The 72,089-nt window shown below is 38.1% G+C and overlaps 2 protein-coding genes across 2 annotated transcripts; both read right to left on the bottom strand.

Annotated features, from left to right (window-relative positions):
* Window positions 1-41,922: 41,922 nt before the first annotated feature.
* Window positions 41,923-48,737, bottom strand: LOC113298362 (histidine kinase 4-like). Its single transcript, XM_026547090.1, has 11 exons — window positions 46,952-48,737; window positions 46,519-46,752; window positions 46,261-46,430; window positions 45,798-46,016; window positions 45,514-45,700; window positions 45,361-45,412; window positions 45,024-45,253; window positions 44,698-44,796; window positions 43,727-44,436; window positions 42,838-43,344; window positions 41,923-42,554 (listed from the first exon to the last, which is right to left on the bottom strand). Exons 1-11 carry the CDS (start codon window positions 47,291-47,293, stop codon window positions 42,305-42,307), a joined length of 3,000 nt encoding a protein of 999 aa, XP_026402875.1. The 5' UTR covers window positions 47,294-48,737; the 3' UTR covers window positions 41,923-42,304.
* An 8,600-nt stretch (window positions 48,738-57,337) lies between these two features.
* LOC113295187 lies at window positions 57,338-59,047 on the bottom strand. The gene is made up of 6 exons (XM_026543539.1): window positions 58,824-59,047; window positions 58,619-58,715; window positions 58,269-58,520; window positions 58,034-58,098; window positions 57,826-57,910; window positions 57,338-57,667 (listed from the first exon to the last, which is right to left on the bottom strand). Exons 1-6 carry the CDS (start codon window positions 59,045-59,047, stop codon window positions 57,338-57,340), a joined length of 1,053 nt encoding a protein of 350 aa, XP_026399324.1.
* Window positions 59,048-72,089: the final 13,042 nt, after the last annotated feature.

The raw sequence follows: 72,089 nt of genomic DNA, 5'->3' as shown, positions 1-72,089 counted from the left end.
AATAGTGTCTTGTTGTAAATTTCATGAGGTCAGTTGTGTGAATGTTCACATTATGAAAATTATGTCTATGATTTTATGAGAAAATCATTTTTCATGAACTAATGAAGTGTTGTTCGTTATTGCAGGTTTCAAGGAACGAATTGATTTCGTGTGTTAACTCTTGTATTGCAACCACTATTGTTAGTGAAATTGAAAGAGGTAAGATTCAAGAATTACCATTTTGTGGATGAATTTATCTGCATGTCGATAACTCCATGCTACTGGTTTCAGAAAATGTCGGCTTCCAGCGGTCATAGTTATTCCTCCGGTTCTGACAAAGATCCCAAAGCTCTCATAGCTAAGCCGAGAGCCAAGGTAATTCGCGATGAGGGAGCAAATCCCAGCGTACCCTCGAATGAGCGGAGAGTTACTTTCGCCGAACTCATGAAAAGAAAATCCGAAGACGATGAAAAAGATGCTCGTCAGCGCACAAAGGATCGAATCCGGCGCAAAATACAGAGAGTTGAGGAAAAACGCCAATTCTTGGACGGGGTACCCTCTGATTCTGATGTTGATGCTACTGAAGAAGAAACCGCATGGGTTTTGCCTGATCAGTGTGCCAAAGAATTCGAAAGTCCCATGAACATTGCAGCTGAAGCGGAAGAAGATTCAGATTCATATGATGATTTTCATGCTCATCCAGACGTCACCAATAGTCATGACAGTGATTCCGAAGAAGAGGATTCTGAGAAGGATAGTGATGAAAACTCTGAGAAAGACAGTGATGACGAATCTGACAACTCAGATGGATCTGACGAGTAGCTTTACTTTCGATCTCTTTTTTTCTTTTTTAGTATTTGAATACTCTCAATCTTCGTAGTGGATGTCTTCATTCCAAAAACTTTATTGAAGTATTTAGGTCTTCCTTTTAAATGACAGATTTAATTAATGCAAGTTCTTCTTGATTGAATTAAGCAAACCGAGCCACTCTTCATGTCGAACTCATTGTAATCTCCCTTAACCCTTGTGGTTCTTCATCTTATGAAAATATCCAAACATAAGCTGTATAGTACATGGGTCCGTGTGACTTTCCGATCACAATTAATCTTGGTCAGTCCCCAGTGCACTATTTTATTTCCGCATCTCCAGTTTGACCTTGTTCAAGACTTAGGGTTTCAGTAAAAATCGTAACTGAATCGGAGATAAGTGTCTGCTGTATCTTGTATATATCTTTGTAGATTTAGGGTTTATCACTTGCGCCAATATTTCCTCCATTCCTAAGTTAGTTTCATCACAGAATAAATTTCGATCATCATACCTCTCATATCATGTCTGCTGATAATACTTCTTCTCAAAACGGACTTCGGTCGAAACATGGAGTAGAAGCGCCCATCTTGGTAAGTTGCACATCTTTTCCATCTCGTTCAGTTGAGGTTACTGATCGTAGAAGATGATTTGTTGCAGGATGACCAGAAGAATCTTTCTTCTCACAATTCAAGGCCCAAGCGGACTGATAGAACTCCTGCCCGGTATAGGTCGGCTCCTGCTAAGACTGGATCATCTGTAAGCAATCTTATAATCCTTGAAGTTTTATCATGTCTAATTCAGGCGAAATTAAACACTTCCCGTTCATCACAGGCGGATGTTCGTGTCGTTGTTGATGCTAGAATGAGAAGGAGTGGAAAGTCTGTGACTGTGGTCGAGGTTGAAGACAGTGGAAATCGAGCATGTGAAGATTCTGCAGGATCCGTGGAGATAGAAGACAGTGTTCACGCCTGTGAATACCCGACAGCTGGACTGTCGTTCGAAGCTCCATTGGTTAACAGTTTCTCAGACAATGAGATGGTTGGTGGATTTGTCATTCCCAAGTGCCATGCACCTATGTATACCAGGATCTGGAAAAAGTATGGTAATATTGCTACTACGGAAGTGTGGAAAGTTTTTCTACCCACTCTCTTGACTACAGTTGCAGGGCTGCTACCGATCATTGAAGAAATGAACCAAATGCACATGCGAGACGTCAAGAATCAGGAACTGCACAAGTGGGATGAAATGATTTCCAATTGTGAGATATTTCGATTCAACGTGAGCTGGCTTCGTCGTCGTCTTGAGATAATTAAGATCCATAAGGCGGCGGAAGCTGCTGATGCGATTTCCATGACCACTGCTTTACAGGAGGAGGAAAATATACTGGCTTTGGAGTCAGCGAGGGTTGAGAAGGAGGTTGAGGATTTGAAGGCAAAGACTAGGATCTTCCAGAAGAAACTCGACAGGGTTTCCTATAGGTATTATCCATTGCTGGATGGTTTGTTTGAGTGAATATTCAGGAGAGTTGTAATGTAGGTTTTTGACAAGGTAAAATAATCTGATAGTATGAGGAGTTTTTGTTCAATTGATGAATATTTGATGAACGAATGAGAATCTTGCATGCTCTTTGAAGGAAATAAATTACATTTGAGATGTATTTTGAAATGAAGGTTAATTATCTGTTGTTGATCAAGCGTAATAGGCTTTGAGCCATTTGTCGTTGATAATATTTCCTTCCTTTCCTCCACTGAGTGCTAAAATTTTGTAGTATCCACTAGACACCGCTTCGATGATAACATACGGCCCTTCCCATTTCAGAGAGAATTTGGGAGTAGACATGTCTTGTTGAATCTGTTTTGTTGTCTTGAATACCAAATCTCCTACTTGAAAAGTTCGGGGTTTTACCATTTTGTTGTAAGCCCTAGATACCCTCTGTTTATAAGCCTCCACGTACTTTTCTACTTTAGCTCTCCTTGATTCAAACATGTCTAGTTCAGCAACTCTTGACTTGGACACTTCAGCTTCATCCCATTGTATTCCGCTAGCCGCTGCAATCCTTGCTGAAGGAATTTTTATCTCGGCTAGGAGTATAGCATCAGCCCCATAGATGAGTGAATACGATGATGTACCAATTGAGCTCCTTGGTGCAGTTCTGTAAGCCCACAAAGCCATGGGAAGTATCTCATGCCACGATCGTGGATTGTCATGAATTGTTCGACTGATAATCCGGATCAAAGTTTTGTTGGTACTCTCCGCTTGGCCGTTTCCTTGGGGGTAGTATGGTGTGGAGAAGATTTGTTTAATCCCGTACTCCTTGAGTAATTTCTCAACATCTTGATTGGAGAAAGGAGTCCCATTATCTGTGATGATATGTTTAGGGACGCCGAATCTACATATAATATGCTCCTTGATGAAGGCTGCAATAGTTACCCTTGTGTTACCTCTGAGCAGGATTGCTTCGACCCACTTAGTGAAATACTCAGTAGATGTGATGATGTATTCATGCTTCTTTGAGGATGCAGGATTGATCTTCCCGATGATATCAAGTCCCCAGCTATAGAAAGGCCATGGACTATTCACAGAGTGTAATGAAAGACAAGGAGTATGAATGAGATTACCGTGAATCTGGCATTTATGGCACTTCTGAACGTATGCGGCTGCATCATCTTCCATAGTCGGCCAGTAGTATATCTCGTGGATTTGGAGAAACAACTTCTTTTTCCCCTGATGTTCTCCTTCATGAGTTTCTTTCAGGACTGTCAGGATTTCATCTTCGGCTAGGCATCTCAACAAGTCTCCTCCAAAGCTTTTGCGGTATAAGATTCCACCAAGAAAAACAAATCTCTTAGCTCTTTGTATGAGTTTGATTGCATCTTTCTTTTCTGGTGGCGATTTGTTGTCTCGAAGATATTCGATGTAAGGCTGCCTCCAGTCCGCCGTGTGAAGGAGTGTTAGCACGTCCAAATGATGAGGAGGTGTATGACAATTAGGACAAGCTCCATGCAAAGTCCTCGACTGTGCTTCCATGGAAGGCCAATAGTACCCAAGTCTCTGGAGTCTTCTATAAAGTGTTATCACCAGCGTCTGTCCACACACTTCTTGATGCACACTTTCGATTTTTTCTTTCGCTTTTTCATCACCCAGGCATCGTTATAGAGAGGCATCCGGGTTACGATGGTATAAGGCTCTGATAGGTGTAGAATACACCGTATTCACTATTTATAGTTTATGCTTTCTTTTCTATTTTTCTTGTAAATTATGTATTTTATGCTTGGTTTGAGTTTTATAGCTACTCTGGAGTCATGGGACGAAAAGAAGAAGAAATCACTCAGTTTGAGCAAATGGGGCAAATATGTCATTTCATTGACGAACACTATCGATAGCCGATCCCAAGTGTTAAGGAGCGACTCTATTTGGAGGAGTATTAAAAGACAGCTAGCAAAGTTTAAGAGGTTGTTAGATGGGTAGCCCTTATCAAGGTGACATAACATCGAATATAACCTATATCCTAACCCTACATCTCGAGAGCTTCTTATTTCTCTCAATCATTATTCACCTGAATGAGAGGAAGATTGAAAAGCTGCGCAAGCAGCTGTTGATGCTGAAATCGAGAGACTGAGAGGAAATCGAGAGACAGAGAGAAGAGCTGAGAGTTATAATCATCCTGATGCTTCTAAGAACATGAAAATAAGGACTTGATGATTAAATCGAGAGTTTTAGAAGCTAGGGTTTGAGAAGAAACAAAGAGGATCGATTCATGGAGAAGGATTCAGAAACAGAGTTGTTGTTGTCGATTTGAAGAAATTCATAGTGTAAAGAGAAGATTGAACTGATGTTAGATGGAGAAGATCAAGAAATTCGGTTTGATTTTGCATCTGAAAGAAGGGTATCACCTGGATTGAAGTTCCACTGAAATAAGAAGCTTGGGTTAATAATTGACTCGAAATTGAGATGTTGGTGGTTGAAATGAAATCAGTGGCTGGATGATTACAAGAATCCGAGAAGAATTGATGGGTATGACTCAGTTGAAGTCATGAACAGATGCAGGACAAGTTGATGCTGGTTCCAAATTGGTTTTGGTGTTGAACTCGAAGGATGGCTGCTGTTGAATCTGAGATGAATAAATTGGGTTTTCATTCAGGGAAGAGGAGATGATCAAGACAAGATGCTGGTGTCAGTTGAGAAGCTGGAATGGTGTTTACTGCCATCGTTTTGTTCTTGGAATTGAGAAGGGAACTGAGCTTCCTGTGAGAAATAATGGGTTGTGGTTGTGTGAAGCAGAGACAAGAAATCAGATAAAGAAGGATAAACAGGGTCTGTTGGTGGTTGAAGTTATGAAGATTTTGAGTTGGAATGTTGTTGTTGTGAAGACAAACTCAACCCTTGAAAACATCTATGCTATTGATACTATAGATGTATGTGTTAGGTTCTTATCAGGTGAATAAAGATCGGCCTGAAATCGGCCTGAGAATACACTGAAAACAGAGGAAACTCTGTCAGTTTTCCTTCTACGGCGAGTCAACTCGGGCCGGCGATGATCGATCCAGACGAGTCCGATGACCGATCCTTCTGAATGACTCAGTGAGTAAGCCGAATCAGGCTGACTCATAAGCTGACTAAAAGCTGACTGAGACTCTCTTCCTTGACCACTGACTAAAGGTTTAACCGTTTGACTGTTTGCTATAACGGTATCAGACGGAATATTCCGTCACAGTGAAGAAAACTTTAGTGACCGGCAGAGAGCTTTATGGCCGGATTCCGGTGATACTAAGGACTTCTCCAGCGATCCAATTTGTGGAAAATTATATCTTTTTGTAAAGAGTATTCTAGACTCATGGGTTTGAGGATTTGGGCTTGAATTTAGAAAGTGAAGATGGAAGATTGGAGAAGGCAAGGACTTGGAAAGAAGACTTACAAAGGGAAAGGGATTCTATTCCTAAGAGGATTGCAAGGAAATTGAAGCCTATAAATAGAGAAGTTCTCTACTTTTCTGCACAACCTTTTGCACACCTTTTACACACACAACACTTGTGTTTTTTCTTACTTTTCAAAATTCTTCTTTTAGTTATTTGTGTGAACTTCAAAATTCTCCTTTTAATTATTTGTGTGAATTTCAAAAACATGAGTAGATAATTTTCTTATTGATTGAGGATGAATTCCTAGTTCTTGACATGATTTGAGTTTTTGTTGTAAAATCTACCTTGAAGTTTTTCACATGATTATCGTTAGTTTTTACTAATTGGAATGTTTATACATTCATGGTTGTTTGATAGATTATTTAGAGTGCACGCTGAATTGATTTGTTAACTCAACCTAAATATAGTATAAGTTAGGGAATACGTAATCATTCTCGACACTTTACACAAGTAGAAAACACGAGACCTTGCGGAGGGATTCCGTGGAGCAATTGTGTGTGTGAAAACAATGCTAGAAAGTGGACCAAGTGAACCGAGTCTAACTACTAGTACTAAACCTAAATTCATAAATCTTAATGCGTTCGGGGAATTACATCTTGTAAGCGAACCTCAAGGTGGTTCTTTTGAATAGAATCTGATAACTAAGCGGACATGTTACTCAGTGAAACGAGGAATTTTGGGGCTAGCTAAGCGAACCTGCTATCCTACGGTTGGTGATAATATGTGACTAATAACATGTGGATGAAAAACATAACTTGAATCATCGTTTTGCAACGAAGAAGGATTCCTTGGTCTTGTCTTTCTTATTGATTTTCCTTTATCTTTTAATTGCTTTGTTTACTTTCTTTTGCTTTTATCTAAACCAATAATTTCCCCCCCTTTTGTGACAATTTTACAACTAAAAATCTCTTGCTCCTCGTGGGAACGAACTTGACTACACTATATTACTTGTTAATTAGGTGGAAAAATATTAATTAATTTTTTGTGGTTACGACACGCATCAAATTTTGGCGCCGCTGCCGGGGAGCAGCGAACGATTTTAGTTTTCTTATTTTACTTTTTGCTTTCTTCTTGCTTTGTTAGATTATATTATCGTGTCTAACGTAGTTTTTGACAATCTTGTTTTCAGGTGCTTGATCTCTGTCACCTAAACAGTGGAATTACCAACGTTGTGGGATTACAACTCGCAAGGGAACAATACTACAAGCAACCCGAAACTTGCAAGAAGAGCCTTCTACATCAACAATGGTAGGCGGTAATAATAATCCACCACACCTCCACCTGCGGAGAAGAAGTTGGGAGAGTTAATTTCTCCGAATTTGGATTCACAACCATGGAATATCACAATAACTGATCCAGTGGAGATGAAGTCGAGTCTTATTCACCACCTACCAAAGTTCAAAGGGCTTCCCGGTGAAGATCCAAATCGTCATCTCCAATCATTTCAACATAAGATGACAAGTCTTAGGTAAGGTACCGAAGATAGGGATAGGGCTATGTTACAAGACTTTCCGTTCTCCTTACAAGACTCAGCCGAAGAATGATTGTATTATTTACCCCCAGGGAGCATTGCAACATGGACCGAGATGAAAAAGCTATTCCTAGAGAAGTATTTTCCAGCTTCTAAGGCGACTGTGGTTCGTAAATAGATTAGTGGAGTCTTACAAATTTCAGGAGAATCACTCCATGAGTATTGGGAGCGGTACAAGAAGTTGTTAGCAAGCTGTCCACACCACAACATATCACCAACACTTATCATTCAATATTTTTATGAAGGATTACTTCCAGATCAACGTAACTTGATTGATGCAGCTGCGGGTGGTTCACTTACTGAGAAGACGCTTTCCCAAGCAACTAGTTTGATTGAGAGTAAGGCTGCAAATGCACAACAATTTTATACAAGGAATGATTCCAATATCCGAAGGGTTAGTGAAATGGAGGACTCTTCACAATCCGCTCAACGACTAAACAACATAGAGAGGGTAGTGCAACGAATGGCCGCGGTAATTATTCCGGATGATGAGACCGAACAAGTAAATGCTTTGTTTCCAAATAAAAGGCCAAGGTACGATCCATACTCCAATACTTACAATCCCGGTTGGAAGGATCATCCTAACTTTAGTTATGCAAACAAGCAAGCGGCGGCTCCTAATCCATATGTGCAACAAGGTGGTTTCCAACAACCACGCTTTCAACCTCAACAACAATTCCAACCTCAAGTGAAGGAACAAGGATCTTCGATAGATGACAAGCTTAATGTCATGATGCAAGGTATTACGTCATTGTTTCAACAAAATCAACAAAAGACCGATTCAGCCATCAAGGATTTACAAACTCAAATGGGACAATTGGCAACCGATGTGCACCTATTAAAATCTCAAGCATCCACAAAGCTTCCTTCACAACCATTTGTGAACCCAAGAGAGAATGTTAATGCGGTTACTTTAAGAAATGGGAAACAAGTGGAGCAACCAAATCAACAAGATGAGGTGCATGAAGAGTTAGTCGAAGACAGAGAGGAAACCACACCAAAGGAAACTTCCAATGAACCGGTTCCTACTTTCACCACTCCACCCCCTTTTCCTAGCCGATTTGCTAAGTCGAAGAAAGAGTTGGAATACAAGGATATTTGGGACATCCTAAATAAAGTACAAGTCAATATTCCACTCATTGAAGCTATTCGACAAATTCCTCGCTATGCAAAGTTCTTAAAGGAGTTGTGCGTGAAGAAGAAAAGGTTGAAAGGGAATGAAGTCATGAGTGTGGGGGAGAATGCTTCGGCGTTCATTCTCAAGAAACTCCCGCCTAAATTAAAGGACCCCGGTAGTTTCACTATACCTTGCATAATTGGTAAAAAAAGGTTTACTCGAGTTTTACTAGATTTGGGAGCATTGGTTAATGTTATGCCTTCCTCGATTTATGATTCTTTGAATCTTGGTCCTCTTAAGGAGACCGGGGTAGTTCTTGAACTTGCTAACTGATCTAATGTTTACCCGAAAGGGATTGTTGAGAATGTTTTGGTGCAGGTTAATGAGCTTGTATTCCCAACCGATTTCTATGTCTAAGACATGAATGATGAGAACTCTCCCAAGTCTACACCTTTGTTATTGGGTAGACCATTCTTAAGCACCGCCGGAACGAAGATTGATGTCCAAAATGGCACCTTGACTATGGAGTTTGATGGTGCACTCATCCACTTCAATATCTTTGAGACAATGAGATACCCAAGTGATGTGAATTCATGTTTTCCCTTTAAAGAGATTGATGCGGGCTAATGAATCTTGCAAGAGCTAAGTCGGCCCGTCGACATTAAAACAAGCGCTAAATGGGAAGCAACCCATAGGTTTTGTACTTCATATCCTTTTGCTTTTTATTTTTTATTTTTCTTGTTCCATATCATGTTAAAATTTCTCACCTTGACTTTACTAGGACGATTCAATTACATTGAGGACAATGTAAGGTTTAAGTGTGGGGGAGTGGTTAAGCATGTATTTTATTAAAAAAAAGTATTGCATAAAACCTCCAACTTGTAGAGATTTTAGAGTCACTAACATACTTCTAGGTATGTTTACATAGAGAATTCTGACCGACATAACTGAACTTGGAAGTGTTAGGGAACTACATTCGGATTTCGTGCTTGTTAGAGTGTTAAATAATGGATTTAATCATGACGGTGATGCAAATTAGGAGCAGGGAGAAATGCATTATTAGAGTTGTTGATCAATCATTAGTGGAGACTACCCTATTTATATCATGTGAGGCACCAAACAGAAATTTTTTCCATCTAACTAAAGAGCTTTCTTTTGAGTGTGTGTCACCATACGTTAATTCCGGGTAGAATGGTGAGCTACCCAACCTCCCACCAATAGAAGCACTACTCTTTGATCTCTTGAGTGCTAATTTTTTCAATCATGAGGGTGACGTCTATAGATGAAAGCTTCCTTCTTGTAGTTCGATTTGCAGTTAGCACCATTCTCTCTCTCGACAACAACGGGTCCATAGAAACACCATCATCATCAACAATAAGCAACATAAAAATCTACAAGGAAAGTTGAAGACGTTCAAGGTTTACAAGCAACGGAACGAGAAAAAGAGCAAATTTCAAATTCAAGTAAAGCAACATACAACGAGCATAGTTTGTATACATGTTGAAGACTTACATATAAGGAGCGGAATTTTATATCCAAGTAGAAGACTTATTTACAAGAGCAAAGAGAAGCAAAAGGTGAGAATTATTGAAGTTTATGATTTCGAGTCGATATAAGTTGTGAAGAATCAAGCGGTAAAGTACTTTTCCACGAACATGGTTTGTTTTATTTCACTTTGTTTTGTATTTTATTCTCTTATCATCAAATTGAAAGAAAAAAAAATTGATGATAAGAAAAATTGAAAAAAAAAATGATGATAAGAAAAAAAAAAGTAAAAGAAAAAAAAATGATGATAAGAGAAAGTTTTTGGTTTTTATTTATTTAATAAGCCGTGGGGAAGGAAAATTTATAAGGAAGTTTCAAGCGACAAGGATTTAAGGAAAAAGGTTACAAATTGTCAAGGATCTACGAAATTCAAGAGTTTATCATCAATAGTTGAAGCCGAAGACGAAGACCAAGAAGGTAAAGACGAGGAGCGGAAGACATTTCTATTGGATGTTGTGAGAGTGGTGTTATCATCATTGCAACTTGATGTGAAGGTGAGTACGTAATCTCATCCTCGATAAGTGGTTGATGTCCTTTCTTAGAGATCGTCAGAAAAATGGTTTTTCAAAATGTTAAAAGATGTGGGTTTTTAAATATTTTGGAAGTTGTCCTTCCCATCATTCAAAGTGTCGCAGGATTTCTCTCTTCATTCCTACCTGCACACATGTGAGAACCATAAAAAAAGCCGTCTTATTGAGTGCAATTATCATAAAATCCTTTTTGGTGAGGCAAAAGTCGAGGCAAAATGCTTATTGATCGTTTCTCAAACACGCATTCTCTCATTATGGTGTGGTTATTTCTCACCCAACATTTAAGAATGAGAATATGTTCTTTAGTATTTCTAACTTCTTATTACTAGCATGCATAAACTCTATGTCCTCATAGCTCTTTGGATGCTTAGGACGCTGGAACGCTTTGAAGTTGTAAGTTTTAGTTTGATTTGCTCGAGGACTAGCAAAGTATAAGTGTGGGGGAATTTGATAGGTGTAGAATACACCGTATTTACTATTTAGAGTTTATGCTTTCTTTGCTATATTTCTTGTAAATTATGTATTTTACGCTTGTTTTGAATTTTATAGCTACTCTGGAGTCATGGGACGAAAAGAAGAAGAAATCAATCATTTGAGCAAAAAGGACAAATATGTCATTTCATTGGCGAACACTATCGGGAGCCGACCCCAAGTGTTAAGGAGCGACTCTATTTGGAGGAGTATTAAAAGACAGCCAGCAAAGTTTAAGGGGTTGTTAGCTGGGTAGCCCTTATCAAGGTGACAAAACATCGAATATAACCTATATCCTAACCCTACATCTCGAAAGCTTCTCATTTCTCTCAATCATTATTCACTTGAATGATAGGAAGATAGAAAAGGTGCGCAAGCAGCTGTTGATGCTGAAATCGAGAGACTGAGAGGAAATCGAGAGACAAAGAGAAGAGCTGAGAGTTATAATCATCCTGATGCTGCTAAGAACATGAAAAGAAGGACTTGATGATTAAATCGAGAGTTTTAGAAGCTAGGGTTTGAGAAGAAACAAAGAGGATCGATTCATGGAGAAGGATTAATAATTAGAGCTGTTGTTGTCGATTTGAAGAAATTCAGAGTGTGAAGAGATGATTGAACTGCTATTAGATGGTGAATATCAAGAAATTCGGTTTGATTTTGCATCTGAAAGAAGGGTATCACCTGGATTGAAGTTCCACTGAAATAAGAAGCTTGGGTTAATAATTGACTCGAAATTGAGATGTTGGTGGTTGAAATAAAATCAGTGGCTGGATGATTACAAGAATCCGAGAAGAATTGATGGGTATGACTCAGTTGAAGTCATGAACAGATGCAGGACAAGTTGATGCTGGTTCCAAATTGGTTTTGGTGTTGAATTCGAAGGATGGCTGCTGTTGAATATGAGATGAAGAAAGTGGGTTTTCATTCAGGGAAGAGGAGATGATCAAGACAAGATGCTGGTGTCAGTTGAGAAGCTGGAATGGTGTTTACTTCCATCGTTTTGTTCTTGGAATTGAGAAGGGAACTGAGCTTCCTGTGAGAAATAATGGGTTGTGGTTGTGTGAAGCAGAGACAAGAAATCAGATAAAGAAGGATAAACAGGGTCTGTTGGTGCTTGAAGTTATGAAGATTTTGAGCTGAAATGTTGTTGTTGTGAAGACAAACTCAACCCTTGAAAACATCTATGCTATTGATACTATAGATTTATGTGTTAGGTTCTTATCATGTGAAGAAAGATCGGCCTGAAATCGGCCTGAGAATACACTGAAAATAGAGGAAACTCTGTCAGTTTTCCTTCTACGGCGAGTCAACTCGGGCCGGCGATGATCGATCCTTCTGAATGACTCAGTGAGTAAGCCGAATCAGCCTGACTCAGAAGCTGACTAAAAGCTGACTGAGACTCTCTTCCTTGACCACTTACTAAAGGTTTGACCGTTTGACTGTTTGCTATAACGGTATCAGACGGAATATTCCGTCACAGTGAAGAAAACTCCAGTGACCGGCAGAGAGCTTTATGGCCGGATTCCGGTGATACTAAGGACTTCTCCAGCGATCCAATTTGTGGAAAATTATAGCTTTTTGTAAAGAGTATTCTAGACTCATGGGTTTGAGGATTTGGGCTTGAATTTGGAAAGTGAAGATGAAATATTTGAGAAAGACAAGGACTTGGAAAGAAGACTTACAAAGGGAAAGGGATTCTATTCCTAAGAGGATTGCAAGGAAATTGAAGCCTATAAATAGAGAAGTTCTCTACTTTTCTGCACACCTTTTACACACACAACACTTGTGTTTTTTCTTACTTTTCAAAATTCTTCTTTTAGTTATTTGTGTGAACTTCAAAATTCTCCTTTTAATTATTTGTGTGAATTTCAAAAACATGAGTAGCTAATTTTCTTATTGATTGAGGATGAATTCCTAGTTCTTGACATGATTTGAGTTTTTGTTTTAAAATCTACCTTGAAGTTTTTCACATGATTATCGTTAGTTTTTACTAATTGGAATGTTTATACATTCATGGTTGTTTGATAGATTATTGAGAGTGCACGCTGAATTCAGTTGTTAACTCAACCTAAATCTAGTATAAGTTAGGGAATACATAATCGTTCTCGGAACTTTACACAAGTATAAAACACGAGACCTTGCGGAGGGATTCCGTGGAGCAATTGTGTGTGAAAACAACGCTAGAAAGTGGACCAAGAGAACCGAGTCTAACTACTAGTACTAAACCTAAATTCATAAATCTTAATGCATTCGGGGAATTACATCTTGTAAGCGAACCTCAAGGTGGTTCTTTTGAATAGAATCTGATAACTAAGCGGACATGTTACTCAGTGAAACGAGGAATTTTGGGGCTAGCTAAGCGAACCTGCTATCCCACGGTTGGTGATAATCTGTGACTAATAACATGTGGATGAAAAACATAACTTGAATCATCGTTTTGCAACGAAGAAGGATTCCTGGGTCTTGTCTCTCTTAGTGATTTTTCTTTATCTTTTAATTGCTTTGTTTACTTTCTTTTGCTTTTATCTAAACCAATAATTCCCCCCCCCCCCCCCCCCTTTGTGACAATTTTAAAACTAAAAATCTCTTGCTCCTCGTGGGAACGAACTTGACTACACTATATTACTTGTTAATTAGGTGGAAAAATATTAATTAATTTTTTGTGGTTACGACACGCATCAGGCTCCATGAAGCAAGAAGAAGTTCTTAAGTTCTTTAAGGCTGATCGTCCATTCTGTAATGGAGCTGCTCAGTTCATGAATGATAGGTGATCTCCAGTCATTTGCTTGAGATTTTTCAGTTTGATTAAGCCACGTGGATGACACAACTCGTCTTTGCACTATGATGGATTTCTCTGATCCTTCGAATTGCAATTATGAGGCAAGAGTCGCTAAGCAATCAACATGCCTATTGTTGGTTTGGCCAGTATGGGTGATGGTCGCGTCGGTGAAATGAGTCAGGAGTCGTTGTGCTTCAGACCTGAATTGAGCAAGTGTTATCTCTTTGAGAGAGTACACCCCATTCATTTGATTGACTAGTAGTTTTGAATCTCCTCTGATCTCCAGATGCATTGCTCCTGCTTGTTTAGCTAAGGATAATCCTAGCAAGAAGGCCTCATACTCTGCTGAATTATTTGTACAGTGGAAATCCAGCTTGAATGAGTGTGAGAATACCTCTCCTGATGGCGAGACCAAGACTATGCCCGCTCCTCCAGTATCATTACTAGGAGTGGCGGATCCATCAAAGTACAACAACCATGTTTCTTCTTTAACGACTGAGATTCCTGGAAGTTCTCCTGGTACATCATCTGGTAATGTCGCGGAATCTTCTCCTGGGAACGCTGCTAGTAAATCTGCTACTGCTTGACCTTTGATTGCTTTGGGGGAAACACATACTATGTCGAATTCCGACATCTGAAGCAGCCACTTTCCAGGTCTTCCTATCAGAGCGGGCTTTGAGAGTAAAAACTTTATGGGATCAGCTTTGGATACAAGCACAACTCTGTTGGATAGTAAATAATGCCTGAATCTTTGCATTGCATGAGCTAACGCCAGGCATGCTCTTTCAGCTTTCGGGTATCTGAGTTGAGCATCCTTCATGGTTCGGCTGAAATAGTAAATTGGATGCTCGACGCCTTCTTCGTCTTCTTGAGCCAGTAGTGCTCCAATAGCAACATCACTGGAGGCTGTGTATAATATCAACGGTCGACCCTGCACTGGAGACCTCATGACTGCAGGTGATAAAAGTATCTGTTGTATTTTCTGAAATGCTTCCTGCTGAACATCCGTCCACGTGAAACTCGCTCCCTTCTTCAGCAGAGGGGTGAACGAATAAGTTGAGCCAATCCTGGTATGAAGCGTCTGATGTAATTCACCTTACCCATGAAGCTCTGCAGTTCCTTCACAGTGCGTGGAGGAGGCATGGTGGAGATGGATTTCGCTTTGTCCGGATCGACTTTGATCCCTTCGGCAGTGACCAAGAATCCCAGAAACTTTCCAGAAGAAACTCCAAAAGCGCATTTTAGAGGATTCATCTTCAACTTGTATTCTCTGCATCTTTCAAAGACTTGTCTCAGAACTTCTAGATGGGATGTTCGAGCTTTCGATTTCACCACGACATCATCAACATAATCTCTACTTGCTTGTGCATCATATCATGAAATATTGCTGTCATGGCTCGTTGGTAGGTGGCGCCAGCATTCTTCAACCCAAAGGGCATCACAGTGTAATGAAAATTCCCAATGGGAGTGCGAAACGCGGTCTTGGCGGCATCATGTTCGAACATTTTGATTTGGTTGTACCCACTGTAACCATCCATGAATGAGAACATACCGTGGCCGCTGGTCGCATCAACGAGCATATCAATGTTGGGTAAAGGAAAGTCATCCTTCGGGCAGCATTTATTTAGGTTTCTGAAATCTACACAACATCTGATTTGGCCATTTTTCTTCTTAACTGGGACGACATTAGCCAGCCAGGTTGGATGTGAATAGGCTTGATAAATCCTGCTACCAGCAATTTTTGAATTTCGGCCTTGATTTGTTCCTCGACCTCATGCCTGAACTGCCTGGGCGTTGTTTGACAGCCTTGGAGCCGGGAATGATATGTAGACGGTGAGTGACCAGTTTGTCATCCAGGCCAGGCATTTCTTCATACGTCCAAGCAAATATATCCCGATACTCCTTCAGTAGCTCTACCAGACCTGCACGCTCTTCCGGTGATAGCGCAGAACTGACCAAGATCGGTCTTGGATCTTCCTCTGTGCCGATGTTAACCGTCTCAAGATCATCAGTGGTAGAATTCGTGCCATCTTGCAACTGTTGTGGAGCTTCCTGAACTTCATCCTCGGGTAGTTGTTCATTCTGACACGATTCACCAGTGCGGGGAGACTCTTGATCAATCTCCCCTATTAATTGCTAATCTTTGCGTCGCCGGTAAATGACCCTTCCTTCTGCGTCATGAGTGGTCATAAAATTGGATCCTGAGATCGTAGTTTCATCTTTTCGGCGCTTGAACGATGTAGCAGGCGATTCGACTGGTTCCGCTTCCGAAGATGGTGATGATGCGGATGCCTCAATAGCCTTCCAACTTGGAAGTGGGTAGTGTAGATTTTCTTAGGAGGTTCAGGGGCGCTCTGGGATTCGATGAATTCAGCATCGTAGACAGAGCATAAGGAGATGATGAAGCAGCTATGCGGACGATCTTGTTATTGAGTAAGGCCTTCATGCATGGTAGGTTGATGGAACCACCTTGTTGTCATGGAGCCAAGGTCGCCCAAGTATCAGGTGGTAGTCAGGTCTTGCTCGATCACGTGGAATTTCACCTTTGATTGAATTGGTCCTACCCTCAAATCTATGTACGCGTATCCATATGTGTGGCTTTGGCTTCCTTCAAATCCTGTCATTAGGATGGGATGGCGAATGATTTTACCTCGTGGGAATCTGGCCATTCTAAGAGTTTCATAGTGACAATATTGGTGGAAGCACCGGTGTCGACAGAGCCTTCTAAATTCGGTGCCTTTGATGAAGCCAGTCACATACAACGCGCGATTGCCCTTCGTCTGCGATGCGATCTTCCTCTCCAAAAGTGATGTTGTCGATTGAATGTTCAGATACAGGGATACTTCTTCAACTGCTGGGGTTGGTAAAGTTATTTGTACGTCATGATGATCTGGTTGAGTGCGGCAAACGTGTCCGTACGCTGTTCCCTGGAAAAGTGTAAAAGTTCACACAAATTTTCAATCAATTGTGCAACCTCTTGATCCACCGGCTTTTCATAAGTAGTGAAACTGTTGATTTGAGGGTCAGGCGTTGAACCAGTCCCCAGTGTTGGGACTTCCGAGACACCGCCCAACTCAGATGTCAGCTTGATGAGAAAATCGAGTATGTGATCTATTGTGTTCTTCATCAGATCCATGTTCCTGGTGTGGACTTCCAGAATTTGAGATAGCTCTGCCAGAGTCGGGGTTCCCTGCCTTCCGTGTCGTCAGGTGTAACATGAGGAATCCTGCCATTTGAAAGATTCTGGATTGGGTCTGGATCAGTTGAATTAGTCCTAAGACCAACCATCTTGTGAAAATGAGATTGCAACCGAGAGATTAATCTCCCACTGTGGTCGCCAATCTGTGGTGGGGAAAAACGATTTGCTGGTTTTTACGGAATTGAAGAGTCGACCGTGTGGAGACTCCTTGAACCGAGCGAAATGTTGAACCTCACACAGATGCACTGCAAGAAGGGAGTGCTTTAAGTTCGAGAGATCAATCTGTAAGACCCCGGCCTAAACCAAGAACAATGGCGTTCCAGAGTCAATTCGGTCACAAGAGAGGATGGGTTGATCTGTAGGAGGGAAGCTGAGAAATGCGTGAGATCAATGGTGATCTGAGATTGTAGGTGTGTTGTGAATTCAGCGTGAAAATGCTCTGAATGATTGAATTTTGCTCAATTGAGAGTAATTTCTGTGAGTTCGTGTAGACGAAAGATTGTCTGTATGAACTTTGATGAGAAATTGCTCGTTTTGGCGAAATGTTGTTCGAATGTTCGAAAACTGTTGTTCTTTCAATCAGGATCCGAGACATTTTATAATGCCGGAGTTGAAAACACCATGATCCCATGAAGTGTGACAGTTGCTGGAATTAGAGAATGGGAAATGGGGAAATCGTGTTAAAACCAATTACTCATCGTGCGGAGACTTGGTTAACTTTCCACCCACTACTTTGCTGATTCTTCCAACTGATTGCACGACTTGCTCATTCTCATCGTGGGTGAACACACGTGTCGTAGACCGCCAGACCAAAACCCTAGTTTATCCCCCCATGTGACACGATTGAAATCTCGTGATTGTGGAGTCAGTTGCTGACTTTATGGGACGATGAGTCCATGTAGCGCTGAGTCGAACATGATTAGCAAATGTTCTGAAACTCATGAGTTTAACGTGTGCTGGGACAAGGTATCATTATAACCTAAGACGAGCAAAACTGTGTTGCTAGATTGTTGAATATTGATAGTTGAACCAATATTCTTTGATTTGAGCAAATATTGCTAGTCTGAGCGAATATTGCTAATTGAGTAATATTGCCGGTTCGAGCGAATATTGCTAGTTCGAGCAAATATTGCTAGTGTGAACAAATATTGTTCTTTTGATGAATTGTTGGTAGTTGAACCAAATAAAATATTGATTTAAGTTCCTGACTGCTGAGTCGAGAAAAATAAATATGAATGTTAATCATGGAATCAACATAAAATTATCAGAGTGTTCGAATCTACTCAGAATCACGTTTCTGCAAACTCTGGATTCAAAACCCTAATTTACCGAGATAATAATTTATTGCAAATCACATGAAACCGGCTACATGGATGACGGTTCACCATATATGCCTAGATGCTCGAATGAGCAAAAACACCAAAGTCTTGAGGACCAGTTGGTGAAGAATGATAAAATGCTGGTTCAATCATTTACTGAAATAATGCTCGTGCGAGCGACAAATTATAAAACCTGTTTTTATGGAAAATATGAGGGATTGGCCAAGAGGTCATGAGACAGGCTCTTGGGGTCGTGGGACCAGTAGATGGTCGTTTGAGCGAACTTGCAATTGTTTGGAAAGAGTTAGAACCTAATATGAGCAGCTGAGCAAATTAGGTTAAAATCATTAAAGCACGCGGGACCAGCTGTTTGAAAGCCTCAGGGTCACCCTTGGTCGGCCAAGGGGATGTGCCCGTGTCACCATGATGTCCGTGCTTCAGTCCTGAGAATTTTGATATTTTCTGGTGCACGTTTGAGCAACGTTTGGAGAAAATATGCAAAACCATGGTTTTGCTGAAACCGGCAAAAATACATGAGATGATGGAAATAATAAATAAACATGAAATCACAAGGTGTGGGACCGGCCACGGCTAGGGTATGGCCGTCCGGTTGACACGCGGTCCCATATGCTTTCCCTAGTTTTATGTGATTTCATGTATATTTCTTTGATTTTAAGGGAAATTCCATGAAACTGGAGAGTTTGGCGAAATTAGGGAACTTCCATGATATGAGACACATAAATTAAAATATAAAATAGGAAATGAGAGTGTGGGACCGGTAATGGCCGTGGCATGGCCGGCCGGCCAATGGGCGCGGGTCTGAAGACACTCTTCCCAATTTTATGTAATTTTGATGATTTTGGATAACTTTTCATAAAATCAAAGGGATTTGTTGAAAACCAATATATTTTGTTGAAATCAGGGAGTTTTCATGAAATCAGGAAACCAAACACCAAATAATAATAAAATAGTGGGTGTGTGGGACCGGCTAGGGCATGGCCGGCCGGCTAGATCCCGGTCCCACAATTTTTCCTAATCTTTTAATATTTTTCATGATTTTAGAGAAAATACATGAAATTAGGTAATTTTAGGGAAAATTCATAAAATCAAGGAATTTTCATAATTTGAAAAAGACTAATAATATAATGGGACGTGAGGTGTGGGACCGGTCCCGGCCAAGACATGGCCGGCTGGTGCTCGGTCCCGCGACACCTTTCTCTAATTTTATTATTTTGATAAAATCATGTGATTTAGATATTTTCTTTTAAATAAAGGAAATTTGCTCGAACGAGAGGATTTTCATGAGATCGTGAAAATAATAAAAACATGATAAAATATAAAATTGGGCGCGGGACTGGTCACGGCATGACTGGCCGGCTGGTGAGCCTAGTCCCCTGGCGCTTTTGCTTAATATTTTATTATTATTATTTTCCCTCCCTATTTTGCATAGGTTCCTCGTTCGTTCGTATTTTTGAAATGCTCGTTCGTGCAGTCAAAATGCTGGTCTGTGCATTATCTGCTAATTACACTTGCACCATTTTCGTCAGGGCTTATTCGATGCTCAGATGCCTTTTTCGTCGAATATTTATTACTAACCTGTGGAATTCTGCTGGGAAGAACTATAAATTGAAGTAACGAAATATAACGAGGAATCGTAGAATATTGTTGGATATTCAGGCGATTAATTGACGACTCGTAGAATATTACTGGATATTCAGACGATGGCTCGTAGAATATTGCTGGATATTCATACGATTTGAGATAATTAATTGCTGGGTCTACACTAGAAGGGCTTCCTGTCTAGGAGCATTAATCATCTGCGGGTTGAGCAGTATGAACTTGCTGGAGTGTCATATTCCTCTTGCATAGTCGTGGAAAACCTGGTTACATCCCGAAGACGTTGTCGCTCTATACTAGTAGACATGCTGTCTAGGAGCCGCCCAATCTTTCGATTCTATACAGTATGGGATATGTCGTGGCCTCAGCTGAGAGACTACACATCTTCATCTTCTCTGAGAGACTTTCTCTATCAGAGGTGGCATGAGCTTTCATGCATAGAGACATGAGTCTCGATACTCATCTGATTGCCGGATCTGGAGTAATTACTGAAATTGCTCAGTTTTCGTAAGATATGCCGCTGTCTCAGCTGAGAGACTACACATCTACACGTACTGTGAGAGACAGCCTTCTCAGTCAGATATTTATGGCATGAGCTTTCACGCTTTAGTGAGAGACATGATCCTCAATACTCATCCGGTTGCCGAATCTGGAGTATAGTTTTACAATCTACCTTTTGTCGAAAATCCACCATCTACACATGCACAGAGACATGAGTCTCGATACTCATCCATTGTCGGATCCGGAGTAATTACTGAAATTTCTCAGTATTCATGAGATGTGTCGTGGCCTCAGCTGAGAGACTACACATCTACACGTACTCTGACAGACAGCCTTCTCAGTCAGAGATTTATGACATGAGCTTTCATGCTTTAATGAGAGACATGAGTCTCAATACTCATCCGGTTGACGAATCTGGAGAATAGTTTTACAATTCTACCCTTTGTCGAAAATCCACCATCTACACCTAAAACAATCTGCCTTTCACCAGCTGCTAGAGTAGAACCTCTCTTGGCAGCAACATCAGCAGAAAAATTTGTCTCTCTAAAAATGTGCTTGTATATGATAAAATCAATTCTGCTAATAGCTTTCCTCCACCTCATGTAGACAAACCAAGTAATTTTCCCTTGAGCAAAATCTTCAATAACTGTTTTTGAATCTGAGCATAATACAATCTTATCCATTCCCAATTCCACTGCTAATTCTGCTGCACTTACCACACCATACACCTCTTCAATGTAATTTGTTCAAATACCTATGCCCCCGGATAAAACTCCAAGCACTTGACATTGGTAGTCTCTTACTACAACTCCAAAACCAGCAGCTCCTGGGTTACCAAAGGATGAACCATCACAGTAGAACATAATATATCCAAAGGATGAAGGATGACAATAACAGGTGATAACTCTCTGAAACTTGTTGTGCCTTACACCAAGATTGAAAAAATTAATTATTTGCAAATCGTAGTGTTGACTCCACTTGTTACTCTTCATCCTGTATCCACCCTCAAAAACCATCTGAAAAAGCGGGGGTCTAACAATACCACCCAATATTTCACTTAGGAATCTGTATGGACTAACTCCGAAATACTTTGCTAGAGAATCAACTAGACAGTCAAACTCAATCTAGATAAAAGTATCTCAAGGAGTTAATATCTCTCTCTTGATTTGATTTTTACTCAAGCTAAAACCAATAGCGAGTCTTTATCAAATACAAGGTGTACTTGGACGGTACCAAAGACCAATGTCCAAGGATCAATCAATACCAATCAACAACCAAAGGTTGGATTTCCAATTGATGATCACGAACGCACAACCTGTATCATTTCAATTATATAAAATATAATGCGGAAAAGAAATAACACATACACCAGAAATTTTGTTAACGAGGAAACCGCAAATGCATAAAAACCCTGGGACCTAGTCCAGATTGAATACACACTGTATTAAGCCGCTACAGACACTAGCCTACTGAAAACTAACATCGTACTGGACTATAGTTGAACCCCAATCAGTCTCCCACCAATCCAAGGTACAGTTGTACTCCTACGCCTCTGATCCCAACAAGATACTGCGCACTTGATTCCATTAGATGATCTCACCCACAACCAAGAGTTGTTGTAACCCAAAATCACAAACTTGATAATAAACAGATTTGTCTCACACAGAAAATTCTATCAAAGGATAAATCTGTCTCCCACAGATAAACCCTAGGTTTTGTTCTGTATTTTGATATAAAATCAAGGTGAACAGGAACCAATTGATAATCCGGTCTTATATTCCCGCAGAACATCCTAGATTAATCAATCACCTCTTTACAATCCTTCCTGACTATACAGCAGAATTTTGGAAAAACACCTGTATCATTTCAACTATATAAAGTATAATGCGGAAAAGAAATAACACAGACACCAGAAATTTTGTTAACGAGGAAACCGAAAATGCAGAAAAACCCGGGGACCTAGTCCAGATTGAATACACACTGTATTAAGCCGCTACAGACACTAGCCTACTGCAAACTAACTTCGGACTGGACTATAGTTGAACCCCAATCAGTCTCCCACCGATCCAAGGTACAGTTTTACTCCTACGCCTCTGATCCCAGCAGGATACTGCGTACTTGATTCCCTTAGATGATCTCACCCACAGCCAAGAGTTGTTGTAACCCAAAATCATAGACTTGATATTAAACAGATCTGTCTCACACAGAAAATTCTATCAAAGGATAAATCTGTCTCCCACAGATAAACCCTAGGTTTTGTTCTGTATTTTGATATAAAATAAAGGTGAACAGGAACCAATTGATAATCCGGTCTTATATTCCCGAAGAACATCCTAGATTAATCAATAACCTCTTTACAATCCTTCCTGACTATACAAGCGGATTGTCGAGGAATCACAAACAGTGAGACGAAGATGTTTGTGATTTTATTTGCCTATCGGAGAACTCTCACGATCTCAAGCCAATCAATCGATTGTACTCGTACGATAGAAGATGCAAGATCAGATCACACAACTACGATAAAGTAGTATCGGTCTGGCTTCACAATCCCAATGAAGTCTTTAAGTCGTTAACCTGATTTTAGAGAAGAAAATCAAAGGTTAATGGAGATCGACTCTAGCGGGCGCACTAGTAGCACACAGACGTGTGGGGATTAGTTTTGCACAATGCTAGATGTCTCCTTTATATAGCCTTCAAATCAGGGTTTTGCCTTAGTTACAAAGCAATCCTTATTCACCGTTAGATGAAAACCTGATTTAGATTCAAGCTAATATTTCTCAACCGTTAGATCGAAAACTTAGCTTGTCACACACACTTGGGTAGACGTTTACTGGGTTCGTGAAAACCATGCCCAAACGTGTACGTGTATGTTGGTTCAACATAGTAACCCAAAAGGTTAACCATATGAGCATTTCATATTAACCTTGTTCTTCTTCACCATAACTAGTTCAATTGACTCAAATGAACTAGTTAAAGAGTTGTTCAATTGCTATGAGATCTTATGTAACTACACAAGACACAATTGAAACAAAGATGATTCGATTCGATTGAATCGGCTCATGAACATTATAGCCACGGTTTGCATAAAGCATTCCTTAGTAATTTAATGTTTCATGTTCAGAGCACATCTTTAGATCATAACCTCTTAAGTTCACAAACAAGTTCGCGGACTTAAGTTAATCGGTTGAGTTTTCCAAACTCAGCAGAAATTCTCGGAAAGAGAACTTCGCCGCAGTTCGCGGACTTAGCACACAAACGAGTTTTGGAAAATCCAGCAGAAATTCTCGGTCGAGAACTTCCGACAGTTCGCGGACTTGGCAAGCCAATTCCACAATCCTCCCGATTTCTCTTGATCAACAAAGTTCGAAAACTTCGGTTCAAGGAATACATGGTTATGTAATCTAAACTCTCATTTCAATCATTGAGACATTCTCAGAGGACGCTATGTAGCCGTTATTCACAGACCGATTCACGTCAGAGCAATTCTCAAAGTGATTGAAACTTTTCATGACTTTCGTCACTAGGTGAAGATAAACTTGATCAAAGCGAAACGCTTTACCAACACACGATTTCGAGATAAAAGATAAGCAATGAATGCTCAGCTCGAAATGTCAAATGTGTATGATCTAGTCTATATAGCATACGACTTTTGTCTCATAAGAAGTAGGAGATAGAAGAGATAGACTTTTGAGTGATAGATAAGTTCAAGTCTCCACATACCTTTTTGTTGATGAAGTTCCACGGTTCCTTGTATAGATCTTCGTCGTTGTATGATGAATCGCCATGAAGTCCTTGAGCTCAACTACACTTTTCTATCCTAGTCCGAGACTTAGCTATGTAGGCTAGAAATCAAGACTTATAGTTTTGATCACTAACATTGACAAACATGCTTGAGATAGCAACGCATGCGAGGTTGACCGAGCTATGCTCTAACAATCTCCCCCTTTGTCAATTTTAGTGACAAAACTATTAATACATATGGAATACAAAAAAGATAAACTTTAGTGGCTCCTATTCCATAGTCTAATCTTCAACGTTCCTTGAAATCTTCGTCCTTCCAAGTACTCCAATGATCCCAAAGGTTGTAAGTTTAGCACCATCGTTGTTGAAGATCCGTAGCTATAACAATGAGAGAAATCGAGATTCTCGATCATTATTATACAGTGTCATAGTATTATTATATAACATCAAAGTCCAATTGTATCACGACTTTAACAATAATACTACGGTGATATGTATCACTCCCCCTTAGTCAATACTCCATCTCGATCATGGAAACCACTCCCCCTTACACAATGATCCGAAAACCATATGTATTTGTAGTGTGAACTACAATATTTCTCCCCCTTTTTGTCAATAAAATTGGCAAAGGTACAAGAATGGGATCATAATGAAATTTCCACAAGAGACATTTCATTACCAAAAGAAAAATACATACCAACTTAATTTAGATGCAATCTAATAGCCGAAGCTAAAAACATTCATCAAGGAGTTTTAAGATACAAGATAACCCCTATAAAATTCCACAGCCGCACTCCCTGCAAGATATTACCATTAAGCACAAGTTCAAAAGAACTCTCCCCCATTTGATGTCATTCCCGAGAGAACAACAAGAGCGACCTTAATTTCAAAAGAAAAGAAGGATTTTTTTTATTGGACACCAAAAACCATAGGAATGATTTTCTATATCCAAAGCTCAACCAAATTAACCACAAGTAAACCCATGATTAATTCAATTGGAATACGCAACTAAATCAAACCACAAAAGTGACCAATTTAATTGAAAGTGCTCAACATAAGTAAACTCACGGATCTACGACTAAGTCAATAACACGGAGATGACTAACTTAACCGTTTAAATACTCAACATAAGGAAAACCTTACGGAATATATGACTACATTAACCAAAGAACATGATAGTGTATCCTTTCATATACTCAATACAAGAACTTGTGAAATATATGAAAACTCAACTAGATTAATTACAAGAGAACCTATAATTAATCTAATTGGAATACAAACAACCAAACTAATCACCGAAGTAATCAATTTAATTATTTTGGGCTCAACATAAGAGAACTTATGGAACCCCGACAAAGTTCATCATAGAATATGACAACCTTAACCGTACATGTACTCGACATAAGAAAGAAAACTTATGGAGTACAAACTAAATAACCAAAATAGTTGATTAATTTAGTTCCTAATGCTCGACATATAGCATCTTATGGAACAACCAACCAAGCCAAGGTAAATCGACTTAGTTGTAAGGTGCTCAACATAAGACACACAATGGAGCCTTCACGGTAAAACATAATAAAATGGATCAATGAAGATCAATACTGTGGATAACATACAAGGATCTATTCTATTTTCCATCATAATGACATAATAGATTTTATCCGTGTTGAACAAAATATTTTATCCTATTTTCCATCAGATACATGATTGCATAGGCTTAACTTTTGTATATGTCAAAAGTCCATTCGTCCTTTCACCAATACGAACACCGATTCATGAACGACTTTACTTTTGACTGCAATATGGGACCTTCAAGTTCACGGACGTAAACAATACATATCCCATAAAAATATTGCAACATCACAAACCATTAAAATACTGCTATAAACATCATCCTCCAAATATTTTTAGAATTTAATACCCAATAAACCTAAAAAATAACATAAGAAGATGAAAACAAAAATAGCTATATGTAGTCACAATCATCGCTATTCAAAGCACTAGTTATTCTTCCAACTAATCCAAAAAGAAGACATACTAGGCAAATAAGAAGATGCATTACTCATCACCTTTATCATCGGACAATTTCCAAGTAGCTTGAATTGAATCCAACTCTTCCTTGAGCTCGGGACACTTGGTTCCAATTAACGACACTTGATCTTTTAAGCACTTTACTCTTGCATTTACCTTGCACACACCCTTGTAAACTTTTTGAATAAGCCTCAAGGTGGTAGGGTCTTCAACATTAAGAAAAGTACCTATTTGTCGTTTGCGAACATTTTCCCTTATACGCCGAAAAGTACATGGACGAACAAGTTTGGGAACCCCAAGATAATTTCCAATAAAATCAAGTCCAAGATCACGGCAAATTTGGCTAATCAAACAAGGATAGCCTAACATCTTGATGTGAGAATTCATTGTCATCATTTGAAAGATGATAAAGCCACAAATATCAAGATCTGTATTGTCGGATGCAAGGAAGAAGACCAATTCCGCAAACTCATAACTCCACCAAGAATTCTCAATTGTGGAGGGACAAAGGTTAGAGATACCGAGTTTTCCAGACGCCATTAAAGCAATACTAAGATCATTAGTAGGAAACTTTCCTTGACTCCAAACAACCTTCTTTCCACAAAGTCCAACAGAGATATCATCATATATGAAGACGTTCATCACTTGGTCCAGGTAACCGTACGTTGCCCAACGGTATTTTGGTGACCCTTGAAATTAACTCTCTATTAACAAGAAACCTTTCTCTATTTATCATGGATTTGAATTCCATCTTCTTAAAATCAACATCAGGAATGTTGGCATAGAAAATCCTTGTTAGAGAATCAAAACCTTCACCGAGGCCATTAAAAATATTCCCAAGATTGAAATTTTTGAAGCAAGTTAAATCCTTTGCATATCCACTAAAGGTTTCCAATTTCTTTTCTAGAATAAAACCTTTGGAAGCAATCCTATCAAAAGTTCTAGCACAAGAATCATTCACAAACCTAATTCTAAGAGAATTTTGATCACAAGGTGGATTCAAGCTAGAGGATTTTGAGCTTTTAGAACTCTTTTCCATGCTTCTAGAAATCATCATAAAGAGATACTCAAAAGGAGATTACTTACTTGAAGAGAACCTCAAACACCCTTCCTTTTGATTTCTTCAAAGAAGCTTTAATGGTGGAGAAGCACAAACCCTAGTTCACGTACACGGACGGAAGATGAGAAAGGAGAAGGTTCGCGGACCACCAACATATATATATCCCTCATTCATGGGCTTGGGTTGTACACAAACCGTGATCCATAAGACTTAAGGAAAAATCTTATCCCTTTCCACATAAGTGGTAAAAAACCAACAAAAAGTGGAAGAAAACAGAGGTAATAGAAGGTTAACCAAACAACATCACAACTGTACACAACTCAAGCCATTTCTTGCCCCACATCAAGATATGTACAAATGGGGAAAAGCCAGTCTTTTTACCAAGAGGCATAATACGCAGAGGAATTCTCATGCGACACATCTGGTTGATAGGTGTGACAGACCCTGTAGTATAATCAAAATAATGATGATAGTCAGGGAAGCTGGAGCTTTCTATCCTTTGTTGGTTCGGGCTAGAAGAAGGATATTTCTGATATCTGGGTTGTTCAGTATTAACAGTTTTAACACGACCAACACCCTTTCCGGAAAGATTCTTAGACTTAACAGAATTAAGTTTTTCTAAGAATTTAAAAACGCCTTCGAATGCTTTAAACATATATTTATCAATTGATCCATCACGATAGTATTCCTCATAGAGATCAAGAGTTAATCTAGTGAGGTTCCATATCCTTAAGCATATTGAACGTTTTCCCAATTTTTCTTTCCTTTTATTTTTTCCTTCAGATTGCTTCTTAACATCTAAATCTCCCCTTTTAGATGAAGTAAGATTATCATGAGAACCCAGAGGTTTTAACCATAACAATCTTTGAACAATCTTTAAGGAATTCTGGCGTGCGTTACAGATGTCAGGAGCAAATTTTACACAGAAATTTCCCATAGGGCAATTTATATGGAACGAACAAACACAAACTTATTAGGTTTACCGTGTTTGCCTTCTCTGATACCAATTGAAAAAGCGGGGGTCTAACAACACCACCCAATATTTTGCTTAGCAATCTGTATGGACTAAATCTGAAATACTTTGCTAGAGAATCAACTAGACAATCAGACTCAATCTAGATAAAAGTATCTCAAGGAGTTAATATCTCTCTCTTGATTTGATTTTTACTCAAGCTAAAACCAATAGCGAGTCTTTATCAAATACAAGGTGTACTTGGACGGTACCAAAGACCAATGTCCAAGGATCAATCAATATCAATCAACAACCAAAGGTTGGATTTCCAATTTGATGATCACGAACGCACAACCTGTATTATTTCAATTATATAAAATATAATGCGGAAAAGAAATAACACATACACCGGAAATTTTGTTAACGAAGAAACCGAAAATGCAGAAAAACCCCGGGACCTAGTCCAGATTAAATACACACTGTATTAAGCCGCTACAAACACTAGCCTACTGCAAACTAACTTCGGACTGGACTATAGTTGAGCCCTAATCAGTCTCCCCCCGATCCAAGGTACAGTTTTACTCCTACACCTCTGATCCCAGCAGGATGCTGCGCACTTGATTCCCTTGTATGATCTCACCCACAACCAAGAGTTGTTGTAACCCAAAATCACAGACTTGATAATAAACAGATCTGTCTCACACAGAAAAGTCTATCAAAGGATAAATCTGTCTCCCACAGATAAACCCTAGGTTTTGTTCCGTCTTTTGATATAAAATCAAGGTGAACGGGAACCAATTGATAATCCAGTCTTATATTCCCGAAGAACAGCCTAGATTAATCAATCACCTCTCTATAATCCTTCCTTATTATACAAGCGGATTGTCGAGGAATCACAAACAGTGAGAGGAAGATGTTTGTGACTTCTTTATCTTGCCTATCGGAGAACTCTCACGATCTCAAGCCAATCAATCGATTGTACTCGTACGATAGAAGATGCAAGATCAGATCACACAACTACGATAAAGTAGTATCGGTCTGGATTCACAATCCCAATGAAGTCTTTAAGTCATTAACCTGATTTTAGAGAAGAAAATCAAAGGTTAATGGAGATCGACTCTAACGGGTGCACTAGTAGCACACAGACGTGTGGGGATTAGTTTTTCACAATGCTAGATGTCTCCTTTATATAGCCTTCAAATCAGGATTTTGCCTTAGTTACAAAGCAATCCTTATTCACCGTTAGATGAAAACCTAATTTAGATTCAAGCTAATATTTCTCAACCGTTAGATCGAAAACTTAGCTTGTCACACACACTTGGATAGACGTTTACTGGGTTTGTGAAAACCATGCCCAAACGTGTACGTGTATGTTGGTTCAACATAGTAACCCAAATGGTTAACCATATGAGCATTTCATATTAACCTTGTTCTTCTTCACCATAACTAGTTCAATTGACTCAAATGAACTAGTTAAAGAGTTGTTCAATTGCTATGAGATCTTATGTAACTACACAAGACACAACTGAAACAAAGATGATTCTATTTGATTGAATAGGCTCATGAACATTATACCCACGGTTTGCAAGCATTCCTTAGTAATTTAATATTTCATGTTCAGAGCACATCTTTAGATCATAACCTCTTAAGTTCACAAACAAGTTCGCGGACTTAAGTTAATCGGTTGAGTTTTCCAAACTCAACAGAAATTCTCGGAAAGAGAACTTCTGCCAGTTCGCGGACTTAGCACACAAATGAGTTTTGGAAAATCCAACAAAAATTCTCGGTCGAGAAATTCCGACAGTTCGCAGACTGAGTCTGCGAACTAGGTTCGCGGACTTGGCAAGCCAATTCCACAATCCTCCCAATTTCTCTTGATCAACAAAGTTCGAAAACTTCGGTTCAAGGAATACATGGTTATGTAATCTAAACTCTCATTTCAATCATTGAGACATTCTCATAGGACGCTATGTATCCGTTATTCACAGACCGATTCACGTCAGAGCAATTCTCAAAGTGATTGAAACTTTTCATGACTTTCGTCACTAAGTGAAGATAAACTTGATCAAAGAGAAACGCTTTACCAACACACGATTTCGAGATAAAAGATAAGCAATAAATTCTCAGCTCCAAATGTCAAATGTGTATGATCTAGTCTATATAGCATACGACTTTTGTCTCATAAGAAGTAAGAGATAGAAGAGATAGACTTTTGAGTGATAGATAAGTTCAAGTCTCCACATACCTTTTTGTTGATGAAGTTCCACGGTTCCTTGTATAGATCTTCGTCGTTGTATGATGAATCGCCATGAAATCCTTGAGCTCAACTACACTTTTTTATCCTAGTCCGAGACTTAGCTATGTAGGCTAGAAATCAAGACTTATAGTTTTGATCACTAACATTGACAAACATGCTTTAGATAGCAACGCATGCGAGATTGACCGAGCTATGCTCTAATACCATCTTCTTGATTTTAGATTTGAATTGTTTCTCATTTGGTATCATGTCTTCAAATATCCTTTTATTCTTTTGAAACCATAATTCCTTAATAACTGAACAAGCAGCAGTTATCCAAATCTCTCTAATTAGTGGACTACAATTCCTGGCACTTGTCCAAATATCATCAAAAGTTTCTGGTGACTTGAAACCAAATGTAAGACAGATCCATCTTCAAATTTTGAGGCTAAAATTACAGTGCCATAGAAGGTGATTCATGCTGTCTTGTTCACTTTCACAGATACAGCATCTTAATGCAAGACTGTAGCCTCTCTCTACCATAACAGAATCATCTATAAAGACACCATGTACTATTTTCCAAATATTGCTTGCTATGCTTGGATGCAAATAAGAATTCCATATCTTTTAAGAAAAATGCATATTGGGTTCTTTGTGTCTTATAATGGAAATTGCTGAAGAAGTTGAGAACATACCATTTAAAGTGCATGTCCAAAAAAGTTTATCTTGTCCTCCTCCTATGTCAGGCAGATTGAAAGACAACGGATGCAATAGAAAGCTAAAATTGATGTTTAAACACAATAGCAAAACTGTACGCAACTCAAACCATTTTCTTGCCCCATTCCACGATATATACAAACGGGGAATTGCCATCATTGTTACCAAGAGGCATAATGCGCAGAGGGATTCTCATGCGACATTTCTGGTTAATATGTGTGAACAGTCCCTGTAGTATAATCAAAGTAATGATGATAGTCAGGGCAGTTAGAGCTTTCTATCCTTCGTTTGTTCTGGCTAGAAGGAGGATACCTCCGATTTCTGGGTTCCATAGTATTAACATATTCAACACATACATAACCCTTTTCAGAACGATTCTTAGACTTAACAGATTTAAGTTTTCTAAGAATTTAAAAACGCCTTCGAAAGATTTGAATATATCTTTATCAATTGATCCACCACGATAGTATTCCTCAAAGAGATCAAGAGTTAATCTAGTGAGGTTCCATATCCTTGAGCGTGTCGAGCGTTTTCTCAATCTTTCCTTCTTTTTATTTTTTCCTTCTGATTGATTCTTAACATCTAAATCTTCCCTTTTAGATGAAGTAAGATTATCATGAGAACCCAGAGGTTTTAGCCATAATAATCTTTGAACAATCTTTAAGGAAATCTGGCGTGCGCTACAGATGCCAAGAACAAGTTTTCCAAAGAAATTTCCCATGGGACAATTTTTAAGGAACGAACAAACACAAACTTATTAGGTTTAAGGTGTTTGCCGACTCTGATACCAATTGAAAAAGCGGGGTCTAACAACACCACCCAATATTTCGTTAGCAATCTGTATGGACAAACTCGAATATACTTTTAAGAGAATCAACAAGACTCAATCAATTAAAAATATATCAACGAGTTTATATCTCTCTCTTGATTTGATTTCCTCAAACAGAAACTGCGAGTACTAATCAAATACAAGGAATAACTTGGATGGTACCAAAGACGAACATCCAAGTGTCAATCAATATCAACCAACAACCGTTAGGTCGGATTCTCCAATTGATTGATCTAACGCACAACCTGTATTATTTCAATTATAAAGATAAAATAATATAATGTGGAAATTAAAATTACACAGACACCAGAAATTTTGTTAACGAGGAAACCGCAAATGCATAAAAACCCCGGGACCTAGTCCAGATTGAACACACACTGTATTAAGCCGCAACATACACTAGCCTACTCCAAGCTAACTTCGGAATGGACTGTAGTTGAACCCCAATCAGTCTCCCACTGATCCAAGGTACAGTTGTACTCCCTACGCCTCTGATCCCAGCAGGATACTGCGCACTTGATTCCCTTAGCTGATCTCACCCACAACTAAGAGTTGCTACGACCCAAAATCGCAAGCTTTGACAATAAACAAATATGTCTCACACAGACAAGTCTATCAAAGGATCAATCTGTCTCCCACAGAAAAACCCTAAAGTTTTTGTTCCGTCTTTTGATAATAATCAAGGTGAACAGGAACCAATTGATAATCCGGTCTTATATTCCCGAAGAACAGCCTAGATTAATCAATCACCTCACAACAATCTTAATCGTATGGTAGCGAAACAAGATGTTGTGGAATCACAAACAATGAGACGAAGATGTTTGTGATTACTTTTTATATCTTGCCTATCGGAGATATCAAATCTCAAGCCAATCAATCTAATTGTACTCGTACGATAGAAGATGCAAGATCAGATCACACAACTACGATAAAAGTAGTATCGGTCTGGCTTCACAATCCCAATGAAGTCTTTAAGTCGTTAACCTGGTTTTAGAAGAAGAAAACCAAAGGTTAAAGGAGAATCGACTCTAGTACACAAACTAGTATCACACATAAGTTGTGGGGATTAGTTTTGCATAATACTAGATGTCTCCTTTATATAGTCTCTCAAATCAGGGTTTTGCCTTGGTAACAAAGCAATCAATATTCACCGTTAGATGAAAACCTGATTTAGATTCAAGCTAATATTTCTCAATCGTTAGATAGAAAACTTATCTTGTTATACACAAATGAACTGCACGCTTCTAGGTTTGTTAACCGTACCCAAACGTGTACATTGTTGGTTCAACAATAGTTAACAAAAGGTTAGCCATATGAGCATTCCATATCAACCATGTTCTTCTTCACCATAACTAGTTCAAATGACTCAAATGAACTAGTTAGAAAGTTGTTCAATTGCAAGGAAATATTATGTAACTACACAAGACACAATTGAAGCAAATATGATTTGATTCACTTGAATCGGTTCATGAACTTTTATAGCCACGGTTTGCAAACTGCATTCCTTAGTATTTTTAAAGTTTAAGTTCAGAAATCATCTTCATATATATAAACTTCTTAAGTTCGCACACTAGGTTCGCGGACTTAAGCAACCGACAGAGTTTACAAACTCCAGCAGAAAATCTCGGCAAGAGACCTTCCGCCGGTTCGCGGACTGGTACTCACGCAACTAGTTTGTCAACTACAGCAGAATTTCTCGGGATGAGAAGTTCGGCAGTTCGCGGACTGAGTTCGCGGACTTGGCAACAAGCCATTCTTCCGGTTTCTATTGATCAACAAAGTTCGCAAACTTTGGTTCAAGGAATAGGACTTATACATAAATGTGTTTCCACAACAATGCTTATGTCCATAATTGGTTATGTAATCTAAACTCATTTCAATCATTGAAACATTATTAGAGGATGTTATATAGTTGTTACACCATTTCTCGTCAAAGCAATTTTCAAGATGATTGAAACATATCATGACTTTCATCACTAGGTAAAGATAAACTTGGTCGAAGCGAAAATCTTACCAACACATATTTCGAGATATAGATATGCGAGGTATACTCGGCTCGAACTACCAAATGTGTATAATCTAAGTCTATATATAGCATACGACTTTTTATCTCAAGAAGTAGGAGATAGAGTAGATATACTTTTGAGTGACAGATAAGTTCAAGTCTTCACATACCTTTTTGTCGAGAAGTTCCACCGGTTCCTTGAGTAGTTCTTCTACTTGTATGATGAATCGCCATGAAGTCCTTGAGCTCAACTACACTTTCTATCCTAGTCCGAGACTTATCTATAATAGACTAGAAATCAAGACTTATAGTTTTGATCACTAACATTGACAAACATGCTTGAGATAGCAACGCATGCGAGTTCGACCGAGCAATGCTCTAACATCAGTTCCTTCAAATTTCTGGGGTGAATTTGTTCTCACATCAGTGTATACAATCAATCGTGTGCCAACAGCTGTTATAGGTGGTATTTCACCCTATGAGTGTCTGTATGGAAACAAACCCAACTACTCTGAGCTTAAAACTTTTGGTTCCACATGTTTCATTCTTTTACCTGAACGAGAACGAAACAAACTTACTCAGAAGAATGCCATGTGTGTTTTTCTTGGGTATGGAGTTGAGCATAAGGGATATCTTTCCTATGATCCAGTTAACCGCAAATTGCGTGTATCACGCCATGTTACCTTCTGGGAAAAGATTCCTTTTTGGACTCTCCCTAAGATTAAGTCATCAACTTTTGAAAGGTTTACGTATTTAGATTCCTTTTCATTAGATGTCACTAGCCTTCACCAGAGTCCTTAATAAACACTGAGAATTTCCAAATAATTCCTGAAGAACTCAACTACTCTATGACTCAACCTGACAGTGCGACTCAGGAATCAGATCCTTGTCCTGAAGAGACTTTTTTGCCACCTCGTAATCGAAGACCACCATCTAAGTATGCAAATTATCATTGTTCTTTATCTTCTATCTTGTCATTTTATGAACCAAAAACATACAGAGAAGCAGCAGCCATTCCATAATGGCAGGATTCAATGCATGATGAATTGGATGCTCATAAAGAGGCAGGGATATGAGAAATAGTGGATCTTTCTCCTGGAAAGTCAGTTGTTGGAAGCAGATGAGTCTATAAAGTTAAAACCAAGTCAGATGGTGAGTTTGAAAGACGTAAGTCACGATTTGTTGCAAAAGGGTATACACAAGAGTATGGTGTTGATTATGAAGAAACATTTTCACCAGTGGCTAGAATGGTTACAGTTCGTATATTACTTGTTGTTGCTGCAGCACGACAATAGAAGCTTCATCAAATGGACGTGAAAAACGCCTTTCTTCATGGTGAGTTACAAGAGGAGGTGTACATGCAACCACCCTATGGTTTGCCTCATGGACCAAATCAAGTATGTAAACTTCGACGGGTGTTGTATGGACTCAAACAAGCACCTCGTTCTTGGTTTGAGAAGTTTAGCATTGCAATTCTTCAGTATAGTTTTAGACAAAGCTTCTATGACTCAGCTATGTTCATCAGATCATCAGACAAAGGTATTGTTCTTCTTCTCTTGTATGTTGATGACATGGTTATTACTGGAAGTGACACACAAGGTATTGATGATCTCAAGTCATATCTCAGTGAATGTTTTAAGATGAAAGATCTTGGATCCTTGAGTTATTTTCTTAGCATTGAAGTTGGCACGTCTTCCACTGGATACTTCATATCACAAGTGAAATACACATTTGAGACTATACGACGAGCAGGGTTATCTGACAATAAGGTAACTGACACACCTCCTGAATTGAATACTAAATACAGTCCTACAGATGGGACTTTATTGTCCAATCCAACATTGTATCATCAGTTAGTAGGGAGTCTTAATTATCTGACCATTACAAGACCAAACATAAGTCATGTTGTTCACATTATCAATCAGTTTATGTCTGCTCCAAGGTCTACCCATTATGCAGCTGTTATCAGAATTCTGAGATATATTAAGGGGTGTCTGTGTCAAGGACTATGTTTCTCTTCCAAGTCTGATCTCACTCTTCGTGCATACTCTGATTCAGATTGGGCTGGAGATGTTACGGACAGAAGATCTATTACAGGATATTGTGTATTCTTGGGAGATTCTTTGATTTCCTGGAGAAGTAAAAAGCAAAGTGTGGTTTCTCGTTCAAGTGCTAAAGTAGAGTATAGAGCTCTTGGTCACACCACGTCTGACCTAATTTGGTTACGATGGCTCCATTGTGATATGAGAGTTCAAATTTCTACTCATACACCATTGTAATGTGATAACAAAGCTGCTATTCAGATTACACACAATGATGTTTTCCATGAACGTACAAAACATATCGAGATAGATTGCCATTTTACTCGTCATCATTTTAAGAAAGGTACAATCACTCTTCCGCATGTCAAATCAGAATTTCAAGTGGTTGATCTCTTCATCAAGACTCACTATGCAGCTCGTCTTCAATTTTTAATTTGCAGACTCAAGATGTGTAATCAACCTCCTTGAGTCCGGGGTGTGTGTGGGTGTGGGTGTGTGTGTGGGGGGGGGGGGGGGGGGTTAAGATATTGTATTATATGTTGTAACTTCATATATATTCTTGTTGTGTATATCGTAGATATTATAGGGTGTATCCTTTAGTTTCCTTATCGAGTCATGTAAAGTTGTGTAAATCAGGCTTTTTACTATCAATGAAACCACAGAGTAAATCTCACAACAACATTAGAATCTCTATGTTCATGTTTATAGCGATAACCTCTCTTCAGAGTCGGCCATTCCTCTGTTTTTCGCTAGTTGGAATGCTAGGTTGACGCTCAACCTCAGCCTTCTTCATGCGCCTATGATTGGATAACGACTCCTCTGGATGGACAAACTACACCAGGCATCAACCTCTCCTCAGAGTCTATCATATAATTCTTATTCTCCTAAGCAAACTACATAATCAGGTCATGCTTGAACTTAACCAGGCTTGTGCTCTCCTCATGACACACACAACTATAACATGCCTCCTTGAGCTCTCCACACGACTAATTTTGGCCTCTACATACAAAATATGAGTATTCCTCCATCTCAGTTACGATAACTCCAGAGAATCCTACCACAATATATAACACATCACATACTAAGGTTGATTACGTCACAATATGGGAGGATATTCTTTTAAAATTTTGGTCTGGCACTTTACCTCAAGCGTGAGTATCATCCTACTTACATAGAAGGAGAACAGTCAGTCACAGGGAGTCAACAGCGGAAAATAGACTCAGCCATTGATTTGCCCTTGTTTATTCTCGACCATAGAATAAACCATAGACTCCTCAGCCTTATCTCACCGACGAGAAATTAAGGTTTTGCATGGCTATAAATAGATCAACTCTCGATCATTCTAAACACCACGTTCACAATTACGAATAATAGGTTTCTATAAAACTTGTTCGCGGAGAGCCTTTTTGCAATTCGAACTTTAATCTCATCACTTTCAGCTTCTCTCCCTAGACCGTCCCTATCTCTCTATTCTGTGAATGAAGCAACCTTTAAACGACTATTTCATTAGTTTAAGTGAGGACTCTTCGTAGTTGACCTTTGGTTTAAGTGAGGACTCTTCGTAGTCGACCTTGTTAAGATATGGTCAAGATATTGTATTATATGGTTGTAACTTCATATATATTCTTGTTGTGTATATCGTAGATATTATAGGGTATATATTTTAGTTTCCTTATCGAGTCATGTAAAGTTGTATAAATCAGGCTTTTGCATATCAATGAAACCATAGAGTAAATCTCACAACAAAATTAGAATCTCTATGCTCATGTTTACAGCGATAACCTCTCTTCAGAGCCGGCCATGCCTCTGTTTTTCGCTAGTTGGAACGCTAGGTTGACGCTCAACCTCAGCCTTCTTCATGCGCCTATGATTGGATAACGACTCCTCTGGATGGACAAACTACACCAGGCATCAACATCTCCTCAGAGTCTGTCATATAATTCTTATTCTCCTAAGCAAACTACATAATCGGGTCATGCTTGAACTTAGCCAGGCTTGTGCTCTCCTCATGACACACACAACTATAACATGCCTCCTTGATCTCTCCACACGACTAATTTTGGCCTTCACATACAAAATTTGAGTATTCCTCCATCTCAGTTACGACAACTCCAGAGAATACTACCACAATATATAACACATCACATACTAAGGTTGATTACGTCACAATATGGGAGGATATTCTTTTAAAGTTTTGGTCTAGCACTTTACCTCACGCGTGAGTATCAGCCTACTCACATAGAAAGAGAACTGTCAGTCACAGGGAGTCAACAGCGGAGAATAGACTCAACCATTGATCTGTCCTTGTTTATTCTCGACCGTAGAATAAACCATAGACTCCTCAGCCTTATCTCACCGACGAGAAATTAAGGTTTTGCATGGCTATAAATAGATCAACTCTCGATCATTCTAAACACCACGTTCACAATTACGAATAATAGGTTTCTATAAAACTTGTTCGCGGAGAGCCTTTTTGCAATTCGAACTTTAATCTCATCTCTTTCAGCTTCTCTCCCTAGACCGTCCCTATCTCTCTATTCTGTGAATGAAGCAACCTTTAAACGACTATTTCATTAGTTTAAGTGAGGACTCTTCGTAGTTGACCTTTGGTTTAAGTGAGGACTCTTCGTAGTCGACCTTGTTAAGATATGGTCAAGATATTGTATTATATGGTTGTAACTTCATATATATTCTTGTTGTGTATATCGTAGATATTATAGGGTATATATTTTAGTTTCCTTATCGAGTCATGTAAAGTTGTATAAATCAGGCTTTTGCATATCAATGAAACCATAGAGTAAATCTCACAACAAAATTAGAATCTCTATGCTCATGTTTACAGCGATAACCTCTCTTCAGAGCCGGCCATGCCTCTGTTTTTCGCTAGTTGGAACGCTAGGTTGACGCTCAACCTCAGCCTTCTTCATGCGCCTATGAATTGATAACGACTCCTCTGGATGGACAAACTACACCAGGCATCAACCTCTCCTCAGAGTCTGTCATATAATTCTTATTCTCCTAAGCAAACTACATAATCGGGTCATGCTTGAACTTAGCCAGGCTTGTGCTCTCCTCATGACACACACAACTATAACATGCCTCCTTGAGCTCTCCACACGACTAATTTTGGCCTTCACATACAAAATTTGAGTATTCCTCCATCTCAGTTACGACAACTCCAGAGAATACTACCACAATATATAACACATCACATACTAAGGTTGATTACGTCACAATATGGGAGGATATTCTTTTAAAGTTTTGGTCTAGCACTTTACCTCACGCGTGAGTATCAGCCTACTCACATAGAAAGAGAACTGTCAGTCACAGGGAGCCAACAGCGGAGAATAGACTCAACCATTGATTTGTCCTTGTTTATTCTCGACCGTATAATAAACCATAGACTCCTCAGCTTTATCTCACCGACGAGAAATTAAGGTTTTGCATGGCTATAAATAGATCAACTCTCGATCATCCTAAACACCAAGTTCATAATTACGAATAATAGGTTTCTATAAAACTTGTTCGCGGAGAGCCTTTCTGCAATTCGAACTCTAATCTCATCTCTTTCAGCTTCTCTCCCTAGACCGTCCCTATCTCTCTATTATGTGACTGAAAGCAACCTTTAAACGACTATTTCATTGGTCTAAGTGAGGACTCTTCGTAGTCGACCTTTTGTTTAAATGAGGACTCTTCGTAGTCGACCTTGTTAAGATATGGTCAAGATATTATATTATATGGTTGTAACTTCATATATATTCTTGTTGTGTATATCGTAGATATTATAGGGTATATCTTTTAGTTTCCTTATCGAGTCATGTAAAGTTGTATAAATCAGGCTTTAGCCTACCAATAAAACCACAGAGTAAATCTCACAACAACATTAGAATCTCTATGCTCATGTTTACATCGATAACCTCTCTTCAGAGCCGGCCATGCCTCTGTTTTTCGCTAGTTGGAATGCTAGGTTGACGCTCTACCTCAGCCTTCTTCATGCGCCTATGATTGGATAACGACTCCTCTGGATGGACAAACTACACCAGGCATCAACCTCTCCTCAGAGTCTGTCATATAATTCTTATTCTCCTAAGAAAACTACATAATCGGGTCATGCTTGAACTTAGCCAGGCTTGTGCTCTCCTCATGACACACACAACTATAACATGCCTCCTTGAGCTCTCCACGCGACTAATTTTGGCCTCCACATACAAAATATGAGTATTCCTCCATCTCAGTTACGACAACTCGAGAGAATACTACCATAATATATAACACATCACATACTAAGGTTGATTACGTCACAATATGGGAGGATATTCTTTTAAAGTTTTGGTCTGGCACTTTACCTCACACGTGAGTATCAGCCTACTCGCATAGAAAGTGAACTGTCAGTCACAGGGAGTCAGCAGCGGAGAATAGACTCAACCATTGATCTGTCCTTGTTTATTCTCGACCGTAGAATAAACCATAGACTCCTCAGCCTTATCTTACCGACGAGAAATTAAGGTTTTGCATGGCTATAAATAGATCAACTCTCGATCATTCTAAACACCAATTCCACAATTACGAATAATAGGTTTCTATAAAACTTGTTCGCGGAGAGCCTTTCTGCAATTCGAACTCTAATCTCTTCTCTTTCAGCTTCTCTCCCTATACCGTCCTTATCTCTCTATTCTGTGACTGAAGCAACGTTTAAACGACTATTTCATTGGTTTAAGTGAGGACTCTTCGTAGTCGACTTTTGGTAGTGAGGACTCTTCGTAGTCGACTTTTGGTTTAAGTGAGGACTCTTCGTAGTCGACTTTTGGTTTAAGTGAGGACTCTTCGTAGTCGACCTTTCAGACTCGTACAAACCCTAACCACTTTCATCTCTCCTCCTCTTTCATGATTTTCATCGACACATTCTTCATGGCTCATTTTTCATCGGCACATTCTTCATGGCTCCTATATTTTTAATAGGCTTGACCAGTATAAAGGAACATACAAGCTTATGCTTAAGTTACATATCGGTTCAACAATACCGATGCAAGCAGCGACAACATCATCAAGAATTACGGGCCCGGAAATATCATCTTTTAGTAAGTAAATCGCATGAAAAGGATCATATCACGCAGATAAAAACAAAGAAACACCAAGTGAACCTCTATGGCATGAAAAATGGAGCTTAGCTGACAGTAGAGAATTTTTTTTATTAAAAATACCGACGAAGTTCTATTGATAAACATTACGAAGCGCCAAAAAAAAAAAAAAATCCGAGGAACTGGTCTAACGTTCCTGCTAGGGATGTTCATGGTCGGTTTTGGTTCGGTTTCTAGCCAAACCAAAACCGAAACCAATACTATTGGTTTCTAAAAATCTAAACCAAACCAATCCATTAACCATTGGTTCGGTTTCCAAATGGTTCCAGTTGGTTTCGGTTTGTCCAAGTGGTTTTTGGTTAACCAATAATTATGTCAAACCAAAAAAAAAAATACACAAATTTACAGATAAAAAAATCGTAGTTGCCGATAGTATTGGTTTACACAAATATACAGACAAAAAAAAAATCAAGAATAGTTAAAGCTTACTCTAATTCTAGAGATCAAAAGAAGATATATAAGATATCTTAATTTAGTTATTGACAAATAAAAAAGAAGGAAGACGGGAAGAAAAAAATCGAGTAACAGCAGCTGTAGTTGGGGGTGGAGAAGGGAGGCGGCTGAGAGAAAGAGAAAGAAGGAGAGTATCATAATGAAATATTAGATTTAGGGTTTCTATTTATCCTCTAAATCAATGGGTAGAATCTAATACTTTTAAATCGACGGTAGAAACTAAGTTTAAAAATTAATCGGTTCCCAATGATTTTTGGTTCGGTTTTCAGGTCAAACCAAAACCAAACCAGTAATGTCGGTTTTTCAACTTTTTTTACCAAACCAATCCAAATCTAAATGGTTTGGTTCGGTTTCTTTCTTATTGGTCTGGTTCGGTCGGTTTCCAACGGTTAACCGACGTCATGTTCAGCCCTAGTTCCTGCACGTTTTGTTATTACTAGATATATACATATACAGGTAGAACTGGATGTTAGGAAATACTGTGCACATGATAAAATGATGTCAACTGAAATCAGAGTCGATTCCGACATATATAACAGCTGATGCAGAAGCGATCCTCCCATTTCACCCCAGAAATCAAACTCTTGATAGCCTAAATAACTCGAACAGAAATAGGGAATTATTGCTGACAAGTTTCTGAAACTTCATTCCCATCAACCTGACTAAAACTGCTAAATTTCGGATTCATCACTACCTATCCGTCTATTCCAGGTGAGGTTGACCTTGATCCTAATTAGAGCGCAATATAAAAGGCCCTGGGTTCCCAAAAGAGCGGAGTGGAAAATGATATCACACTGTGTCTGAGATGGCTTTAGATTCAAAGAACTTGGCAACAGATTTGTAAAGATTCTCTTCCTCGAAAGGTTTTGAAACATAACCATCCATTCCGCACTTGATACACTCCTCGTATGTCGCCTGAATCACATCAGCTGTCATAGCTAATATTGGCATGTGAAACTCTGGCTTCCCAGTAGATCCACCATTTTTCACCGCATTTGCTTTGCTCTCCATCCTTCGGATCAATCTGGTTACCTCAAACCTACAATACAAAGTATATTTAAATATTTTTTGGTTAGACGTTCCTTCTGAATTTTACAGAAATCAATCTGTATGCCTTTCAACCAAGCTTCCTAATCCTAGTTAGGAAAAAGAAGCTTTTTCATTTTTGTGAAAAAATTATTTGATCAGGTGACAGAATTTCATGCTGAAAAGATTTAAACAAAGGCAAAGATGCTGTTTAGCTAAAAAGAAAAGTTGGAGCATCAGAGAGTTAGAAGGAATTAGATATCAAGGTAACATAAAAATTGCATTCTTATACGCACCCATCCATCTCTGGCATCTGAATGTCCATGAAGCAGGCATCAAAAGCATGTGGCAACTCAAGAAGAGCAAGAGCAGCTTTGCCGCTCTCAGCACACTCCACATTTGCTCCAAACTTCTTAAGTGCACCCGCAGCAACTCTGCGATTGACCCTATTATCATCAACCACCAATATCTTTGTTCCGTTTAAGATGCTACGAAGAGAGGAAGACCCATTATGTAATGGCTTCCCTTGCCACCTCTTGTTCCCAATGCCTAGGACCTGTTGAAGGCATGCTCCAACCATACTTGCTCTCAAAGGTTTCATAAGGACAGTATCAGCAAAACCTGCAGCTTTTGCTTTAGCTATTTCTTCAGGGCTGATACAAGTTGCGAGCAGAATCAATTTAGGGATCTCAAGCTTATGGCCATTATGTTTCCAATCTAGTAACCATTCAGCTTGGTGACCTTTCTCGTTGGAAATCCAAGAATCCTTCTCAACCAAAATCATATCTGGTTGTTTTCCGTCTCTGAAAAATTAAACAATGCAACTCGACTAAGCAAAGAGAATCAAAGGTAAGAACTGGATGCTGTTTCGTTGAGATATTTTCAAAGTAATAACATGTTTTATTATAGTCCTATAGCTGAAAAATAGGAAAGATTTAACATAAAAGCTAGTGCTCTGACTATGCAGATAGGTTTTGGGGGGTAATGCATGCAGATCAATCAGTAAAACATGGCTTATGGAGGCTTTGTTGATTATCTAGGACGATATACTCTAAATTCTTGTGATTTTTCAAACTAAAGGGAAAGATAGAAGTCAAAAAACAAATAATATTTTGAATTAGAAAAAAAGAAATTTGACATTCAGTAGTCAACTCCTTAGAAGTTTATTCCAATAGAAAATCTTACCCAGATCTTGAACCACAACTTAACCCAGAAACAGTACCAACTGCCAACTTCATACTAGCTGCCAGTTCTACAAGGATACCAAGTCTCTGTAGATGATACTTCGTCACAACTCCTCGAACTGGTTTTCCATCAACCACAATGGCTTTCAACCCTTTGAAAGTAACCGGTAAAGTCTCAGAAGGTGATTTTTTAAAATTGTTCAATGAAGTTTTGTCACATCTTCTAAGGTTTGCAGTAAATGTAAACGTGCTTCCTACTTGAGGTCGACTTACGAAGCTTATCTGACCACCCATCAGCTCAACCAGACACTTACTAATGCTCAGGCCGATACCAGTCCCACCATAGTTTCTAGATGTAGAACTGTCTGCCTGCATAAATGGTGTGAAGACCCTGTCTTGCGCGTGTAAAGGTATCCCAATCCCTGTATCCTCGACACTAATCCTTAGAGTCACACTTTCAGGATCTCCATCGCCCATCATCCACTTACGAGAAACATCAGAGTGGAATACATCATTTGACATTAGAACCTTAAAATTTTCCCAGCTGTTAAGGTCATCAGCTGCCTCATAACCACTTAAGGTATTAAAACGACTACAACCTGATATAACTTCCATCCCATCCAATCCTCCATTCAAGCATATTTCAGTTTTCATGAGCTGTATAGGTTCTACCAAATGGACTTGAACAAATATATGTCCACGTTCAGTGAACTGCAAAAAAGAAAAGGCAAATGAAGTGAATCAATCATATCAATGTTTACATTAACTTGAAGGGTGCCAATGGGGAATTCTTATTTTATATTATAGACGACTATTGCAAAATCTCAGAGGATGTTTCAGGGAAATTGGAAAAGTAGTCCTAAAGCCTAAAGGAGATTTTTGAGCAGTAAAAACGGGTTTCGTCTGAGTAGGGGGGGGGGGGGGGGGGGGGGGAATAGTCTTTAGAATAAGAAATAATGAACCAGAACTTACTTTAACAGAGTTCCCCACAAGATTGGTAATAATCTGTCTGAATCTTCCCGGATCACCGACCAAAATTTCAGGAACTTTATCAGAAACAAACACAGCAAGCTACACTTCCTCAATTGATTATGTGGCAGTAAGATGGAAAGGAACCCCACATTCATGGATATCAAATGGAAAAAACAGTCAGGTCCAGCATGTCAATGAAACATTAAAGCCGAAGTCCATACACAGATAAGAACTGATTGAGTAGCTTGCGAAAAAATTTGAAGTGCAAATGTAAAAACAAAAAGATTTTGTCAATGGCAACAAATAGAGTAAAAAGTTGGCCTCACCTCAATACGCTTGTCCCTAGACTTCCCACAGAATAAAGACAGAACATCATCTAAGATTGACCGTATATTAAAAGGAACAGCTTCTAGTTCTAATTTGCCAGCTTCGATTTTTGCTCTATCAAGCACTTCATTTATTAATGTTATCAATGCCTTCCCACAGGCTTGAGCAGTTTGAGCAAAATCCAACTGAGTTTTATTAAGGTCTGTGTCTAGAAGCATACTGAGCATTCCTGCAAATAAAAGCATCATCCTAATCAACTTCAGTACTTGACGGTCTTAACTTCCTCCGAAATTCAAGACTATTGCAAAAAAAAGATAAAAATGGTTCTGAGCATACCCAGGACACCATTCATGGGCGTTCTGATCTCATGAGAAACTGTAGCAAGAAACTGCCATCAAGCAGAGGCAAAAGGAGTACCAGATTGTTATGTTCGATCAATTAAACATAATTATTAAGTATGCAGATTTTTGCATGGGTTTCAATAGGAACCTGAGATTTGGCAACATCTGCAGCTTCTGCTCGAACTTTAAGCTCCTGCATTTGTCGAAAATCTTCTTCGATTTTGACAATGTGAATTCCTGCCCCATATACGATATACCCTATCAACAAAGAAATCACAAAAAATCCTATGGCGGAACTGATTGCCATCCATGGTGTTGGGGGATTTTGAAGATATCTGTTCAGAATCCCAAAATATTTAGGCTACAATGTGCAACAAGACCTTTAGTATCAAGCATGATTTGTGTAAGGGATCTGAAATAGAAAGTGCTTACCTACATCTCATTCGGTGCTTCCGGAATGGATCTCCAAAATCAAGCAAACTAATATGCGAGAGGGACATATCACCATCTGGATAAGGGGGGCCGTACATGATTAAAGGTTGAGAAGCATTGGTCACATCATAAACGTTCACCACAATTGCCTGCTTCCCAGCAAGCTGCCCTAACAAATTTTCCACAAGCGATTCGACATCAAACGCTCCACCAAGGTACCTATATTCGGTCAGTAATTCATTCAACAATCCAAATCAGTCCACATTGACGGAAAAAAAACTATAAAAATCTTTTATAAGAATAAGAAGATATCAAAAGGAAGTCTCCAGTGGAATAGCAGGTTTTTTTTTTCTTTCCAACAAGAACATGCAAATTCCAGGTTAAGAAATTCCAAGCAGTCATTGGAACAGCAGTTGAAGTAACAAAACATGTGCAGTTGACAGTTAGGACAAAAATGTCTCACCCAGAAGTCGAATGAATGCGTTCTTCAACCGTCGCATCAGCCGAAAGACTGAGACTGTATACAGGGAAGGTTAAAACAACTCCCAGATGGTGAGAGCCGAGTAACCTAAACGGGTTAGTAAGAACAGCCTTGCCAGTAGCCCTAGCCCTCAAAATATTTTCTCGATCCTCCTGCACTCAAAAAGGTCATATATGAGTACCAAAAAACTCCGAGAGCCAGACATTTCAGTCAACATACAAAACCAAACAGAATGATCACCTCGCCCGACATCATATCAAGAGACTTAATGTATGAAACAGTCTGTTGTGAGAATATAACTGGAGCGTATTCATCTCGTGGGGGTGAAGGAACATTCTCCATGGTCTGTATCATCCAACCTTGTACCTTCTCAAAATGCTCTCTCTCAGAATGGAGGACTCTCTGTGCATAAGCCACCCCACTTAACAATGGCCGCTCAAATGCGGTCCTACCTGTATACTGGGCAAAAGTTTCCTGTATTTCACACCATTACCACCTTAAATCAGCAACAAATATTGGAGAAATGAAAGAAAAATAAAATCCTATCCTATAACAACTAAAAATTAACCCAAGAAGCAAACTACGGAACAATTAAACTCAAAATGTAAGAAACTGACAACCTTAGATCTATCACCAGAAAAGAAAAAATATTGAAATTTGTAAGAAGAGAAACCTGATCAATGGCTGAAGGATTCTTGTAGTAGTGAAAAGTAGAGACAAGGATAGCCAGGGCGTGAACATGATTGACGCTAACACTGAATTGATCTTGAAGCATCCTCGCCCTTTGATCACACATACTAACTAAAACTTCCTTTCTTCTAAGCAAGTTCTCATCCTCCATATTCTTGTAAATAAAAACAGAAACAACACCCATGATAAAGATCCAAAGAAGTAACAAGCCAAGGAGTCTTCCTTTGGTAAACTGAATAAATTTGGTAGCCCTTTTGACAGCCAACCTTTCATTTAACCTCACAGCCACTGTATGGTGGCTCTGCATCTTTAAACTCGTCACCATTGACAAAACTTCAACTTCTCTCTTTCTACTTATTCTTCTCCTCTCATCTGCATTTCTTAAGCTAAAACAGAAAGATACTACCCAACGACTAGAAAAATTAAAGAGAAACACTTTTTCAGAGATTGTCCAGTCAAAAGCCCTTTACTCAAGAAGTAAAAAGATGGTCTTTTTTCTCTCTTTACCCTATAATGACAAATTTGAGCATCTATTCAAGCATGAAATAAAAAAATTAAGCAAACCCAGAACTAATAACAACAATTCCACTTAACTTCTGTCCTTATATTGTCTTTCCTTGGCTGCTCCCTCTGTATCCCCTGTTTCTCCCACAAATTAGAGGAGAGAAGAGAATCTTAGTCTTCAATAACGAAACCCCAAGTTAGAAAAGAAGAAACAAGAGGTCTGGCGGAGTGGGTTTATCTCAAAAGAATGAAAGCTAGCTTCAAATACCAAAGAACATAATATTATTGAAGAAGTAGCAGTATAGAATAAGTTCCTTTTCTAATCATATACTGTATCCGCTTCAAGCGTGGGTTTAGGTTAGTACTTCGAGATATAGAAGAAGCACGTTCACTGTTTTCACCCTATTGTTTAAGAAATTTGACTCAAAATGAAAGATTTAGTATTAGTTTTATGAGAAACTCCAACACCACTTATTCACAATTTCACACCCAATGTAGACTGTAGAGCCATCAAGAGTGAGTGAGCAGCAAAGGTAGGAGTTTGATTGATTGATAGTAGGGTGATTTCTTGTTACTTATTCTTCTTGTTGTTGGCCTGAATCACACAAAATCTTGATCGGACACCTCTATTGTAATGGGAAGAAGATATTCGCTTTATTCATCCATCTACCTTTATCAAAACAACTGAATCGAATTTCTAGATATCTCAAGATACGCTACTGTCCTTGATATCATTAAACTATTTGCCCGTCTCCCCTCACACTTTTCCTTATTCTATTCCCTCCTCTCCTCTTCTTTACCATTGTTTAACATCGGTCTTGCCTTCTTCTCTTTGACTTTGTCTCTCTAAAACAACCAAAAAAAGCTCTCTTTTCCCACTCCACTGTCTTAAAACAAAACAAAACCCAACCCCACTAATTTGTAATTAAAATGCATATCCCGTATTTCAAGGATTTTTCCGGAAATCTTTTGATCAATCAAACCTCAGTCTGAGCTTCATACTTCAACCGATCCATCCACATTAATAGTCCAACTTCACATCACCGAGAAAAAGGAGATGGGGGTACCTTAGCTCTGTAAATCTGAGTTGATGGAATGTGATGATGTAGATAGAAACCTAACAAGAAAATAATAATAGTCAAAATGAAACTCAAACAAACAAGACTTTAAATCTGTTCTTGTGGTTTCTGAATAGGAGTTTTTTTTTTTTCTTCTCAGACTATTTAATAAAACTTCAAAGTCGAGTACATAAATCATCACTTTTCATGACTACTTTTTCTGGTTTAGTGTGTTAGTGGGAGCCAAGGAAGATAATAACGAGATCTGAAGTAAGCTACGGAAATTCAATGAGTGAAGTAATTTCACTCCAGGAACAAGGTAATAAAAAAGGATTTACCTTTGTCTGAAGTAACTGTGAGACTTGAGCAAAGAAAATAAATTTTGTTGCAAGGGAACAGAAAAGGGAGACGAAAACAAACCCTAAAAATGGCTGTCGAAGATCCTCTGGATAGTGACATCCCGACAGCAACCAGATTTCATTTTATTTTTTTACAAAAGACACCTGATTATTTTTATTTAACTACATAAAGTGCCACGGCCACTTCTTTGGTTGTATACGTATGGACCATGGAGACCGGAAGGTCCCGGGCATTAAATACGGTATATTAGAGCAGGTCCAATGGCAACGGGACATCTAATTTGATTGTTTACTTGTCCATGCCGATGGGCAAATTCAATTTTGAGCACTAGTAAACAGCAAACGAATGGACGAATTGAAGTCCCCGCCTTGGAGATGGAGTTCTTTTTTTTTTTTTTTTTAAAGAAGATTATTATTGTGCCGTCACATTTTATTAGAGGGGCTTCATTTAATAGGACAAAAAAGGATCACCCAGAAGTAATATCAAAAACCCCTTATCTCAAATAATTTTGTAATGACCGAACAACCCTTTAGTTAATTCTAATTTAATTAATTTCTACGGTTGGAATCAATGTAAATCTGGACGTAAAACCGATTTCTACGGTTGGAATCAATCCAAATCTGAACGTAAAATCAATTTCTACAATTAGAATTAAAAGGAACCTGGACGTAAAACTACATGCAAATAAAATTCTACGGTTTAATCCAAACCTGGGGGTAAAATCAATTTCTACGGTCGGAATCAATCCAAACCTGGACGTAAAACCAAATTCTACGGTTGGAATCAATCCAAGCCTGGACGTAAAATCAATTTCTACGGTTGGAATTAAAAGGAACCTGGACGTAAAACTACATGCAGATAAAATTCTACGGTTTAATCCAAACCTGGGCGTAAAATCAATTTCTACGGTGGAATCAATCCAAACCTGGACGTAAAGTCAACTTCTACTGTTGGAATTAAAAGGAAGCTGGACGTAAAACTACATGCAAATAAAATTCTACGGTTGGAATTAATCCAAACCTGGTCGTGATTTCTTCATAAACTAAAATTACGTCCAGAAAAGAAGCACCGAACCTAGACGTAGCACTAGCAGAAACGTCACTGAAACCCTAATTTTACTTCAATTTCATTCAATTTAACATATTTTAAGCACAAAAACGAGTAAATAAAGATGGGTTTGTTCGATTATTACCTTACATACACCATGGGTTTGTTCGATGATATGAATTCAAATGGATTTATCGTTGAAGAGGATGAAGAGAAAAAGGAGAGGAAGAAGAAGAACAACTGAAATGTGAAGAATGAAGAATAGAAATTAGGTTTTGTTTATGTTTTTAAGTTTTAATTTTAATTTAAGGGTAGTTTGGACAGTTGCTATTGAATCAAAAGTACCCCATAACCAGATTTTTGGTCATTAAATATCCAAATGAAGCCCCTTTATTGTATGGTGACGCCCCAATAATAACCTTCTTTTTAAAAGCATTATAGTTTCGTTGGGCAATCAATAAAATGGCATTGAAAAAATGTATACCCTCTCTCTCTCCTCTTCTCCAAGAGGAAAAAAAAAAACAATTCCATCTTCTTGCTCAGATCTAGTCCATTTGGGGATAGATCTAAGTAAGGATCTTAGTTTTCTTGTGTTTTAGTTTTAAAATAAAAGGATCATATTAGGTTTATTTTCTTCACCTTCATGGTGATTCTTGTCTTCACCTTAATGGTGATTCTCTTTTATTTTAATGGTTACTTGATCTTGATTATATGTTTGTTCAAGTACATCGCCGGATTCAGATTACTCTCTATTCTCCAGTCAACAAATTTGCAGATTACTCCTATGCCATTGGAGCATCACTTCATCAGGAAGAGGATTTATCAAATGGTCCATGAATATTGTGAAGACCATCTTCTCTCTGATGCAATCGGTTCTTGCATTCTTGTATTAGGTCAGTATTTGGAATTCCTTCTCTTTTCCTTTTCGGGATTTTCAATCATGTACCATTACAAGCTTGTTGTTTGTTTTTACTTTTTGAATTTGATGTACTTGAGATCTATGTAATCTTGATTTTCATTAATGAAAATTGAATTACCAAAAAAAAATGGACGAATTAAATTATAGGGAAACTTATTTCTAGCCCTTTTACTTTTTTTTTGTTTACGAGTAACTCACCATTAAGATTTATAATATCTGAAACCCATATCCATACTAGTTTACTAAATTAACCTTTCATAATTCATTATCCATATTTAAAATTAGTTGTTTAAAAAATTAGCTTATTATATGGGTGTTGAAAAAAGTCACACATCAAATATATAGGAAAATTCCCCTTCCCGAATCATGTTATTCTTGTAGGATAATTGGTGTTTAGTACTCAGATTTTGACCAACACTAGGCTCTGGTCTAACATTTGTCCAACGTTAGTGCTTGGTACCTGGACTGGATGTTGACCCGTGCTTTATGACCATATTTTTATTAATTTTTATAAAATATAAATACTGAGTTACAATTGTACCCCTAAAGTATTTCATTACCCTAATTCCCCACTTTTTGTCAAAGGTGATTTTTTTCTTCTCCATCTAAGGTTTCCGATCTAACAGAGAGATTTGACAGAAAATGTGGTGTTGTTGAATCTAGGGAAGAGTTAAAATCCGAGAACTAAACAATAGTTGTAGGATTATTGGGTACAAATCCAATTTAGGCTTAGGTTCGAGTTTGAAGTCTAGGGTTTGAACAATCGAAGAGATTTCATTTTGTATTTTTCAAGAAATCAGAGATTCGTGGAAGTTGAGACAAGGATTAGTTGCTTGCTGCTGATGGAAGATATTTCAGAAGATTTGCAATTGAATGGGATTTGGCTTGACTTTGTGGGCGATTGATGGGTTTTAAAACCAACAAAAACTAGATGAATCTAAGTTGAGTTTTGATGAGAAGATGGGTTGAAATCGAAATGTTTTTGATGATGCAGCGGTTATGAATCTGCATGGATTAAGATAAATGATGAGAACTGGTGGTGTGTTGAACTGGTCGAGAAATAGGTCTTGTTGTTGGTGGCCTGAGACAATCGAATTGAATTGATTACAAGGAAGAGATGTTGTTAAAATGGGTTTGTAAAGGTTGTGAAGATTGGTAAGAATAAGAAGTTCTGCAAGTAAATGAATAGGTGTATGTTAGGATTACATGGAAGAGAGAAAAAGTTCGGCAAAGTGAAATCAAACAATCATAAAGAGACGAATCTTGTTTTTATTTCTCTGATTTTATTCTCAAAAAATCATATCTAATTGAAAAAACTTTTCATACAAACTTTACTTGTTCTTCACCAAAGATCTTATTTTTCTTCTAAAATTTTGATTCAGAATCAGATTAGATGTCAGATTTACAGCCAATAAGTCTTGTTCTACAAACCTATTTGATTAATTTTGAAAACAGTAGGTATTAGAACTTCGATGCGGTTTGGAGATTTTTCCCTGGGAACAAAATAATTTACCCGTTCGGCGATAAGAAGAAATGGATTAAGAGTACATGATTCTGGTGTGTCTTTGTATTACCAACAAGGAATCGAAGATGGGGTTTGTCAATGCTTGTTTGTTGCTGAGAATGAAGAGTTGTGGTGGCTGATAGTTAAGGGATTGAGAGGAATTGATGTTCGTGTAGAGAAGATGGAAATAAAACTTTTTCTGCTATGAGTTTGAGAAGAAGACAACAAGGAAGAAAAAGGATTGCATGGTTCTGAAGGTGGAGAGGGTGTTACTGCCGTTTATCTGTCAATGGAAGATTGGTTTGCTGGTGTGCTGGGTTTTCATGGTGGATGAGTTGGTGGTATTGTTTTAATGGGGGAGAACTTCTTTTTTCTCACTGATAGCGGTTGCGTCGACGGTTCGAAGGAGGAGGAGAAGCCAAAGGAGTAGAGTCAATTAATGGTAACTGTGTAAATATTAGGAGAATAAAGGGTATTATTGTGATTTTGTTAAAAAATTATATTTTATATAAATTTATTAATAATTACTAAACAGAAGTTAGGACTTAACCTAGTCAACACAGCTCAACATCCAGTCCAGGTACCAAGCCTTAATGTTGGACAAATATTAGACCAAAGCCTAGTCTTGGACAAAACTTGAATACCAAAAACCTTATCCCCATTCTTGTTTATCACCTTGTCATCTTCTCCCCATTTCATTCTTCATGTTGCACGCCATCAGCATTCACGGCACCACGTGCATTTGTAGGTAACTCACTTTTTATTTTAATGATTCTTTATACAAAGTCGCATATAGCTTAACCTGCATATGGGCTGATATGATCCTGACGAAAAATGTTCAATGTTCAGAAAGTTACGACTATAAACAATATATTTCTAGAATCTGCAATTATCACTATTTAATGATCAGAAAATTATAATTATCACAATATAATGTTAAGAAATTTGCAATTATCACTATTAAGTATTAAAAAAGTTACAATTATCACAATATAATTTTTAGAAAACTGCATCTATCGCTCCACAATTTCTGAAAATTACAGTTATCACAACATAGAAAGTTTAAATGGTAGTACTTATTTTTTCGAGAACAAAGGTTTTTGTAAAAAAAGGATGATGCATCTGGTATTCGAACTCATGTCCACGACTTTATAAGACGGTTGCAGTAACAGATGAAATGATTGATGCATCAAACCTAGAGTTTACCTGATTAACTTCCAACATCCCTTGCCAAACCCAAACCCTTTACAATTGCAGATGACGAAAATGAAAAAATAGAGTTTACGTGAATATGATGCTCTGATGATTTTTTTATTGGTAAAAAAAAAATCAAAACCCAAACACACTGGCAGCAATTTTAATTCCTTGGTTGTTGATCTCCTCAACTAAGAGGATATAGATGATGACCAAAACCCTTATGTAGACGGTGATTGTAGCGCCCCCAAAGCTAGCAGCTGACTAATCCAGGAGATTAACTAAATAAAGAGGCATTAAGGATCTAAATCATTTACTTAAACAATCAATTAAGAAATCTGCTACAAAACTTAACCCAAAAACTAGCCCCACTCTGAAATATATATATATACAAGAACTCCTCCCAAATGATACATATACAATAGTCATTTGGTTTACAAATAGAATATACAACATAATAAACATAACAAAAGTTAACCAACTAACGGGCTCAACTCCTCGAAGCTTCCGCTGCGCAACCCTGATCTGTCTCTGAAACTGAAAGTGGGAATGGGTGAGCACATCATCCCTAAAAGGGGTGCCCAGTAGGAATAACATTTAACTTTCAAGTAATCATGGAAAGATTGGGAAAACAATACATGTTTTCCCAAACATTAACAAGTGACCAAGTCACTGAAATAAACAAACATGTATATGGACAAACTCCTTCTTCAAACAATGTATATATTGGTGTCAACCAGTTCCACACCTATTAGGTAATATTGTTGTGTATCGCCCTAGCCATAGCATAAAAGCTGAAAGTAAGTAGGTATAAATGTGAAGGAGCGTATCCTATATATCACAGGTGGAAATTCTTATTTCCCATAACAATTCACAATGACAAACAAACATTACAGGTCCTTTCCAAACCATGGAAAGATTAAAATAATCAACAGTACTTTCGGTACTTTAAATAAAACAATGCATGGAATACACAATCAGACAATGCATGAATTTGTTAAACATAAACTTTTGTAAAAGAAAACAACAATAATCACAAAAGACTTAAACGTAAATTCCCACCTCTTTTGATGACAAGCCGCACCTACCTCGAGATCCACGATCCACTGGTTCTTCCTTTGAATCGATTGTTGTTGACTAATTGTTAATCATACAAGAACTCTAAGAATCCATCCAAAATGGCTCACACAAGAATCATACAAGTCTATCTAATGGTTCTAAGCTCATTTATGACTTTACACCTTATCATTCTCTATCTTTAGCATATCCAAGGTTTACTAATTGAATTGGGTTGTTTCTATAGTCCATTAGCTAAGTCTAATGAGTATCTACAACTTTGTAGAGGAAGCCAAAGGCTAAATCATACCATAAGGGTCCAAACATCAAACTAGGAAAACTAATCCTAAGCTCAAGTCCACTTAACAAGCCCATTAAACTAAGGTTCAGTCCATCTGAGTCAACTAACGATCACCAACGGTTAATGAGATTCAACTACCGGTCAACATCCAAGGTCAGGTCAACAGTCAAAGTCTTGGTCAAATCAAAGGGTTAACTCGTCAACGATTCAAACAGGAATTGGTCTGGGTCAACTCAGTCAACAAGACTGATTCAGGTAAGTCATATTCGATTTTGACTCAGTCAGATTAACTGAGTCAGCTAAGAAAACTAGTCAGACATCTGACTGGGATGACTAATAGCCTAATTATATTGCAGCAACTCAATCAACTCAAATAGCTATAAAATTCATTCATTCAAATTAAAACTCAAAATGATTTACAAAGATAACACGACCTACCTTGATCTGCAGTTGCAGGCTTCCATTAAGGACACTGCTAGGCAACATTACAACTACTCTCTTTCTCCCAATTCACTTTACATATACCAGTTCATAAACCCAACTCATACAACACTGTCCATCTGTATCTACAAACATTCATCCATTCTAAATCTGCTCAACTAGCAAACACATAATCCAAATCTCATAACCTGCAACTCCACCCACAACATCACCAATGCAGACAACTCTGTACACATATCATGAACTGCAAGACTAATTCCCTAACTGAATTAACATCAGCACAACAAACTCGAGTTCTGCAATTTCAACTACACATACAATACCAGCAACTTTAGCTACCACTCAACATTACTACCTGTCATATTTCCACAATTTATGTAACATCACCACTATTCTCTTGAATTGTAACCACTCCAACTCTACCAAACTATATCTGTATCTTTCATCAATACCACCAACATAAACTCAACTTCATCTCTGCCCGTCTACCACCATTATCAGTATTTTAATACTATCTTGACTTCAATCATGGGGATTTTAATAAAGTGCCACACTTCCTATTTCATGTTTAAGAAAATGCCATCGTTTTTTCAGAGTTTATTAAATGCCACACTCTTGACTTTTTCCGTCACGTTTTTTTTGAGAAAACAGTTAACTGGCGTTAGTATCCATTACTACATACGTGGCATTAAATCAGCAGCATAAAATGACATTGAAGCCTCTGAATCAGTTAACTGGAACGAGTTAACCAGTGATTGAGCAGAGAGTTATCTCGCGACTCGGTGCATGTGAAAAAAACGTGCAACATTTGATAACGGTTGGAATACACGTGGGATGAATCTCAGAGAAAAAAATCGACGACCCATATTTTACCCCTCATTATAACGGCCATATTCATGTCACATTCATCATTTTCAAGTTGTATATATAGCAGTGAAGAACCCAAACTCTTCTTTACTCAATTTATTTCAGAAGTTCATTACACTAGCTTTTCAATTACACATAAAAATGAGCAAAATGGTGATAAACTCTTCAAGTAGTAACAGTTGCATTAGCAGTAGCAAGAGCACCATCAGCAGCAAAGTTAGACAGCAAACTACCTTAGATCTATGTTCAACATGTGAACAAGGAAGTCATGAGTCTAAGGTTTGTCCCTGGATGTATTCTAGATGCAAGCATATACCTTGTAATGGTATAATACAACTACTAAGATCAAACACAAGATAAACAGATGGAGAAATGTTCTTGAAGCGTTCAAATCCTACATGCACCTACTTTGAATGGTTTGATTCTGACATTGATCCACTCAAATCCAAGATCATCAAGCTACCTAAAGAGAATTGTTGCGGTGCTTGTGGAGAAGAGAGCCATTGCTACAAATAATGCCCGCTGCATAAACAAGAATGCGACAAAGAACAATGAAAATCATCAATGCATCTGAGAATATGCAAAAACGAACACAACAAAAACATTGCTTACCTGATCTGCACAGATTGTGAAGCTTTTAGATGGGTTTCAGACCACCTTTTCATTGCTGCAAAAAACAGGGTTATCCATTTAAGTTTCAGTCTCAATGCTATATGTAAGGAACTTGAAAAGACAATTAACATGTAATCTGAAAATTAGTTCTTAACTAATATCATTTCCATTCATAAAGCAAGATTATCCCATCAAAATAAAACTGATTTCTGGTACATATACATGTCCAGACCAGAATCAGTGTCTAAAGCAACAAAAAAACCTAACCAACACCTGCATACTTGTCCACAACAGATCTAACACAAAAAACAAAAAAACACACACACACACACACACATCTACTTCTTAGTCTTCATAGTCTTCTTAGACTTTCTTTGCTTTCCCTTTGTGACAGAGAGATGTTGACTGACTGATCCAATATCAGCAAAGTTCTGACTGAAATTTTGATTATCTTGTGTAGATCCATGAGTGTTAGGCCCTGCCGGTGGTCTTCCATGAGTGCTAGGTCATGCAGATGACTCAGCAACAAATGATGATGTACCTATGGATCTGTTCACCTTGGCTTTAACCCTTGCAGTGCTACTTTCAGGCTGATCTCTACTAGTGAAGGTGCAGTTTTCAGCATCATACTCAGTGCTTGGCTTGAATCCAGTTTGGTTTTTACCAACATCACCACCAGCACAGGTTCTCCTGTTGTGACCAGCAGTGGATCCACATTTTCCACGCTTCCTTTTATTCACCATAGTTTCAGGTTCATCATAACTTCTCTTCCTCTTCTTTGCTGGTCTTCCAGTTTTTCTCTGATAAGGAGGAGGGTTTAAGTTGATGTTCGTTGGCTGCCAGAAGAAGAGAAAAGAAATGAGAAAGTTAAAGTAATGAAACCCTAAAGGGTTTGATTCTTAAATAGGGAATAGAGAAAAATAAAGATATAATATCTTAAAAAGTAAATGCACCGCATTCAATAAAGTTTATAATCTACCTTATCTTACCATACCCATTCAGCTATGTCTTCTAATGGTATGACAACATCTGAATATGTGGTCCTATAATATTCCACAGAACAGTAAGGAGCACAATAACTGTTCAACCAATAAAACAAAAGTGTGTCAGTGTATTAGGAACAATAAATAATACAAACCACTTATAAAAACAAAAGTAAATGAATACTACAAAAGAGTAATTGAATAATGCAAACAACTTACTCTTTCCAATTTGGCCTGAGCAGTTTCAATGCACATACAACATCTTGATAAGGGAATCCTCTTAGCTGCCATTGCAAACAAGTGCATTGTTTGTCTACAATATTCACTATGAATATTTTCTTGGTGATCACATTAGTTACCAAATAAACTTGTCCAACCAAACTGCCTTCTGTATCAAACTTTCCAACCAAGTCAAGCATCTTATTTATCAAGTTAACAGCAACAAGGACCAAACCCACTTAGCAGATTCTTCCCTTCTCTTAAATAACAAACCCATGACTAACTGACCATACATCATGCCTAGTTGGATTATAGGTTTATCTCTCATATTAGAAATCATAGAATTAAAAGACTTAGAGAAATTGTTATTCATATGCTCACAACAGCTAAGGGGATCAAAATAGGCCCTAGACCAAGTACTTGGATCTTCTTTCCTAAGATATTCACCAGCATCAGCATTTTCTTTGCATATACTGTCAAAGTGATCCTACATTGCAAAACAATCACAATTTTATATATAACCTACAAACTAACAATCAAAAAACATAGGGAATTTTAACAAAAGAGGCAAAAACAGGCACAAACCTGAAAATACTTTACTTTGTAAGCTTTGCATGCATTCCACAATGAGTTGTGCAAGGTTGGTGCCTTGTAGTACTTCTTGAAGTTCTTGTATAAGTGCCTACATATGAAAATAAAGAGTTAGTACTTCTTCAAGTTCTTGAACCAATAGAAAAACACATACATAATGTAAACTACTATAAGAAAACAAGGGACTGAACTTAATTACCTGAAACAATATCTAACTCTTGCACCAGGGAAAACCTTAGGAACAGCTTCCAACAAGCCTTTCTGCCTATCAAAAATAAAGGTAATTCTGCCAGCATGATGTGCATTGATTGCTGGAGCCAAATCCTTGAGGAACACATTCCAGTTCTCCTTAGTTTCACTCTGACAGACCTTAATGCCTAAAGGCACAAGATTATTCTGACCATGAAGTGTTGTTGCAGCCATTAGAACACCACCACGCTTTCCAGTTAGATGGCATGCATCTAACCCTATGACTGGTCTTCAGCTTTCTGAAATCCTCTCATTGGTGCAACAAATGAAATAATCATACTCATGAATGTCTTATCTGCACATAAAGTAACCAAACTATGTAACTAACTGAGCATAACTTACAAATAAATAAAGGGAAGAGCATAAATAAGCATAATGTATAACTTTTTTCCCATAAGTGTATTTAGCAACAGACCCTGGATTAGTATGAGCCACCATTGCACAAAAGATGGGTACTGATAGACGCATTTATGTGTCTAATATAGCTCATTTGTATATATTGTTAGTACTCGATATTGTACATATTTGGTTATTTTATGTATTTGTAGGTGTTTTTGGAAAATAATCTCTTGCGGCGAATTTGGCTAAAAATGTGGCATTTGGACCTCCGTTGATAACGTACCGGAAGCGCCTCAGAAGTGTACCGGAAGTATCCCAGAAATACCCCGGAGGAACCCCGAAAAAAAATGCGGAAAATGCCCCAGAGGACACTTGCTATACGGACCCTTGATTTTGGATAAGGGGTAACCTAATTACTAAGGGGTGACCCATTTCCAGGCATCTGCTAAAGGGAGACCAGCCACAGATAAGGGGAGGTCAACTTCTCAAATTCAAAAGAAAATTTTGGCGGGAAAAAAGGCAGCAGCGTCAACAGTTTTGGATCAAGGATTTGAGCGACCTAGCAGGCGATTCAATGGGCAAATTTGGTACCCACGGACTCTACAAGACATAAGGGACCTGTTAGAAGCGATTAGACCCATCTAATTGGGCTGGATAAGTCAGAAAATCCACACAAAGTCAAGACAGTGCACACGGTCCCTGTTTAGGGTTTTGAATTGGTTTGAAAGATTTGGGAGAGATTCTTGCGTGGGATATACTTCAAAACAGTTGAGTTCAAGTCAGAGAATATTTTGGGAGCAATAGAATAGCTCACAGACGCATACAAAGATCGACAGATGGAATTATTGTTCAAACTGCACGTGAAGAATAAGAGATTTATTCTCGAATTTGATCGAGTTTCTAGGGAATCTGAAGGATGTATAAGTGTTGGTTTACATCAAAGAAAGGTTAGAAACCTTTAGGAGAGAGTTTAGAGTCGATGAGAGCCTAGGAGAAGCAATTATAGAGGAGACAACGCTGCTGCTGCTGCTGCCATTAAAGCTTCTGAAGAACACGAAGAACAGACTCGCAGAGTCCGTCGTTCTTCAGCAGACTTATTTTCATACCACTGTTGTTGTTTCACAGCAATAGATAATTATCGTTTACAGCAGTCTTAAATTACCATACCCCTTTGTAACAGTGGCGCTGTAACACCATTACAGCGTTGCAAATTTCTGTTTAATCTTATATTCATCAATAAAAACACCTATTTTATCCATGAATTCATCTTGTGAGTGTGTCTTTGGGATGAGGAGCTAAACCCATTAGCCGAGACGACGGAGGAAGCCATTGGTCCATATTGATTGGTATAATTCTAATTTTATTATTTATTTGCAATATTATTATTTGATTATTTGCATGGAATTGAATTTAAAATATTAGTTTTTATTGAATAGTTGTGAATTATTTTGATGAAGCATGCTGGGTTTTAAAAACTTTTGATGTTTTATACTTTGTGATTACAATTATTACTTCAAAAATATATTTGAGGCAAATATTAGAATTATTTTTAAAGATAGAATTGTATGAATATTATTTAGAATTTACTATTTAATTGGTTAATGGTGGAATCCTAGTCTTGGTATTTTCTCTAAAGGTTTGAACTATTTTATTTATTTGCCTGTTTAATTTAAATCTAGAAAAATTGTTTTCTTCACAAGTCTGAAAAGACCCTGTTTTTACCACTACTACAATCACTATTTGAAATACATCAAATTTTTGGCGCCGCCGACGCGGATTTGTGTTTAGGTAGCATTTTTTTTAGATTTTTTTTTTTTATTATTCTTGTTCTTCTTTACGTTTTTGGTTTTTTTTTGTTTCCTTGCAGATTTTTGAAGTTGGAGCGAGAGATAAATTTGCCAAAGCTTGTGGTGATTTACTTAAAGTTTGGGAGTGAAAACCAAAGCTAAAGAAGCGAAAAGAAGAAGATTTTCTTTATTTTGTTAAAAAGAGAGAGAAAAAAAAAGAGACATTTTTATTTTTGTAATTTTTTTTTTAGACTTTATTTTCTTTTGTATTTTTTTTTTATGGACTTTGGACATTAATTTTGGGACATTTTTATTTTTATTTTTAAACCCTACGGAAGGGTACCCTTAAATACAAACTGTGTGCAGGGAAGGACGACGATTACGATATCGTCTCGGCCCCTCGGGTTCGCACACGACATAGGAGGCGTGGCCCGAGTCGACTTCAGCGGTTCTTCGCCCGTCTGGTACGGGAGGTAAAATTCTAAGCACACGCGAATCTCCTGCAAGCGGGTTACTGGACTCCTTAAGGTGAATATATGCTGAGGACTTGAATATGGACTGTTTTTAAATTCCTAGTAAAGGGAAAGGCCTGGCCTAAACAAGATAAGGGTTCGGATTTCATCACCGCTCCCTTCTTGCCCGCCTTAGGAAAACGAAACCTAAAGCGAACCTAAGCCTAAAATTTGGACTAGAAAGAGACCTATAAGGTATCGAGCTTAACAGGACAATCATTCGAAAAATATTGGTTACTCTTTTAGGCACACCTCAAAGTTCTTGACGGTTTATGTGAGTTGAATGCGTGACTGCGCCGCATTGGATCGGTGAGGTTTTGGGTATCAAAGCTCCATTGAGCTTCCCTCGCCTCGATTCAACTTACATTGGCTCGGATTGATTCCAGAGGGGTGTGCTCAAATTGTAACGAATTCCCTTTCGAAGGATTAGAAGCTGGTCTAGAAACAATCTAAGTGGAGCCATCATGCTTGTTGTTTGCTAGAAATCTTTAGGTTTGCTGTGGTAAAGTCGAGTCAGCCTGCTGTGTGTTTGCTAGAACCTTCCTGTTAGGATTTTTATTTCTTTTTGAATTCTTTTTAGTGTATGCCCGATTTTGTTAGGGCTTGGAAAAGAGATACTCTAGGTCGATTGATTAGCGAAAAACCTAGTAGTTCTTCTGATTTAAGCAGGGAGCTCGAAGATTCTTCTTTTGAGAGCCCTGTTTTTGGAAACTTCTGTTTTGAGAATCTGTCTCTTTGTGAGGATAGTACCCCTAGTACTTCTGTTGTGCCAGCGATGGCAACCTTGAAAGATTACATGTTCCCAACTAGGACCAACCGAGCTTCATGCATTAAATTGCCAGCCACTACGGCTAATTTCGAGATAAAACCTAGTATTCTTCAAATGATCCCTATATTCTTAGGAAAAGATGATGAGAACCCTTATTTTCATATTAGGGACTTTGAGGAAATCTGTGGAACAATTAGAATAAAAGACCTTACTGATGAAGTCTTGAAACTTAAGATGTTTCCATTTTCCTTGAGAGATAAAGCCAAGACCTGGATAATCAACCTACCATCTGAATCTATTGAAACATGGCAGGAACTTATTGCTGCTTTCTATATGAAATTCTACCCTAAGCATAAAACTGCAGCTGTTAGGCAGAAAATTAGTGCTAGTGTGCAACAAGAGGGAGAGTCTCTTTATAGGTTTTTAGAGCGATTCAATGATCTCCTATCTCAGTGTCCTCACCATGGATTTGATAATATGAAACTTGTACAGATTATTTATGATGGTTTATACTATTCGACCAAAGCCATGGTTCAGTCTATGTGCGCTGGTGAGTTCACTAGTAAAAATGCTGATGATGCTTTTACCTTCTTAGGAGCTATCGCTGAAAAATCCCAACAGTGGGAATCTTGTGTTGAACCCCCTAAAAGACTCTTGGTCAATAGAAGTAGCACCAATATGGTAGATATGAGTTTTGCGTCAGATGCTAAGTTTGCTGCTTTATCTAGAAGGTTAGAAGCTTTGGAAATGGGCCAGACTAAAAATAGGTCCCTTGTTGAACCTAATAGAGCCTCTCAAGTCTCTAGTTGTGGAATAGAGCCCGATAATTCATTTTGGGAAGGCCAGGTTAGTGAAGAGCAAGCCAATGCTGTCTATAACAATGCTAGGTTTGAGAACCGTCAGAAGTTTGACCCATACTCAGAAACCTACAACCCTGGTTGGAGAAACCATCCTAATTTCTCTTGGTCTAAGGGCCAGAGTCAAGGCCAGTCTAGTAATTCTCAGCCTCCCCCAGGTTTTGGTTTTAAGAACTCTTCAGGTCAAACCCAGTTTCAGAACACTTCCGAGAAAAAGATCACTATGTTAGTAAGTAACCATGACATGCTATCAAAGAACCACATGAGCTTCCAACAAGAAACTAGGCAAGAGTTGAAGAATAATTCCCAAAGTCTTGCCAAATTAGAACTTCAAGTAGGACAAATAGCTAAGTTTATAAGTGAGAGAGAAAATGGAAGGTTCCCTAGTCATACTGATCCTAACCCCAAAGGAGAGAAATCGTACAATCATGTGAATGTTGTCACAACCCTAAGAAGTGGAAAGAAAGTTGACAACAAGGTCGCCATGCCTGATAGTGAACATGCTGTAGTTCACCCTGCTGAGCCAGAAAATGAGGAGACTGATAGAGTCTCCAAAGAGACCAATGAGGGTCCTGTTGAGCCTCACTTTGTTCCCAGAGCCCCGTTTCCCCAGCTGCTAGTTCCGACTAAGAGGGAGTCCAACTTTAATGATATATTGGAGGTTTTTAAGCAGGTTAATATCAACCTTCCATTATTAGATGCAATTAGGCAGATTCCCTCTTATGCCAAGTTCCTTAAGGACTTGTGCACGCGAAAGCGTAAGCTCAATGTCCAGAAGAAAGCCTTCATAGCTAGTCATGTGAGTTCTATTATTCAGAATACCACTACTCCTAAGTATAAAGACCCAGGGTCCCCTACCATTTCTTGTACAATAGGTAAGTATCGTGTTGAGAAAGCGTTGCTTGACTTAGGAGCCAGTGTGAACTTACTGCCATACCATGTGTACCTCAAGCTAGGACTTGGTGAGATGAAACCTACCCAGATAACACTCCAGTTAGCTGATAGGTCCGTTAAAATCCCTCGTGGTGTGATCGAGGATGTTCTTATTGAGGTCGACAAGTTTATTTATCCAGTGGATTTCGTGGTCCTAGATACCCAACCTGTCCCCGACCCAGAGAACCAAATACCTGTGATTTTAGGTCGCCCATTCTTAGCTACGTCTAATGCGATCATAAACTGTCGAAATGGTATTATGAATCTATCTTTTGGTAATATGACTATTGATCTGAATATTTTTAATGTAAACAAGTTACATTCTGAGCTAGATAGCACATGTATTGAAGAGGTGAACATGATAGGAACCTTAGTTCAGGAGTCATTACCAAACATCGTATCGGAAAATACATTGGAGAGTTGTTTATCCCATTTTAGCCTGGATTTCGACGATAATAGTAACATTGAACAAGTTAATGCTCTGTTGGATTCTGTTCCTATGTTAGATATTGATATATGGAAAAATAGGTTCGAACCATTACTAGCTTCTGAGTCTATCTTAATACCTTATTTAAAAGAGCCTCATGAGTTGGAGTCTAATTATACATTTTTAGGCCCACCCGAGTCTTTCCCTGTGATTATAGATTCCGATGTGGATAGTGATCAGGAAAGTAGGCCAGAGACCGTGCTTCAAGAAAATAAGGAAGCCTTAGAGTGGACCATAGAAGATATGAAGCAAGTTGAGGATGAACCACCTGATTATGACTTAGAGAAAGCAATTGACCTTTTTCAAGAACCCGATGGTCTAGAAATTAGGAACATTGTGACTAGTCATTGTAGAGGCACCCAAAATTCTAAGTTTGGGGGTAGAGAACTAGAAGAATCTCTTGAGTATTTTAAGGACTGGGAAGATCCGGAAATTCAAGCAATAATGAGAGGTTTGTGTGAGAGTAGTGAAAACCCTAAGTTTGGGGCTAGTAATGATTCTTGTGATCGTCAATTATCCCCATTAGAAGTCCCTAACTTGGGACTCGAGCCTAGTGAGGTATTCCATGAGTCTATTCAGACTCCACAACCCGATCCTCCTGATAATGTCCAGGAAAAAATCCATATATTAGAGACCCGTTTTTCGGATGAAGCTGTTTGCCGAGACACTCATATGAAACCCAAGTGGTCACCCGATATAAATCCAGTTGTCTTGCGAGAAACTTTAGATCAGGTTGTGCTCTTTCTGCTCATTTTTCTGATCTTGACCATTTGTCTCCTATTAGTGGCAGTTCTATTTGGTTTTATAGACCCATAATTGTTTCGACTATTGGTATACGACTTTGGAAGGTGAAAATTCTTTTTGAGGTATTTGATGTCTAGCTAATGACTATTAATTTAGCATTTACTGGGAGGCTCCCTCGTTCATGTGATACGGTAATATCCTTCCTTATTTCTTTTCCCCTCCAGTGGTAATAGCTTCTCCTTGTTCATGCTTTTAATTTCATCTTTAGAACATTGAGGACAATGTAAGATTTAAAGGCTTATTGCATACGCTAAATGCAATCGACGATGCCTGCGACAGTGAGTTAGGATTTTATTTTGTAGTTTTGATTTGCTCGAGACTATCAAATAATAAGTTTGGGGGTATTTGATAGACGCATTTATGTGTCTAATATAGCTCATTTGTATATATTGTTAGTACTCGATATTGTACATATTTGGTTATTTTATGTATTTGTAGGTGTTTTTGGAAAATAATCTCTTGCGGCGAATTTGGCTAAAAATGTGGCATTTGGACCTCCGTTGATAACGTACCGGAAGCGCCTCAGAAGTGTACCGGAAGTATCCCAGAAATACCCCGGAGGAACCCCGAAAAAAAATGCGGAAAATGCCCCAGAGGACACTTGCTATACGGACCCTTGATTTTGGATAAGGGGTAACCTAATTACTAAGGGGTGACCCATTTCCAGGCATCTGCTAAAGGGAGACCAGCCACAGATAAGGGGAGGTCAACTTCTCAAATTCAAAAGAAAATTTTGGCGGGAAAAAAGGCAGCAGCGTCAACAGTTTTGGATCAAGGATTTGAGCGACCTAGCAGGCGATTCAATGGGAAATTTTGGTACCCACGGACTCTACAAGACATAAGGGACCTGTTAGAAGCGATTAGACCCATCTAATTGGGCTGGATAAGTCAGAAAATCCACACAAAGTCAAGACAGTGCACACGGTCCCTGTTTAGGGTTTTGAATTGGTTTGAAAGATTTGGGAGAGATTCTTGCGTGGGATATACTTCAAAACAGTTGAGTTCAAGTCAGAGAATATTTTGGGAGCAATAGAATAGCTCACAGACGCATACAAAGATCGACAGATGGAATTATTGTTCAAACTGCACGTGAAGAATAAGAGATTTATTCTCGAATTTGATCGAGTTTCTAGGGAATCTGAAGGCTATATAAGTGTTGGTTTACATCAAAGAAAGGTTAGAAACCTTTAGGAGAGAGTTTAGAGTCGATGAGAGCCTAGGAGAAGCAATTATAGAGGAGACAACGCTGCTGCTGCTGCTGCCATTAAAGCTTCTGAAGAACACGAAGAACAGACTCGCAGAGTCCGTCGTTCTTCAGCAGACTTATTTTCATACCACTGTTGTTGTTTCACAGCAGTAGATAGTTATCGTTTACAGCAGTCTTAAATTACCATACCCCTTTGTAACAGTGGCGCTGTAACCACCATTACAGCGTTGCAAATTTCTGTTTAATCTTATATTCATCAATAAAAACACCTATTTTAGCCATGAATTCATCTTGTGAGTGTGTCTTTGGGATGAGGAGATAAACCCATTAGCCGATACGACGGAGGAAGCCATTGGTCCATATTGATTGGTATAATTCTAATTTTATTATTTATTTGCAATATTATTATTTGATTATTTGCATGGAATTGAATTTAAAATATTAGTTTTTATTGAATAGTTGTGAATTATTTTGATGAAGCATGCTGGGTTTTAAAAACTTTTGATGTTTTATACTTTGTGATTACAATTATTACTTCAAAAATATATTTGAGGCAAATATTAGAATTATTTTTAAAGATAGAATTGCATGAATATTATTTAGAATTTACTATTTAATTGGTTAATGGTGGAATCCTAGTCTTGGTATTTTCTCTAAAGGTTTGAACTATTTTATTTATTTGCCTGTTTAATTTAAATCTAGAAAAATTGTTTTCTTCACAAGTCTGAAAAGACCCTGTTTTTACCACTACTACAATCACTTTTGAATAACCATCAGGTACATCCTTGTAGCTGTCTTCATAATTACCAAACAGATCTTCTAAAAGAAGATTTCTTGCCTTCCATGCACAAATATATGGTATATTGATGTTATGAGTAACAAAAAAAGTCTCTTGCTATATGTCTAGGTTTTGGAATTAAGGCCCCAACTTTCTCCTTTTGAAAAGGCGAGGGTACCCAAATATAACTCAAGCTAAAAAATGTCCTACCTATAAGTCATTTCTCCGAAAGTGATTGTGTTTGGACTGAGTCGAGACAACGCAACTAATCGGTTCACACTTCGTGTGATCATTTATGGATACGAGATCGAGACAATACAACAACGAAGTATTTTTACTTGATAAAAAGGTTCGGACTTAACCAAACACAATGGGATTGCTTATCAAGTAAATAGGAATTAACGTTTGTGTAATTTACTTTAATTATAATAAAACAATTATAATGCGGAAATATAAAGTAAATAACACAACAAGATTTTGTTAACGAGGAAACCGCAAATGCAGAAAAACCCCGGGACCTTGTACAGAATTGAATACTCTCAGGATTAAGCCGCTACAAAAAATTAAACCAACTTCGTATAGTTGAGACCAAGCAACTAAACCTATAGTTCACCTAGTTCCGTCTATATTCCCACGCCTCCAACTTATGAATAAGTCATGTACTTGGAACAATTCCTTTGGTTCGTATTCCAAACAGTAAAGGAACAACAAATCTGTTTGGTATCAACTCTCTCCAACCAAGTGATGTGAGTTCGACAAAGGCTCTTCTGTTTATCTCAATAAACTCCTTCGTCGGGTTCTTAGATCTATCATATTCTCAACTACTGAAGTAATTGTTAAGATTTTGCAATCAATACTTTTAATCAGAAAGAATTATACTGACCAATATATCAAAAGGATAAACCGATTATAGTTGGATCCTCTATACCGAAACAAGTATTGTGCACGCCAAAGATTATGAACCCCAAATCAGAAATCTTCAATATCTTCTTTGTCTTCAAATCTTCTTAGATCTTCAATAAACACCTGCACACAACAACTTGAATCTCTTGTGATCAATCACGCACAGAACGGAGTCTGTTAACAATGGATTATCACAAGATCGTCTTTAGCACTAACAACAGTCTAAAGATCCCTGTTGAAACTTCGATCTAGTTTGAGTGAATCTTATATCATAAGAGAAGATTCTCAAGCATAAACAAACTAGGTGCAATCAAAGTTCAACCACCGTTAGTCAATCAAATCAATCGAAAACACAAGATAAACCACAATTATCTAGTTTCCCACCAACGGTAATAATAGAGCTTCTCAATCCCAAAGAAGACTTTAAACTGAGCGGACGTAAGAGATTTCGCCTAATTAGGTTACTCTCCTCTCCGAATAGGCGGCTTCACCAGTAACAACACAACCGAGAAAGTTTGCTGTCGCGAAGGATTAGTTTGTTAGAAATGAAAACTTCAAGTATTTATAGACAAGGAAGTTTGGACACCAAGGAATTTCCAAAACCGAAAATATTCTCAAGATATGTAATATAATTCTGAATTCGGTTTCCATAATTCCTGGAACTGCTCTGTCCAAAATAATGACCGAAAATCTCTTTGGAAAATCTTTAATTAGTAAACGCACATTACTAATTCTCATTTTCCTAAAATAAAATTAAGACCTTAATTGAAAGATTCTTAACTTATTTATGTTTCTATCCTGGGATTTTCTTTCTTTAGCTATTAAGGAATGACTTTGAACAATTAAAGATAAACATTAATGCATGTGTTCAAAGTGTGTCGACATCCTTACTTTGTAAGTCCTCTTTCATACTTACAACCTTGAAACCGATTTGCCACACTTCCAAACAAGTTTAGAATTGGTTCATCTGACTTTCAAGAACTATGTGATTGATCAAGAACACTCATTCACAAATCATGGGTTTAACGATTCTACCAAAACAAGTTTCGGTTCTACCTCTATGTGAGTATTGTGCATAGTCACACTAGCTTTCCAAAATTCGGTTGACTAGGTACTAGTATCGGCTCCCCACATATATATGGTATCTAACTTATATGTGTTGCATATGTCCGTAGGATCGGTCCCCCTTTGCCTAAAAACATGTTGCACATATCCATATGATCGGTTCCCCTTTCTGCTGCAAACTTGTTGCACCTCATACAAGGATCGATTACCCTTTTTGATGTGTTGCACCTGTTACTAGGATCGGTTCCCCTTTACCCAGATTCGGTCATACACAAATCAAAACTCGATCATACCATCTCAGGTGATTACTTAAAATCGGTTTCACTAATAAAAGTCATACCAATACATAAGTCAGGCCTTTGTGAATAGTTTTACCAAGAACACAACCAAGTCATGAGGTTATACTAAATCACACATATTGGTTTTTCACAAGATATGCAACGAATAACAATACCAATAACGCCTGGCGATTTCCTTTTCGTTTTATAAACAAGTTTATGAACTTACTTCCTTAAAACACATGTAAAACATTGTTTCCTATGATGAAATCCTCACCTCATACCCATACATAATCAATAGCATCTAAACGATTATGTCGATGTTTTATCTACAAAGTTTAATGGTTAAGCAATAAACCTTGTATTTTATTCCTTAAATACTATGTCTATCTAGAGTGTTCATGCTTCCCAGTTTTGTTTTCAATATGCACGACTTGAAAGATACGTTAGGAAATGAAACAGTTCAAGTCAAATATCACTAACCTCAAGTGGAATGATGATGTTATCGTTGTAGCTTCTTACTTCTTCACTTCTTCAAGTCTTCACAATATTTGTAATGTCTCATATCCTAATACTTTCAAGCTAACCTATACGAAGTTGACTCTAGTATATAATCAAGCGACTCTTAAAATGAGTTTTGATTCACTAAAATATGACATCCAAACTTGACATACCAACGCTTGGTGGGTTTAACCGAGATATGCTCTAACACCTTTAACTTCTCATGTACCACCTCTTTTACGAACTCAGGATATGCAGATCTGTTAAAACTCTTTGGATTGCCAACACAAGTATGTTCTAGATTAACCTTCCTAACAATAAAAGTTGGCTCATGCCTTTTTATGCTAGCATTTACAAACCATTGACAACCATACTCTTCCCTAAACTTACATCTAACTCTTAATCTTATTTTGTCACTCTTGTAAACCTTGTACTGATAATTATTTTTCACACAGTAACCCCTAAGATGTTTCTTAAATGCCTTCTTGTTACTAAAATCATACTTTACCTCAATCTTAGTAAGATTAACAAGAGCCACCTCTTCTTCTACAGGGAATAAAGGTTCTTCTTCTTCATCACTGTGCATATTGAAGTCTTCTTTCCATTTCTTGTAATCAAACTTTGGTTTGGCATCTTTATCATTTATTGCTTCAGTATAATTATTAATATCATTACTCCCACCATCATTAGAAACTGCAATCAACAAACAACATCAAAGTGTTAGTACATTTAAACAAAGGGGAAATAGACAACAAATTATAAACATTTAAGGGTTAATAGTTTCATACTTTCTTCATTATCTTCTTCACTGCTGCTTGAACCGGTGTTTTCATCTCCAACTTTATATGTCTTGACAATATATTCATAATCAATATCATCCTCTTCATCACTGTCATATATTGGTGGAGCATTTGGGTCTTCAATGGGGTGACATTCATCCATAGTAGTGTTCTCTAGCACCACATTCTCCTCCTCTTCATCATTGCTGACCCCTGCATCATTGTTGTTCACTGCATCAACCCGGTTCACTGCATCAACCCAGTAATCATGGTTAAAGTTTTCAGTCACTTGGATTGGTACACTGCTAGAACCAACAACACTGGCTTGACTAAGACAAGAATAACCCTGAGATTCCACTTCATTTAACAGATCCACAAACAATTTCCTAGATACTCCTCCATTTGAGTTTTCAAACTTTGACTGAGCTTGCAACCTTGGTGATCTCCTTACAGACTTTTCTGGTGATCTCCTTACAGACTTTTCCTTTGAAACTGGCTTCTTAGCAATCCTCTTATGGGCCTTCTTAGGAGTCTCATCAATTACTATCACTGGTTGTTCCATTGCAGCCTCAATGAAGTCATTGTCATTCCCAATTCAGAATTTTATATCTTCAATTGTAAACATATAAACCCTTTATCCTCAGGTATTGCATGCTCCCAAAACTTAAACAAGTCCTCATTACTAACCATAATCTCAGGCAAACATGGTTTTATCATCCAATATAAACTAGGAATTTCATTTTCATCAAGGCACAACTTAACACGCAACATCTGCTCAAATTCTTTGAGGTCAATTTTCTCTCTATCCATGTGCGGGAATAACAAAGTCAGTTTACTGTCCATCACAAACACACTTATGTCTCTATATGGATAATATGTTTCATCACTGCATCATAAGTAAACAAATAAACTTCAGTAAACCCCCCAAATTTAAATCCTAAGCACTGAAATCCAACAATTTAAACCCTAATCATACAAATTCCCAAAATTTAAACCCTAATATCTCAAATCCAACATTTTAAACCATAACCATACAAAACCCCCAAATTTAAGCCCTAATTACATTACTGGTCACCAAGTTGCTGCAATCTCCTATTCGACAGCGAACAACAAAGGACACTACAAAGGATGGTAAAAAGAAGTCTCAACCGGCCAACATAATCGCCTGCCAAAAGAAAATAAGTTTTGGACATTATGCCGCGGAAATTCATGTGTTG

This window comes from Papaver somniferum, chromosome 7 (assembly GCF_003573695.1).
Source record: "Papaver somniferum cultivar HN1 chromosome 7, ASM357369v1, whole genome shotgun sequence".
Classification (NCBI taxonomy): domain Eukaryota; kingdom Viridiplantae; phylum Streptophyta; class Magnoliopsida; order Ranunculales; family Papaveraceae; genus Papaver; species Papaver somniferum.
The sequence above is the reverse complement of the archived record's forward strand: the minus strand, read 5'-3'. Positions and strand labels throughout refer to the sequence as shown.

Coding starts and splice junctions, on each gene's coding strand:
- LOC113298362 (XM_026547090.1), bottom strand. CDS start 47,293: ATGGTGACGAGTTTAAAGATGCAGAGCCACCATACAGTGGCTGTGAGG. Junction 46,753..46,951: donor ATCCTTCAGCCATTGATCAG/GTTTCTCTTCTT, acceptor TGTGAAATACAG/GAAACTTTTGCCCAGTATAC. Junction 45,413..45,513: donor CAGATGTTGCCAAATCTCAG/GTTCCTATTGAA, acceptor GCTTGATGGCAG/TTTCTTGCTACAGTTTCTCA.
- LOC113295187 (XM_026543539.1), bottom strand. CDS start 59,047: ATGGCTGCAACAACACTTCATGGTCAGAATAATCTTGTGCCTTTAGGC. Junction 58,521..58,618: donor ACAAAGTAAAGTATTTTCAG/GTTTGTGCCTGT, acceptor TTTGCAATGTAG/GATCACTTTGACAGTATATG. Junction 57,668..57,825: donor TAGAAGACATAGCTGAATGG/GTATGGTAAGAT, acceptor TTCTTCTGGCAG/CCAACGAACATCAACTTAAA.